The 72,089-nt window shown below is 46.4% G+C and overlaps 1 protein-coding gene across 1 annotated transcript; it reads left to right on the forward strand.

Moving 5' to 3' along the window:
- Positions 1 to 18,669: 18,669 nt before the first annotated feature.
- LOC107216758 (homeotic protein proboscipedia) lies at positions 18,670 to 49,285 on the forward strand. The gene is made up of 3 exons (XM_015654045.2): positions 18,670 to 20,094; positions 45,668 to 45,810; positions 45,913 to 49,285. Exons 1-3 carry the CDS (start codon positions 19,551 to 19,553, stop codon positions 47,812 to 47,814), a joined length of 2,589 nt encoding a protein of 862 aa, XP_015509531.1. The 5' UTR covers positions 18,670 to 19,550; the 3' UTR covers positions 47,815 to 49,285.
- Positions 49,286 to 72,089: the final 22,804 nt, after the last annotated feature.

Raw genomic sequence — 72,089 nt, forward strand, 5'->3', positions numbered from 1 at the left:
AGGATCGAGCTAACCGTTTCGTTTGCCATTCCTGCGCCACCTTATTATAACGAAAAACCCATCGGACCCAATCAGGCCCGCTTTTCTGACCGACAGTCAACGACACAGTTTATCACTTTTAGCCGCATGTATATAAAAAAAAAAAAAAAACAAACGTACTTTTACGATAAGTACAGTATGTGATCTGTCGATGATCGGCGGGTGAGCTTCGAACCTGTTCAAAAAGACGCAATAAGCTCACAGCCGACGTGTTTTTCCTCTTCTTTCTCGTGAACAAAACGACGAAACCGAAAAAATTGTTTTTTTTTTTTTTTATTTTATTTTCGACAGGCAAGAACAGGCTTCAGTCTGACTTATACCACGTTACGCCTGGCGGTGAGGTTGGTTCATTTTTCACGCGGTGTCTGTCATCTTGGAAGGGATCGGGCATGATTATTGATAATTACGTAATGGGGCAGGGATTATGCGAGAAAATTCAGGTGATCCCGTGCGGATGGAGGGGGCCTGACGGAGCATTTGCGAACGAATGATAATTCGAGAGCGAGAGACTCGTACCTGCGGGATGTTGCGTATTTATACAAAGTGTGCTTCGTCCTCCCGAAAACCGGGACTGCGGTAAGAACGGCGAGACGACCGCAGGCTTGGCTTTGTGCCTTTGACGTTTGACAAATAAGAAACAGGACTCAGCCGTATCATTACAGACAGGCCTATCCTATCCTTATCCTCGCGGTGCGGACCGCCAGCCAACCGGCCGACCGGCCGACGGTCGATCCTTGAAAACTCTTCGGCGACCTAATCAGGACGAAGACGCGCCGCCTCATTAGTCAAGTCTCGGGGATCCTGCGGCTCCTCGGTCCTCTCGCCTCGGGCTCTCGCCTATTACACCATCCTGCGCGAGCGCCAGCGATCCCTCCGGCACGGTCTCAAAAATGAAAATAATATCTAATGGGCGAAACGATTGTTCTTGTCAAGCCTCTCGGTCTCCTTCGGGGAAAGCTCGTTCCGGAACCTAGCGGTCCCCTGCCTGCTTCGAAAGCTCCCGCGACGCAGGAACCGCGACAAATCCACGTGTGAACCGGGCCTAAAGCTCCCTCGGCGATGCGACGTGTCACCACGGATGTTAACTATCCAATAAGAGGCAATCAACGCGTGTCAGTTCGCCCGGCTGTCGGGCTGTCGAGCCGGTGCCCCGAGACCACTTCGTTCCCGGCCCAGCCGTAGGTGATGGATGGGCCTCGGCGGCATGGTAACGCGCCTCATTCCGCTTCCCCAATTAAACAATTGCATTCAAGTTCGTTCATCCGAGGCTCTGCACCTTGTAGCCGCTGCACGGGCGAAACGATCGCTTCTTTCCGTCCGCACGCCTCGGTTTTATGTACTTTTTCACATTTTTACACTGATTTCGCGGACCCGTATCGACGCCGCTTTTTCTTCCCCGTCGGTCAGGGTGAACAGGATGCGCCCTTTGTAGGTGACGCACGTCCGCCGTGGGACCGAGGATCGCAATCGTATGCCGCCCGCATAAACTAACAGGCGCATCGGATTTCGCATAAAATTCTAGGCGACGCGACGCGCGATTTCAGGAACGACATGCAGACGTGACGCGTCGCGACGGATCGGACGAAACGAAACTGGAAACTGGACGGCTCTGGTTGTTATTGCAATTTCATAACGGCACGTTCGGGTGGAGGATGCGCGTCGTTCTTACCGTTTCATTTTCGCCGACTGCACGCCCGTATCCTCCTTTTTTCGCGTTTCCGGAATCAACGATCGGGTTATTGAATTTGTTTCGCATTTGCGCGATCGGGGGTGATAAATCATCGCGGATACGTACGTTCGCTGACCGGAGACGTGGAATCGCCTCACCCACTTACAGGTACCTACAACCCGAGCTTTATTATTCAACGATATTTCATCGGCCTCGGCTAATATGCCGAAACGTCTTCGGGCTCCCCGGGGATTATACTATCTTGATAAAACAGCAGCACTGCATATTTTGCAACGTACCTACTATAACGGACAGACGATACGCCGACGGCGTAGACGTAGACTCGACTACGTAAGACGATAAGAACGTCGAGCAGACCGAGTCTGGGCCAAGAAGAGGGTTGAAAAATGATGCCCCGTCACTGGCTCGGCTAAAAGCACAAATAATTTTTTGGCACTGGTAAACACGCCTCCTTCGCCAGCCTGCAAAAACTTATACTTGCGGAACGTAGGTAACGCCGCGTGTGCCGCGTACGTGTTACACTTTCTCCTGTATTTTCAGCGCCGTGTTTCAACCCTCCATCAAATACCGATCCGATTGAATAATTGATTCCACCCCCCCCCCCCCCCCCCCCCGCCCCCCTCCCCTCCAATTACCTTCCTTTTGCCTTTAAAGTCTCGGGAACAACGCGAACCGCGTTTTCGGCAACCTGCGGAACGCCGATGACTCATCCCTGACCAAAACTCGCCCCCTGTTTCTCACCGCCGCCGCCGCCGCCACCGCCACCCTCAGGGAAGACAAATGAGCCGGAGGTGAAAACTTGCCCGATAAATACCAAAGGCGACACAGTGTTTGACCGGGGAACGGAGAACGCGGGGCAAGAAATTTCTGCGGCCGGGCGGACCTCTCGCCCTTTCGAACCCCTGCCCTCTGGCCCTCGGCCCTCGGCCCTTTCGCCCTTCTTGCATCCAGCGGCACCCACCTCGCCTCTTAGACTGGACAACCGAGTAACGCGTGAGCCTCATTTACCCCGGCGAGTCTAGCGAGGCCCTTTTCTTGGCCTGAATTAAACTACTCGGCAGGTTAATTCGCCCGATTTTAATGGCCGCTGTTATCCAAACGGAGTTTTTTAGCCGGTGAATGGCCAGTTCGAATATGAAACTCGGGCGTTTTCTCTGCACACTTTTACCTCAAAGCCTCGAGTGCGGGATTCCCGCGTGATACAAGCGCGTTGACTACACTGTAATGACGTTTTCGGTCTTTTTTTTCCCCTCTCTTTTCAAGTCCCACGTCGCGCGTAGGCGAGGCTGGGAATTAATTTTTTTTAAATTCATTAATATACAAAAAAAATGTTAAGTGTAAGGGGGAGAAAATTGAAAAAAATTAAATACCACGGATAGGAGAAGAAAAACATCGCGAGTCGCCAACCCTCGCGGATTTCATAAGGTGCGTGAACGTGTAATAACATGGCGTTTCTCACACGCGTTCCGCGTTGCTTCGTGGCTGCAGCTCGGTGTTATTAATGAGACGCGTCTGCCGCATAATATTCATTACCACAAATAGTTGATTATGTACGTTGCCTCGTATATTACTACTGGCCCGACAAAGGACGAGAAACACGGTGAGGCCATGACGAATTAATCTACTGATTAAGGCAATCCCCTGACATCGTGCTGCTACCACATATTTAATACGTCACAGGAAATCAAATGGCTTCTCGCTTGTGATCGTGGGTTTTATTTTACTTCATTTTTGCATTTTTGTTTTCTTTCCTAGCCTCTCTTTTTTTCTCTCGTCGCGTTATTCGCCTCGCTCTCTGCAGGTGCGCCGCTCGCGATGCTCAAGATACATCGAAAAGACCAACTTACGTGCACAACTTGTGCCATTATATCACTGTCGCACAAATTCTACTTATCTCCGTGTCGTGAACCTCGTCGCAATCGAGCGGGTTACGATATCAGTTGAAATTATTCTCAGTTCTACCACCAGATAAGTACGTTCGTTAAACCGTTTACAATATATTCAAACAATATTTCCCCGTAATTCGTACAATGACCAAACAGCGACACAGATGCACTTACAAGTTACGACACAGTCATCTCTTTGATAATAGATGAAATAATAGATGGAGTAAAATCTTTCTCGGGGGATGATTGAACTATTCGAACTTCCATCTTTCAGAGGTTGGCTATTCGACGGTACTTTGTGATAATCGAGTACATCCTCTGCGGATTTGAAAACGTCAGACACGGAATCGAATTAATTGTCCATGGATAAAGAATGAACGTACGGCAACCAGCAGCGGCAGGTGTGGCTCTGTGGATATAAAATGGATCGGCGGAAGACTAGTTGGGATGCAAACTGACAATCCGAGTCCCCTGGGCTTCATCTTTCTATTTCTGTCACAGTCTGTCGCTCATATCGATTCTTCGAAGACAGGAGACGTTCCAGGAGCCGGTTGAATCTCGGTCGGATCCCTAAGCGACTCGAGTTCCACCCCGTCCTGTAACGCGCGGCCCCTTTCGCCCCCTTCGACCCCCATTCCGCTCCAGTCGGTGCCGCTGGTTCAACCCCGTTATATACTTTATATATCGACGGCTCAGCCTTTGTTTTCAGTGACACGCCGCTGCAGCTACGGCAGCCCAAGAGCTCCTGGGATCGCGAAAAATCATTTTCTCATTCGACTCGGTCAATATTGGCGCGAGCCGAGTTTCTTCGTCTCCGCTTCGACGATCGGCCGGAAGGACTGCCAGACCTTATGAAAACGGATGGCAATCGTTTCGATGAATGAAATTTGCAATTCAATTGAAATACGGCAATTTATATACTCCCTGCGGTCCTCCAGGTGTCGATACACGAAACCAGACCTCGGAACTGGACTCCATGCCTGTTTCTATAGGCAACATATGTACGACTGTTTCGTATCTATTGCTCTAAACTTTACTTATACCGAGTTCGAGGGTATATTTGCGCGAAATGAGGCTATATTTTCGCGCATCTACTCTTTGAACCCCGTTATTTTACCCGCGTCCAAAGGAATGCTACGTCTTCCGTAACCGATCGTTGCAATATCAGATGTGAATTCATCCAAGTGTTCGGTAGAATGATACACGGGAGATAAAAATCCGCGATGTGGCAACCCCGCCGTTTTATCAATGGTTTTTGTGACAACTCGATACAATTTCAGTGACAGATTACACAGCTATATTCAAGGATTCCACGCTCAATCCATCACCATTTTTCGATATTTCGGTACATTCATCCATCAAAGACGTTCAAAAATCTGAGCCCATTCTTATACGATGCACGGGTGGATTTCCAGCTTATACTGCACGCGTACAGGGCACACACGCGTGTTAGAGAATCGCTGCACGCGTGTCGAGTTGTTGTTATTATTATTATTATTATTATTATTATTGTTCGCATTTGCGTGCGAGTAAAGTAAACGGCACTTGGGACTGGAAAAAAACAACCACTCGAAAGGAAAATTAATAACTATAAAGTAATTTTTCCGCAACACGTGCATCTCCGAGTGCCGCATTCGCGTCCTGACCTTTCGACGTCGAAACCCGTTGCATAACGCCAGACGGAACGCGGTGAGATATTAATCATTTTCCATCTAGGAAGCGAAAGGCGGCCGCATAATGCAGTTGCGCAGCCGCAACCACCTCGCTCAACGAACGATAAAACCGCTGTAAATCCGAGTTCTTCCATCGCGTATCGAGTATCTGGTACGATTCTTACCACTTCCCAGTGCAGTCATTTTCACTGGGAGTGAAAACCGGCGCCAAAATTTGTATACCGTTTGACAGCTGAAACGCGCGGCCGCTGCGTGCGGAGATCGTATAACGCGGAGGTACGAATTTTCGGCAGGTAGGTGAAACCCCGCACGCTGTGTGAAAAATAATCGTGACAACGTGAGGGAAAAGCGACTATCATGGCGCCCGTTACACGCGAGGACGTATTTAGCATCACGAATTGATATAAGGCCGGGTATCACGTGACCCGTCGAGACATCAAAGGCCCTGGAGGGCACGATACCAGGGCGGGCCCTCAGGTGCCGGTTGGCTACCACTTGCTACCTACGATCGGCGGACTGTGTCACGAGGCACGCCTACGAGTCACGCGAGACATCTTCCACCCCCAAAGTATATCGGGCGTTGTAAAATTCGGGGAAAATTTGCAACGCCAAAGTTTAGCTTTTTGGTCGATCCATTTTCGGCGAGCGTTTGTGCCATGGTGTTCGAAAGAGGTGAAACGAAATCACCGCCATCTCTAAACGGCGACTGACTTTCATCGGGGCAAATTTACGGGGGTACGGATCAGGGTGGATTTTGTAAACCGCTGTAGCGGTCGTGACGAGTGACCGATACGCGTTTGCCGAAGGTTGCGAGAGTCGGACTATCGGGCTTTACATCTCCGTGGCACCGAGCCGCTATCTTGTTGTAATCTCCAGCCTTCTCCGGGGGTAAATTACTCAAATAATATGCCGGAATTATTTCCGCAGGCTGCGCGATGTCCCGCAGATATGTATACACTGCAGGGGCCGGTTTGCTCGCATTATTGTGCCCCGGAGTCCACTGTAATGATATCCGTCATTATATCCGTCCGACTGTGAACGGTTTTTTACCTTTCGGTCTTTTTCCTCGTCGAGATCGCACGAGATACAGGAGCTGGCCAGCGTTCACGGACGAATTACACGGGTCCCTTCGCCGATCTTTCGGAGCTGGTTCGAGAATTTGGGCATATTTTTATCGGAAGCACAGCGGTACGGTACCTTCGTAATTCGTTTCAACGCGCATCAGGCCGACTAACGCATTTCATAAAAGCGGAGCTTATCAGCCGCTCGTCTTCAGCTTGCTAATAGACCACCGCGCGTCGTGTGTGGGTGTTCGGGTGATTTTTTTTTCTTCTACTTCTTCTTCTTCTTCTGCTTCTTTGCAGCTCTTCTCGAGGGTGGGCGAAGCTTTTTCGGCCGAGAGTAGAATACGGCGGCTGCGGTACAACCAGCACACTCTCATCCGAGTCTCCGGCTCCCGTAGCGGCATTCGAATTGCAAATACCAGAATGTTTGCATGTTGTTGTCACCGCATCGGTGCCCGGTGGTGGGACGGGGCTCGGGGCTCGGGGGCGAGGCGGTTACGGGAGGAGAACTCCTCGGGAGGAAATGGAGAGGAACCGACTCAAGTCTCAGATAAAGACGAATAAAAATAGGCGAGCGGACGAAGAGATAGGGGGTGCGCAAGGGAGACGGCGTTTCCTGCCCGGGGAACATTAGCGCCCTCGATACCCCCGCCCCACGATCTTCTTATTCTTCCTCCCTTATTCCGCCACTTCTTATTCTGCCTCTTCTTATTCTTCTTCTTCTTCTTCTTCGTCTTCTTTGCCCTCGTTCAAACCGCGCCGAGTTCGCGTCGCGACGCCGCGCTGGCATGGCATCCAAAATCAGCCATCTCTCGTGTCCGATCCATCCCTTGGCTCGAAGCGTCGCGTCGTACATCCGTTCGCCCAGCTTCTTTGTGTACCGCGAAACGCGTCACGTTCAGGTGTATGATAACTCAAGCCGTGCGATTTGAATGGATGTTCAGTCAAGGGTTCCCGAAAATCGCGCATTCTTACCGAGATTACGTTTCCCGAGATAGGCGGCCCGCGCCTTGGAGCCGAAAACCGTTGCAGCGGCGGAAAAGGAGGAGAATTATTTTCGAAAAAACGCGTCCTTATCTTCTCTGTAACCGCGCGTGCATGCCGCGGTCTTCCGCACCTGCGGGACCACGGGTTCTTATTATATATACCTAAAGGAAGAACTTTTGCGGGCCCGATTACGATAATACTGGCTAATAATAGTGCGCTGGGGAGTCGGGCACGGATTGGCTGCCTTGGGCCTGCGGCCCCGTAATTGCGCCTGAGTGATGGTTATTGGCGGTGGATGGCCGATCACGATCGAGGAGTCGTCCCAGCGACCCCGAGGAGAATAAGAACAAGAAGAAGAAGAAGAATAAGAAGGTTCCAGCCCTGAACGCACCAATTACGCTCAAAATGCGACTTTGATGATTGGGTGCGGGCCAAGACGGCCATAGGGCCCATCGGACCGATGAGAGGGGGGCCCGCCGCGTTACCATCCTTCTCGACATCTCGGTGTGCCGGTTGAACGCGTCGAGCAAAGCCAGCTGCGGCCGCGGCGCGAGACGCGATAATTATATGCGAATGCAGCCCGTCTGCGAGCGGAAGAAACAGAATTTTCCCTCCTCGTTTTTCATGCTTTTCGCAAAACTATCGCGTAACGAGGGCTCGGAGCTATCGGTGGGTAATCGGAGACGAGCTTTTGCCTGAAATTCGAACAAGGCTGTCCGACCCTGCAGGACAAGAGAACAAGCGTTGACGCGGGAGGGTTCGTCTCGGGATCCGCCCGTCAGGCATCGGGGCTCATCAATACGCCTCCGTCGGCGTCTCGATGGGGTGACTGAGGACCCGGGAGGGAGAAGAAAGGATGCTGATGAGTGAGCCGCACACGCACCAATCCGTCTCCCTCCGTGTGGTGAGAATCGTCACGTGTTGAGCAGCCCTCGAACGAAACGTACGCCGTTCGCTTATCGCTCGATGTTTCCGCATGCTTCAACGTCAAGTGGGTAAGGTACCTACTTCACCAGGTGAAATCCACAAGTGCAAAGAGTCCTTCCTTCTTATTTCTCGCGGGACAGGTGCCGAGGGATAATTCCGCGTATCCGTCCGAAAATTACATACAACCTGGAAACGATTATTCGAAACAAACGCTTCGCGGCGTTTCGGGGAGCGAAAAATGCGCCTAAGAACGTTTCGCCGTACCGAATGGAAGACCACTTACATATGCCATGACCGTATGCTCCTATTTCACCTCGAACTTTCCGCCTAGCACGTATGCTTTCCACTGCGGCAGCGGCGGACCCGGCGCGTAATTAATTTCAATTATAAAAATATCATTGTCCTTTATGGGCGCCGGCAGGTGTTCCAGGGTCAGGGAGCGACGGCGTGCTCAGTTTTCGATCCTCGTCTGCGGTAATTCTATCCGTAACGAAAAGAAGAAAGAAAAAAAAAACAAAAAAAAAACAACAACAACAAAAAAATTAACGCAATTAGCTTATTCGCGACGTTCGAATTAAGTATATTCTATCGTCGAGAAAATATCACTCAAAATTAGCGGCGCGGTGAAGAGAAGGGGGATGAGGGGAAGGCCGGAAGCTGTTCCCTTTCGCTCCGGTCGGGATCATCTTCCCCCGGTGACCCGGAGGCCGCCTTGACTCGGATCCGCGAAAGCGGTGTGAAACGGTTCGCGCTCTCTTCGCCCGACAAAAGAGCGGTTAATTATGATTCTTTTATGAATTGATTTAGCCGATCTCCGCGGACCGGTAGCTCGCTGCGAGCGTGAGCCTCTGTATAAATACGGGGCACATTGTGTGGGAATTAGCCGACTATTAGGCGTCGGACAATGGGAATTCTCTTCTTTCTTTCAGGCGAACCGGGATCACGCCTCTCGCTTCCCTTCATCGCTGTCAGGGGGTTGCGGCGAACGAACAGGCGGTTGAAAGCGCCTTGCCTCCCGCTCCACGGTCCGGAATCGGCCCCGATATGTATCGGATTTGCTTTATTTTTCATCATCGAAATAAGTCAGCAGTACCGTTATCTCGCAACCCTTTTATAATTAAACGCGCTTCCCCTAAACGATCGCTTCTCCGGGAGGGGGGGGATAGCCACGCGGGGCTTCGCTCGAATCCGTTGGAACGGGACGGGAGGAGCGGTACACAAGCGGTTTTACTTTTAAATTTAGTACACGAACGGTTTTCTTCCCCCCCCCCCCCCCCCCCCGCCTTTCCTCGCGGTTATTTACCTTTCCGATTGCTAAGTAAAATAGAGATTTAGTTCTTTCGGGGTTTATTTTAAAGGCGTTCCTGCGCGGTAGGTTTCGATAAATCAGCCTTCGGTTTCTGTTCCTGATTCCTATTCCCCGCGCAGCCTTATCCTATAGCGCAAGGTACATCGAAGAAATATATCCGGCAAAGCAGTGCACGTCTTTTACGTTTTTTTCCAAAAGTCAAAATCCCCCCTAAAAATCCCTCTGCAACGAATGTCTCACGTATCTATTTGTCCTGACGTTCAATATAAGCAGAGAGTGAAACAGGGAAAAACTAAAACCGAGGGCGACACTCCACAGGACCCTCCTAGATTGCTCTGACACAAATTACCTCTTTAACGGGGGTTAGTTGGTCCAGTCGCCTTCTCAAGATCCAGTCCAGGGTGGAAAGATGTAGTGGTCCCTGGAGGACCGGTCCGGAAAGAAAGAGTCTTCGGGCGTCCAACCGCCCGGCAGAGGCCAGCGTCAAGACGTCCAGTCGCGGCGTCCCGGTGACAAATAGACGCGGACTTCCCGCTCCCAGAATCCTCGGAACGAAATAGCGCTTCCGGAGCAAATCTCAAGGATTCGGTAACGGGGGATTCCGCGCGTCGACTCGATCGTTTTCAATTTTCCGATCGTCGTTCAGTGGGTCGATTTTCAGTTTGAACCGATCGATCGCGAGGCGACGACCTGGCGTGAAACTCTAATTAGCATGAGTGTTTTTAATTTTCGGAATAAGGGGGGCCTGCCGTCTTCGACCTCGGCCTCGAAGCCTCCGCGGCAACCCCGCGATAAGTTTGAGACTCCGCCTGCACCCTCTTCGTCTCCGGCTTCCGGCACTCCTCATATCTTTCCCCGCGCCTCCCAAACCCACTCTCATTATCCCGAGGAAATTAAATATGTCATCTGATTCTTAAAGTTAATTGGAAGTTCGGCCCACTTTAAAAGCTCGCCCAATTTCTAATTCATTAGAATAATGTATTGATGAGCTCGTGCAGGGGACGTCCCCAAAATTTAATCCAGCAGAACCGACGCTGACTGGTTTAACCTTGCATTCGGTCAATTCTCAGTTATAACTTATACGGCGAGAATCGACGCGTTCGCGGTAATCGGAACGCTGTGCGATGATTATTTCCAGAAAAAAGACCGCTCCCAGCAAACTTAGGGTTAATTCGCCTGGATATGGTCAAGGGACGAGTGTATAATTAATAATTTCATTTCATCGCGTGACCCTTGATCCGAGACATCTTCCGGGTATGCACACAGACGGACATCTCGTACAGGTACACCAAAACGATTCTCGTGTTAATATTTTCTCACAGAACCGTTCAAGCCGTTCGAGGAAAGCTTTGATTAAACCATGGGGTTCGTGATTCATGCCGCAACCGCGCTTTGTCTGTACCACTGATGATGACTATAATTATTATAAGCTTATCAATGCTGCGGTGTCTAGACTTGCCGGTATAATCGGATGCAGTGATGGAAGTTGTTCGCATAACTGACTCGACGAGCCCGAAGATGACCTTTGACACGATCCTGCGACCTGGCGCCCCTCGCATCTCCGCAATTGCGTAAGAATTCTGGCTCACACGATCGCTCAAGCCAACTCGGTTCTATTATTAGGTTAATTTTTTTTATACACACCGTAAGCTCGTTCATCATGATCACCGATCACTCGTCACTTCGCTTTGTTCGGCAGCGGGGGGACGGACCGAGCATGTGCTTCACCGAGGTTGTTGTTTTTTTTTTTTTTTCCCGGGACAATCCGTGGAACCAAATTCGACTCTCTTAGTCAGAATGCCCCAAAAATTTTCCGAATGACGCGTGGTAGACCTGCAGGACATCCACTCCTCTCCGCCCTAGCTCTGAGCTGCGCGATTAGTTCGTCCGGAGACAGCGTCATCCTCGTAACTATTTAGCAGTGTCAGGGTGATCTCGTTTCAGGGACAGATAAATGGAAGCGCAGGAACGGGGAATGAGGGGAGGACATGTGGAGAGACGCTCTTCTCTCGTCGAACACGCGGAATATCCGTCCGGATTGGCGGTGCGGAGGTTCGTGGCGGCCGACTGGCTAGTCACCGTTGCAAGTCATTCGCTTCCCGGAGTAGAGCCGAGCCGAGCTGCGATGAGATGACTATACCCCGAAAACTACAGGCTCGTGCGGATAAGTTGATACAAACGTGATACGCAGGATGACTCGCGCTTCCAGGGATCAATAGCCGATCTATTGCTTTCGCTGCGGGTGTAAGCGGTAGGCGCGGCTTAAGACAGGTAATACCTGCGGGCACCGGAGCGCGTTCATGACCGTTGAAAAGTTTTACACCTTCGAGTGCTCGCGGCGTTACAACCGGTGTCCGAAAACAAATGATCACTTTCATCGCCGCTGCTGGTTCGCTTTCGAGATCGAACGAAGGTTCTTTCTCTCGACAATTCTGAAGCTGGAAATGGATGGAAATGCGAATTTTTCGACAACAAGATCAATCGCACGGTGTGTACGAAAGGAGACCGGATAATGGTTATCCCCGGGCGTAGCGGCGTGCATGTAATCCTTGAATGTTTCATCTCCTTCGTTTGCAGGACGCAGAGAAGACGAGCGTCTTGTGGGTGGAATGAGATCCGTTGCGCAACCCTCGGATATCTCGCGTTTATTAGAAGCCGGGGGTAAGAGGATCACGCGGTAATAAACATCCAGTAACTCATGCTGCCGGAGAAATACCAACCCGAGGAACATTCGATTAGCTAATATCAAAACCGCAGGTCGGGAATACGCGCGTTTGTATACGTGTGTATACTTATATCGTTGCACCGACTTGACAACCTACGAGGGCAATTATCCGATTACGGTTTCGTACCGCAGCTGCAGCGAGCTAATGTCACTCCCCGTGAACCACACTTTGTGCATATCTGCAGTAGTAAAATATCACGTTTGACTGCAGCATGTGAAACAACCAAGAATCTTGGCCGCAGACTGTCAGACGATATGCAAACTGGGCAATGCAAAGAAGCGTATGTGTCTCGACATCCGCATTGCTTTGTTATAATCAATCACGTGCCGTTTTTCCTCTATTATTCATTCAATTTACAGCCTGCAATTAGAGAAGGTCGAAGGTGGTTTCTCAGCGGGATGTATAATGAGCGCGCGCCTTTGTCGATTCACCTGCAAAAGTCCGCGCGTCGTTGCGTGAAAAAAAAAGGTACAAGCCGTACACGTGCGAGCGAAAGTTTTCGGTAGGAATTTCGAGAAGCTTTACTCAGGGATTTGGAAAAAGTCGAGCACTTCGGACACGCGTTGAGATCCAGTTATTTTTCATTAAACGGGTGCAGCGTGCCCACTTAATCGCTGGTAATCTATTTAATCAAACAAAGAAGGGAAAGTCCTTCGGATCTCGCATTCCAGAGTTGGCATGGTATTTGCATTACCAACCATCGTCGGCGAGGACTGCCCTTAACTCTGTTTGCCGTAGGTGGCCTATGTACCCAAGCCATGTACACACGCATACACGTCGTCGTACCCACGGCTCATCCCACACACAGCCACTGGTTACGGTTACCGCGGGATGTTCGTTGTGCGGGTGAGCAAGGGATGCTTTGCCGCCTCTGGGAGGGGTTTAGGGGGTGAGTCGGAGGAACGGGAGGAAGAACGAGAAACGCGGCCGCAACACACGCGGCGGCTGGGCCGAGGCAAACCAAACCAAAGATTAATGCACTACACTTACGAAGGTAATTTGCGCCAAGTGTCGGCTGGCCAGTGTCGCTCCTCGGGCCGTGGGCGTTGTTGCACGGTGTCCAAACGATCCTGCAGGAGGTGCCGTTGGATTCGGTGAATAGTTTCGGAGACGTCGGGATGCACCCTCCGAACACCTTGCAATTATTCTTCCTCGACTGTTGTTTTTCGTTCGCAGATCGCGGTGCAAGCCTCAGCCAGAAGAACCCGGTGGAAACGAATTCCACACGTGGAACACGCTGGAAAGGGATCTTAGCCTCTCTGACACCTCGGAGCGCGCAGTGGAATGAGATGCAGGCAAATTAAACCTGCATAATTAAACCGAGATCGGCGCCCAGACTCTCTCGTCTCTCCAGCTGGCCCAGGACTCGAGCAAAAGGAAATTGGCCGCAAGTCAAGCCGCGACGTGTAGTCCGCACGTATATATCGCTAGCTAAACCAACAAGGATCAGGGTTTATTCCTGGCGGAGGCAGAGAGACGCTGTGCGGTAGCGCAGCAACATCTGGTCGCTATGAAGTATAAAGAGGCCCGCGATATCATCCACAGCGAATGCTTAATTAAAACCTCAGCCTCTATCCCCCTCCCTCCCTACCTTCTCATCCCCCTTCTCGACAACATCCACGCCGTTCGAACGGCCCTTCGCAAGAAGCGACCGCCGCGCTTTACTTGTATACGTTTCGTTGAGCTGTTCTTAGGGGTCTACGGGGATCCGGAGATGCAAGGGATGGGGATGGGGATGGGGAAAAGAGGAGGAAAGGCGCGCATCTTCAATACCATTCATTGTTGCTGGCTGACAAAGCAGGAAACCCCGACCAGCGGGGGATTACCGCGTAAAAATCGTTCGCTTGTGCAAAGTTTTATTCATTCATTCGTTCGTTCGTTCGTTCGTTCATTCATTCATTCATTTATTTATTTGTTTACTACCGGGTTGACTTCATAGCTCTTCGCATGCTGAATCTACTAACGTTTGGATGACCTGCTTTGGTTTTCTTCGATTCTCAGTTAGGCAGTGATAATTCGTTCACTGTATACATAAATAGAAATTGTCGTAGAAAGTCTTGTCCCGCGACTAGCACATTTTCTCAGCCTTTCGAACGATGTCTAATTACTCTGGGTCAATTAGAGCTCAGACCTTGAAATTTTCAGATTCAGTAATAACGGTTGTACAGTTGCAGCCGTTCGTCCCGTAGCCTCGATACGCTGTCACGCGAATTACGAACGGATAATTGCATACAACGAATACCAGAAAATGGGAAAAATTGCAGGTTGTACCGTTTTGAAAGTGGAGACGGATCATTCTGCAATGTCGATGAAACGAGAGTTTTTAACGGAATTCCGCGACTTTCGTACCTATTGCATATTTATTCAGTGTATAAAAAAAAAAAGAAGAAAAAGTTGGGTGTTCACTCAAGTATTACGCAATGGAAAGAAAACGGAATTTTTGGTCCTGGGTTTGTAATGAGTTTTTCCCGGATGTCCCCGCACAGATGCGGCGGCCGGCGAAAAAAGGGAAAGTTTCGAAGTCGGGAGTTGGAAGTAGGCTGACTCCCCGAACCTCTCTCCCCCCGTTTTCCGTCCCTCGGTTTCTCTGCCGCACAGCAGCACCGCACTTATATTTCCCCTTCGGAAACTAGACTCGGAGCCCGTACCCAGTGATCCGATGATTGACAGTTGAGCCCCGCTCGACAACCGCCGCCTGCCACGCTAAAATGGCTCCGAAAGATGGTTTAATTTTAATGGCGGAAGCATAACACCGACGCACCGTTCGGGTACCTGCCCCGAACATACTTTTTCCATTAATGTTTGCCGACGATATTGATAACGCTAATCACGCTACGTCTCATTGTAACCTTCAAAGACCTCCACTGCCTTACCACTCAGTCCTACGTCCAGCAATTCCTGTGTCAAAGTTCGAAAATTCGAGATACGGTATGCACAAAAAATTGTTGTACCAAAATACGATACTCATTGTTTAGTTTGCGCTACGGAGGTTGACCTAATGGAATTCGATTTCAACTACATCCTCTTGACGTAGTGGGAGACGAGAATAATTAGTTACTGAAAATTCTAAAAACATTTCATTGTCTTATTACATAATTATGCATTGAAATTAATTTTGTGTTTGTACAAGTAGAATTAAAAAAAATAGAATTGATAAAACCGTTATTACTTATGGTAAGTAATGAACTGAGTGTTTATTGGAACAAACTTGGTTCCAATGAGCCGGATAAAGGTCGAAGTGAAGGGTTGGTAGTGAGTGAAAGTCGTGGGTTGTATTAGGTAAAAAGCGTGATCTATTTGTACCAGGCGCGTATAGTTTTCACGATACATTATACATCCTTCTAAGAGAGCCGGCGATGTCAATATATATGCAAACGCCGACATAACGATCTATCGGCACATAAAATATATACAGGGTGAAAGGGGAGGAGGCAGAGGAGGAGGATGGAGGGCGACGATGGTGGCCTGGGGAAACGATGGCAGCCAGGGGCTCCGTACTGCTGCGGGTTGGCGGGGGAGGCGGCTGAGAGAAAACTCCAAGCTTAATATAAAACTTCATTTCGCAATCGGTGGCAGGCACGAGTAGAAGAGAGGACTGCCTGCAGATAGAAATGCCAGTGACGTACGACGTCGGGGCGAGAGAGACACAGAGAGAGAGAGAGAGAGGTAGTAAGGGGGGACCATCGATTAATTCGCGTCCACAGCTTCTAGCGCAAATTATTATCATCGCCGTCATCTTCGGGTCTAATTTCACTCTCTCGGTAAAAAAAACGTCGCAAAACTTCGCTCGTGATTTAAAAACGAGACTGGTGTATAAAAATGTTACGAGAAATGAAAGATGCCAGCATCCAAGCGCAGTTCGCTACTTGACGTTTGTTGCTATGCGCATGTGGATGTTGCAGGCTTTTCGGGATTCCTGCGATTTTTTTATCATTCAGACCAGTTGAAATCGGTCGAGGAAAGTCTCGAGGGTGCAGGTTGCGAAAGTGCCGAAGCTTTTGGAGCTGGTGAAGCGCCAGAACCACCCTGGCACCACCCCCGCACAGAACGGTGCGCGCCCGCCACATCTGCCGCCAGATTTAACTATACATTACAGACACACGATATGTCAAAGTCCTATACTTCATATCGACTCTGCCATTTATTAAAAGTTTCATCGCGCAACGCTACTGGCTGTGCCTCCGAAATCCATCCTTCTCCATTCCCTGATACTTCGACGAAGAATGCCGTATGGGGAAAGTATATTTTTTGGAACTGAAAAATTTTCCTGCAAGCTTGATGAATTGATTTAAAAGCAGAAATAGAGGCAAATTTTTCATCAGTACCGCGTTGTTTGTTCACCGGATCGTCACACTTGCGACTAAAAATGCAGACACGCCGGAGCGAATTGTAAAAATTGCAGACGAAGAAATACGTCGGAAGAATGACACGGTGGCATGACACTCGGAGACAATTAAGGTTTCAGTCTTGTCGGAAGTTCTCGAGTCTGTTTCAATGAAGAATCACTCGTCTGGCTCATATTCAAGAAATTCAAAACACCGGTGAGCGATTAGTCGAAAATCGTGTGACAAGGCGCTGTCGATCAGCGTCAGCTTCGCGAACTTCAATGTCCACCCACAGGCCACGGTACACCTACTCACAATGTTTACCGTATTTCAGAGAGGTGACGTCTCGCTCTGACGGTACGCTGTGCTTGTGCTAAAGTGATCATTAAAGTTAATCATTAATAAGTGACCATGAAAAACATGCGTGAGGTTTGTGAACAGTGTGGCCATGTAAGTGGAACGAGACGCGTCATGATTGAATCGGAGAAATTGAATGCTCATCCGTGCAAGCTGGTCGGCTATTCCTGCCACCTTCATCTGACCCCGTCTGCCAGGTTAGTAGCCGTCTCTTATTACACGCCAATGCAGCATCACGTTTATTTTGAATCTGGATGACCGAATAACAGCTATGACCAAACTGATGGCGAGGTATGTAACGATTCCATTTCGGTTTGGCACAAACAACGAATGACTCGATGTATTGAAAGAGCGTAAAAAGTGTGTTGACGAATCTCACGGACTGCTTTTGTGTACTTGGACTTTTTTCAACGCTCAAAATTCATCCCCTCTCCATCAACCGATCGGGTCACGCATCGTGTGAAAAAAATGCGTCCCGTTCTAACGGCACAAGTCACTTTCAGAGTCCAAGGGGTGTACCTACCTACGTAACGCTTTTTGTCGAATACAGTTTTTTAACGCCGTTCAAGTTCTCAATCAAACCGCCTGTCCAAATGAGAGCTTCTCCACAATGCGGATCAGGGTAATCTGTCATCGAGACTGACCCAATCTGTCTCGATGATGCCAGCCGGCGCCCTGCACGGTGCAGTATGGGCAACTAGTCGAACCGTTGGAACTACCGTAGGTTAACCTTAACCCAATGCGTAACTATGTGTACAACCATACATGCCTCAGTCCCTGTGAACTCTACGTCAAATGAAATCGCTATGCCAATGGACAATCTCTTCGTGATTCAAAACGTTGAATGACGTGTAATCATTACGAGTATTAAAGAGTATCACTTTCTGCATTGCCCTAAATCCTGAAATCTGATCCAGGATGAATTGTCGGGTTGAAAATTGCGCATCCAATGGTATCTTAAACAGAGTTGAGTCAAGGGTATAGGGTATAAGGCAGATCGAAGTGGTGGGGCTAATGGGACCACGGTGCTAAAGCGGGCTCAGCTGATCTCCTCAGTTCAGCTTGGGAAGTTGCACTGGCTGCGTTTCTAAAAATTGTTGCACCCTCCACTCAACGGATTGTTCAGTGCGCGTCTTTCCATCGTAATAAAAGTCACGAATTAGGTTGTTCGTAATAAAAAAATATAAGAAAAAAACCATTCCGAGTGTGTTCGATGACTGTTTAGGCTGTGATCATCAGCGAACATCGAATGTTCACCAAAGAGGAAAGCGACGTTAGTGGGTTATAAAAAATCGAACGCGTGAAAGGATTGTGGAAGCTGGAGAATAATAGTTTAAAACTGACCGATGATTGTCCGACGACGAAGAATGTATTTGCTTTCACAACACTACCTGAGGAACGGGGATGTCGTCCGACCATTTTGGATTGAAATGCGGTTAAACGAGTCACTATTCGATGACCATACGGTGTTCCTCGAGGTGAAGGTGTAGCTGGAGGACCAGCGGACCGCGTGGTCGAGCACGTGACGACACCCCCACCAAATTCCCGGCGTCCCGACGCCGCGCCAGCGCGTCCCGCCCACGCCGTGCGCCCGACGTCGCCGCCGCCCCAGCCGCCCTCGTGTACGACGACGACCTCTCCGGCGCACAGAGTCACTCGCTCGCACTCACGCCGACCGCACCGAAGACTCAAGCCGGTCCTCCGAGGACCTCCGAAGCCTCGCGCGAAGGCCTCTCACTACGCAGCCCACCAGCCCGCCTACGAAGAGAGGGTTGAGCTCTCCGGGCACCGCGGCCGCCCCGCCATTGGTCCGCCGGTTAGCTCACGTGACGTCCTCACGGACGATTGCGGAGTGCGGAGAGCGGCGAACGGAGTGCGGAGAGCGGAGAGCGGCGAGCGGAGAGCGGAGAGCGGAGAACGGCTTCGTAGGTTACCGAAGAAAAGAGACAGCAGTAACAACACCGACTCGTTACCAACAACATTCGTTGAGTGAAAAGGTACCAACCGCGGACTGGCTCACATCGCCGACCTCCATTCCGTGCGCGTTCCTAAGAGCGAGCCAGTCGGATTAGCAGGCTTGTGTCGCGGCTGTGTTTCCGTGTTACGAAATCCTACCGATTTCCTACTCGACCCAGTGACAGTGTTTATTTTATTCTCTTGTAGTTTTGAAAAACCATACACTTCTGTTTTTTTTTTTATTTTCCTTCAACATCTTCCGAAATTGGTTCTAATTCGTTTGGGTCAATACCTAGACGGCATCTCCGTCGGCGTTACAATCACACGTAAGAGGGCTAGTGAATAGGGATACACAGTGAGCGCGTGTCGCCGATCAGTTTGGTTGTCAAGTGATCTCAACATCTCAAATGTGATACCCGCTGATAGTACTTTCTCGACAATTTTCTCCCATTTCGTTAAAAAGATGCGCTACTCGGCGGTGAACGCCGTCGTTCGCGATCGGCAAGTTCTGATTAGGTATGTGATATGATTTGGGGCGAAAGCTGAGGCCCGAGCGTTTAGTGAAACAGTGAGTAAGACCAGTGTGTTTGCGGTGGTTCCGCGCTCCCTGCATGCGCGATAAGCAGGGACCCACCGTGCATCCTCAGGAGGCACACCGTCAGTCGCTGCACCATCAGCAGCAGGGCCTGCTTCAGGCCCACCTTCAGGGACTGACGGTCGACGACAAGGAGCTGGTAGCCGTGAAAACGCGGCCGTCAACCCCAGTCCTGGCGAACGACGGCTGCGGTGGTACCGCCGCCGGTGGAGGTGGTGGTTTCTGGTTGGCGTCGGTTGCGGCCGGGGCCGGGGCTGGCACCGGGCTGTCACCGCACGGGGCCCACCCGGCCATGGACCCAACCTGCGGCCCCGCCGAAACTGGCTTCATAAACAGCCAGCCGTCGATGGCGGAGTTCATGACCGCCCTGCCCCAACTCGCCGGCGATGGACCGCTGCAGCACTCGCCCGGAGCCGGGGGGCCTCTCAGTCCGGGGGCCCACCACCCTGGCTATCACGCGATGATGGACCCCCACGGTGTTCCCGATCCGTCCGGCGTCAACGTGCCCGAGTACCCGTGGATGAAGGAGAAGAAAACAACGAGGAAAAACAACCAGCAAGGTAAGACGGTCGCAGGATTATCCTCGCCGAGAGGCTTGCTGGCCCTGAAAGTGAGGGTACCTGTTTTCGATGATGAGTGGAAACAGTGGGAACCAGAGGACAAACGTGGCTGGATATTATATCGCGAATCACGGTGATCTGATGATAGGGTGCCACTAAGGAGAAACGAATACTCGGAGAGAAATCCTAATGATATAAAAATCGGTTTCATCGTGAAACAATTTTCGAGTTTTTACCGAGGGTCGGTCGACCGATTTCGGTCCTGTGCTGACGTGTTTGTATCTGCAGAAACACGTAAATAATTACCCCGTGTAAGCAGTCGGGTACCGGCAGGTCCTGGTAACCTGTAATCAACTTACGCGGAAGTCTCGATTTGGCGCCCTTGAAGAATTTGCCGTAACGATTGGATCTGCGACTGTCTGGAGGACGATTTAACCCCGGTATTAAATTCCAATTCTCTACCACGCACGCGGTACATTGCAATTTGCGTGTTGCTCAAGGGCAGCTGACGTAACTTTTCGACCAGTTGTTGTTCTTCGCTCGAAACGCAGGAAAATAAATCCAGCTGCACCTAGCCCAGCAATTATGTTCCAATTTCCCAATCTTTCTTAGCCCGGACCAGTAAACTTGAGTAAACTTTATTCTCGAACCATATGCGAGAATCTGCGACGGACTTCGAGACTCATGATCACCGTCTCATTTCTCTGAATCACCAACGCGCCGGAGTGGTTAACCACTAATCCTTCGTCCATCTTGACTTCTATTATTGGTACACGCTCTTTGACGGTATAACTTGGAATTTTGCTCGTTCCTCGGCTCAACATAACGGGGTGCCGAAGTACCGTCGGTTAATGACACTCGGAGATACTTATTTCCGACCATAGATCCTTACCACATCTGGATAGCATAACGCAGCAAAAGCCGCACGGTTTTCAACCATTCGCAAACATTTCCCACTAAATCACGGTGTATCATTACTTCTGCCATTCCGTATTCCTCTACTCAGGTATACCACCAGACGCACGGTTACTCCGAATTATCCACGCTGTGGTGGTCACCATATGACCGACCATGCGGAACCCTTTGACTTTGGTACATTTGTCACGGTGGTGACTGAAATGTGTATTTCGAAATGTAAAGGCTTCGGCATGTATTTTTCTCTGCAAGAATCTAATGTTCGTAGAACTCTGCAACGTGCTCGCAACGTGTAGTTCCCCACAAATTAAACCTCACAGGAAAAGAAGGTATTCTTGTATTAATTTTCTTGTACCAAGATAGTTGAGGATGACGATCAAATCTAGAAGCAGTGAATGTTGGGCACGGTTCTTTTCGTGTAGCAACATTACCGGCGATTAAAGTGAACACTGCGTCGAGGGGAATAACAATTTGCGAAAATAGTCGATTAATTATTCAACGAGGATACTTTGGGTGAATTTGAAAAACGCGTGGTAAATTCTAAATCGCAAGAGTCAAAGATCCGGGAGTACGGAGACAGGGAGTTTGATCGGGTCCCCGAGCACCCCTAAGGGACGTGGGTATCAGGGAGTCGTTTTCCGCTAACTTGTTGACTATTGTTGGCCCATCGAGAACCAATAAATCTGCGAAGCGGTCGAGGCCCGCGTCGGATGGAGGAGAGAGAGCGGAAAGGGCGAGACGCGCGGTGTTTCGCGTACAGGGCAGGCACATAAGCGTGCGGGCGTATAGCGTCGGGGCGCGAGCCGTCGCCGTCGCAGTTTTGGAAGGGGTTTTATGGCCCCGTCGAGGACGGGAAAGGGTCGCCGTTTAACGACGAGCGGTTTCGCGTTGCGGTGACAATTTAACGACAGACGATGCTTCCCGCGGGTTGCAGGGAAGATTAAGTATTTGGCAGGAAGGTTAACCGGGCGCCGGCCGGCGGTAACACGCGGAATCATCTGTAAATTGAGCGTCGCGTCGGGACGGCCATAACTCACCCGTGGGAGACCCACAGAAACGGGGAAAACTAGGAGGGACCGCCGCTCGGTGTGTCCTTATCACCGTCATTCGCTGACCGGCAGGACCCGCCGGCTTCGCGCAAGGGTCGCCGGACGGCGTCGCGACGCCTGGCCTTGCCCCCCCGCGTGATTTGCGGTCTATCCTAATATTTTCCCGGCTTATCGTCCAGCAATTGATCTATTAAACCGAGCAGACGCCTCTTAACGCGTGCCATTTGACCACCGAGTTGTCGTTTTTTAAGGGCCGTTATACTCCAAGGATGATCTCGTTTCTCCAACTCTGCGTGATATTATACGGGTTGTTTAGTTACAGTGTTTTCTTCATTGCACATTATGTGTACGAACAGCGGACAGTGATGGATTTCAAACGCCGTTATATTGCCGCGATAATGTATACCGTATACGCTGCGTCTCAAGTAGCTCGTAATGTTAGTGAAAAAAAAAAAATTCATTTTCATAGTTTTAATAACTCGTGTGGAATAGCGCGCGGTTTTTTTTTCAATTCTGTTTTATTTCCACTAAAGTTTCGCTACGGCATGGCACTGATAAACTGCTCTCGTAATAATTCAGTCTTGGATTTGAAATTACCGTTATGTACGTTTTTAATGCATTAGATTAAATTAACAGCGTCCTGTCGTTGATAAATACTCGTCGATTCCACGCTCTTGCACCCGGTTTGTGTGTCGGTATCAGGTGTGGTGATTTTTTGGCCTGCTGCCGGAAGGTGGTATTTCGAAATCTAGAAATCCGGCCATAATTGATAGTCTCACACTTGCGGTAGAAAAGGCTCATCGACTGTACGATCGGTGAATATCTTAGAGCCAGCAATTAGATAGCTGTAAATATGAGAAACGCAGGGAGTAATGGAAGTTTTATTCTTCTTTACTTCTAATTAACCGAACACATTGAGAAACGCCGCCAAGCCGCCTTGCCTCCATAGAATGATGCATTTTAAAAGTTTCTGTCTACTATCCCATTTGTCAAAACTTTATAATCTTTATAGATAACGGTAAAGCTTGCAGAAATTACACACCGCGGATTGTTCGCGAAATTGCAAGAAGAAAATTCAAGCGCGTTCGGTGCGGGGATAAGAATTATCCTCGTGGCGCATATTGTGAAATGTAAATTACTGTATAATATCCGCAATTTTAAATCCTGCATTTGCCCATTTTTCCAAATTGCAAATTGAATATGTAATTTGTGCCCACCTTGCGCGACAAAATTCAACGTGTCGTTTATGTCTTGTAAAAATTATACACACACGTTTCGGTAAGACCTCAAAACGATGTTCGAAAAATTAGCTCCGGGACTTAACGCGTAAAATTGTGACGCCATGAAACTTCTCGGCTAATTACGCACGTCCTTGACGTTGTCTGGTTGTTATTGCGGAGGTATCATACCGCGGCGATAATCTGTTACATCGCATCGTGTCCTCGTTCTCGATTGGGACCGACAATTTTTCAATACCCTCCCACGAGAAGACTTCCCAAAGTCGGCGGCTAATGGAGTATTTTGCATCGGGTAGTTTCGCAGGGTATCCAGTCTTTTTCTTAGGCCAAAATTCTTGAGTCTAAGTATGGAAGCGGACAGCAGCCGGAACAATGGCCGAAGACATAATATTCAAAGTCCGCGGGATGAAATACACGCGATGTTTTACCGGGTGAAAACTTCTCGATTAATTAATTATGTCCTCGGTGTTGTCTGCCTGCGAGGTATCAAATTCCAATCTGTTATATCGGGCCTTGTCCTCCTTGTCCTCGCGGCAGTCAGAAGACAGAGGTTTAGCGGATCTGAGCGACCGCATAGAACGGGCTAGGGGAGGGAACCCTGATTAGCCGAGTTATTTGCCAAGAGGCTTCGCAACTGATGTCTATACTTGACGGTAATTCTTGGCGTTAGTGACAAAAAGCTGATTCCTTGGGTGTTTTTGCGACGCCTTGTTCCGGGCGTCTCATCAGTCACCGCGTCAGCCGAGGCGTCGGCGTCGGCGTCGATCCAGCCGAGCCCTGGACTCCCTAAGACACCGATGTGTCAATTAATCCCCGCATCCCCAGGGATCAAGCCGGGCGAAGGCGGCCGCTGTCCTTCCTCGGCACCTCCTCCTCCCCGTCCGAATCGCAATTCGGTCCAGCGAGCACGAGGAGGATCTGTATCGAGGCCGCGTCGACGTATCCGATCTCGATTTCGGACGCCAATTTTTACGCTGTTTCAAAAATTTTCCCGAAGCGAACCGCGCGGTCGCCTGATTTCGACCGAGCTGATCGTCCTCGATAAGGGTGATCGAGAATTGCCGAGCACCTGTCTGCAGGAGATAGAGAATAAAAAAGGAACTGCGATCAGCTCGACTCGAATCCCGCAAGAGAGAGCGTCTAATTTGAAGATTCATCGCCGAGTAAATCCTTGGCAAATTAGAGATCGCTCTGCCGAGATCAAATTCTTTCTGCGGCTGCGGGAAAATATCCTGCGAATCTGCCGTCGACGTACCCGCAACCGTCTACTTCTCCCCGGCATTCGACCGCGAACCGAGTTTGCCACAGAGGAGAGAAGTGGAGAGGAGAGGACGGAGGACCGAGGGTCGGAGAAACCGGGCGACTATCTTGTTCCCCCGTTTCGCAAACGTCCGATAATTTAGGCAAGCCAAGCGACAGCGCGGCGGATCTCGGCCCAACCAACCAGGAACTTGATAGCTTGATTCTCTAACGTCGACCTACATAAACCTCCCTATCACCTCATCTCGAAATCCCCGCTAGGATGAACCTCGAAAGTTCTTCCACTCAAATTTGAATCCTCGAGTCGCTGAGTGACAAGGATCTCATTCGATTTTGACACAATTTTCCACCCCGGTTTGGCCGCAGTTTCACCTTGACGTATTTTTCTAGATGAAAATGCATCCGTCGTTTCGAGGCATTTTTCTGCTTTTCACGTCGATGCGGATCGAAAGAAAGCAACGACGTTACACGACCCGATCTTGAGCGAAGAAGCCTGCGGGCAAACCCTGAACGGCATCATGCAAATAGAGCGCGCGTTCCCTGCCGCGAAATAATAAACATGGAATAACAAATTGATAATCCGGTACCCCATAACCATACGCATATTTTCAACTAAATCTCTGGCTCGATGCTAAAAGAAGTTTCCTCGCCCGTTGTCGCGCCAAATGGGACGCTATAAAAGTGTAGGCTGCCCCTTTGCCGCCCGGTATTCACCCCCGTTCATTCCTATCTCTCTCTCAATCTCTCTCTATATTCTCTCAGAATCTGAATCAGAAAGGGAGCGAAAGCTTCTCATGAAGTTCTTTGAATGCAACGCGATACTTTGTTCTAGCCAATCGCGCGGCGATGATTGGTCGAAAAAATGTGGAACTTTCATTTTAACCCCACAGAGCATTTATGCAAGTTCGAAAAAATTCGAAAATATAAAGCCAAGGAACGGAAAGGGAGGAAAAGTCCTGGCAAGACGGGGCGCCGAACCACCCGCTGGTTTTCTCCTTGATGATAATAATTTTATGTAAATGTTTTCGGTGAACGGCCTAGCGTAAGCGGAAGATCAGCGAGTAGGAAGGAGTGCAGCTCAACGCCTCGCGCGACTCCGGATTTTTCACCCGCGTTTGGCACCGGATGATGCCTGTGCGTATAGCGACGAGGGGGAGCGTTCCTGTTTTTGGATGGGTTCCTATATCTGTTACTTTAGTCACTCGTAAAAGGGAAGTAGGTGTAAAAATTTGCAGGGAGTCTGCTGAGTAATAGCATATGCAGGGGGATTTCGCGGCTGCGATATAACTATATACAGGGTGGATCGTAACGGTTTGTTACTCGAGTAAACCGAACCTAAAATTCGGTGAACCAGAAGGAGAGTCAGGAGGCTAGAAAATCTCCGCCAGTTGTACGAACGCTGCGATATATCAATAAGTGTTTTTTCATCCCTCCGTTTCTGCCTAACCGTATATACGGTGTGATTTTCCGAGACGTAAAGTATTCGGTTTCTCAAGATTCGGGGTAAAAAGTTTATTCGGAGAATATAATCCTCCTCGCTGCAAATTTCATTGGATTTAATGCTCGCTCTTTTTACACGTGTTTCACCTCAAGCTCGGAGAACTCTCGGGTCTGAGTGATGATGATAGAATATTTAAAATCTCTAGTGTCACGTTCTCTCAATTACTGTAGTTAGATGTAACGTGATTTTCTACTTTCTCAGGGTTTCACCGGCTCGCTTACGACTCTCAGATCCTATCTGGGCGTCAGTAAAATATGTATTCTTCACCCAACGAACAAGGACAATTCTGTAGATTCAAGAAGAGGTATCATGCGGTCTCACGTTTCATTCGTTTATTCCACGTCGCGCATACACGACGGTATTTTATTGTCTCGGCATAAATTACTCATAATTTGCCCCCCCCTCCCCCTTCATTATACAACAATATACACGCTCTTGCGAAACTGTACAATTTCTCGTTCACGCGGGGAACGAGGCTGGTCGCCATTGTATAAGTAGCCAGACTACATCTATTTTTGAGGAGACAGCTAAGCTAATGGCCAACTTCCATTCAATTATTCTTTCCGAACTCAATACGGTTCCTGTCTTTTGAATGCCTGTATATCTGCTCGTCAAACATCACGTGGAAACCATCAATTGTACAATGTCGGGAGTCGCGTTAAGTGTACACGAAACATTTCACCGGCCTAATTGTGTGTCCAGTAAAAATACACGACGCGTTTTGATACTGGAGTGAAAATTTTTAAACGACTAGACATCGGAAAAAAATTACCCCAGTAACCTGTAATTCGAATGAAAATATTCATTCAACCACGATCCATATACGCCCTAAAACGAAGACAATTTTTCATCCCCGTAAAATTGCTAAAAAATTTCATATGATATTAATTTCCACTTTCATACGTGTTACGCTTGTTACTCACTTCGCAGATAATGATTCGCTGATAAATTTCCTCGCCATCACCCTCAACCGAACCTTGGTATCAATGTCTACATGTGTTGAGCATCTGAAAAAGGTACATCAAAACCAGACTTAACAGGAGGTAAAAATTATCCTGATTGTCACGTCTGCCATACTTTGGTTATTCCTTTCGTTTTCCGACTTTTCCGTTATCTGCGAGTAGTCTCGGTTGGTCTAAGTGTAATACAGACCAGAAGAAAAATCGAGAACAATATTTACCGTGATTCAGCAATGGGTGAATGTAAGTCGATGGTATAATGGGAGCGACTGCGCGTGTTTTTTGCGTTTGTTATTGTCAATTCGGTATCAGCGCATCTCCTGGAAAAAGAGAAACGAAAATAAATCGTTGCAATTGGTAATCGGCGATCTTCCGGCGTTCCTCGTACTTCGTTTCTAGGCCAGATTTTCAACTCGTTGAAGTTAATTCGCGGGATCGGAAGAAACTCCGAATGACCCAGCTAATGAATTGCCGGACTGGGACTGTTTATAAACCGTTTAACCGTTGGCAGGATCGTGTTTCGAGGTGGTCGCTTGCGCGGCTCGAACTTGCGGAGGTGGACGGCAATGTTTATGGCCTAGCGAAGAAAGGAGACCAAGGAGAAACGGAGAGGAGAAGAGTGGGCAGGAGAGGGTTGGCCGAGGGAGGCAGTGATGGATGGAGTTGGACAGGTCGCGGAACTCTGCACCCTCGCGGACCAGACCTACAATTATATATTATTTATGAATATTATTAACATAAATCAGGCGATCGGAAAAGTCGATCCACGCTTCTCATTCGGCGAGATTTCGTCGCACGATCGTACCATCGTAATCTCATCGCTGGGGAGAACAATCAAACCCGGAATACTAAAGTAATAAAGAAATTCTTTACGGCAACGCTTCTCTAAAAGGGCGATTCTATCTCCCGCACGCTGCAATGTTGGAGGTAACACGCGTGTAAACCTGTTTACAATAACGAGCTCAACGCCTAGCTTGTGTTACAGGATTACCGAGCCGCTGGTGACTCTGCAAGATCATTTCACAGTCGCTGTCGGGGGGGAATCGGTTGTTGGTAAAGCGGCGAGAGCGCGAGATTGGAGGGACTACCAGAGTGTTGATTGCGGTCTTTGATAGTGGCTCAGATTCTCCTCTTCTTGCAACCTGTTCCGCGTACCGATCATCGCCGATTTTTATTTTCATTTTAAATCCAGAGGATAGCCGAAGTTCGCACAACGAGCCCGCATCACGGCGATGATGAATTCACCCGGAATACCGGGTGACTGGGCATTTCGCCGTAAAAAAAAACGATTCGCCAAAACGCAGAACGTACGTACGTACGTACAGCGCAAGCTGATAAATTCTCCACAGAACGTATAATCACTGCAAGTAATATGTGTGTATAATACGACGCGTTTGTTTTTTCGCGGAGCTAAAGCCACGGTTTTTCTCGCGTGTATTCGTAAATCTCTTGACTTCAGCGACCGGCTAGTCGTATCGCCGTATTCTTTTTGCCCGAGTCCTGCAGCACCGGCCCCGCCAACTCTCCCCTTTTATATTAAAAATGAACTGTCGCTTCCACTGACGACGTCGACGGGTATTTGACTGTACTACCGCTTTTATTTGATAAATCGCAGAACGACCTCCTCTTTTGGTCATCTGAATTTCTAATGCATTATTTTCCCCAGGTCGTACCATCCGCCCGGCAACGTCGAACGTCGAGGGTGAGGGTGAGGGTGCAGGCTTCCCGGAACGGGGGTGGGGCTTTCTGCCTCTCTTTCTCCTCCCCCTCCCCCTCCCCCGCCCCCGTTTCTCTTATCTCCCTCTCTCTCTCTATCTCTCTCTCTCTTTCTCTCTCTGTCTCTCTCGCTCTTATTTTCTACCGTCCTCTTCACCGCCGAGTTGCGGCTCCTTCAACCTCAGGCTCATCTCCATAATTTGTCATTATGATATTATTACGCCGAGACGATGTTTGCTTCCTTGATGTCGTTGTCGTATGAGCCACTCAAGTTGTTAATATTAATAGCGAACGCGTCTACAGGAGTGAGTATTTATTATGTCTATCAGAAAACACTGCATGCAGCAGGGCAGCGGCCACTGCCTGATTCTGCTCCCCCCTTCCTTATCTACGTACTCGTCAACGCAATTAATGGAATAATTAACCAATTAACCGTCCAGCATTCTCGACTCAATTTTCATTCCCTCCTGCCGCCGCGGCCATGCTTTGAATACAACAAAACCTGTTGTCTACCGTATACAACCTGACCATGGAGATTATAGTCTGCAACTAAAGGGCATTATTCGTCCGAGATGCAGCAACCGCAGCAGCCGAGGCACAGACCGATATTTCATCAACGCCAACTGTTTAAGCTTTGTAACACCCGAAGACGCCAGTCATTCCGTATCAAAGTGTGCCGCGCGTCACGTTCTTTCCGATCCAATATAAGGCGTTTTCCGCGCTGCATTGCATATTCACTCGCATCTTTTGTGAATCGATTTTTTCTTCAGTCATATTTCCGTTTGCTTCGCACTCGTCGCTGAGGGTTTACTTGCGCAATTAACAGAGGGAATTATCAGCGCTGCGAAAAATCACCGCATTGTCGGAATCCTTTAAAGTCGCGGTACGTATCTACCTTAGAAAACCGGAGGGTTGCGGACTTCATAGCAAAACATGAATGCCTCGTAATTGGTTCAAAAAAGGAATGACTTAGTCACTTTGAGCAATGTATCAAAACCAGTTATTTCAAAAGCGAAAGAAAATAGTTTTCTACTCTCTGGTCTTGAATTTTTGTTCTATTTTCAGTCGTTTACTGAAGTAGAATCTGAAATAGCGCCGTAGGTCTCCGTTTTTTGAACCTCGCAAGTGAGAATTGTGGACTGAAAAATAGAAAGGGTGAATATCGACTGATTAAAGTCAACCGTCACCCTCGCAACGACTTAAAGAATTTACCGAGTCCAGTAGCCCGGCATCCACATCCGGTCTTCACCAAGCATTTCACTTTTAAGGGACATTAGGTAGGGGTAATCCCCGCTAGCCTACTGCGGCATTCGCACCCTCCTTCCTCTTTCCTCCTTCCTCCGGTGATTCCCGGATCTTCTTTCTCCTTGGGGTCCCTCGTTCCCTCATCCTCGAATAAGGACTCGGTGGGGTTGTCCTGGGGGTAATTAGCCGGGAGCCAAGACCGTCTCGCGTTGAAAGATTTCCTGCCGGCAAACCGTGCATACGGTGAGCTCGAGCTCGAGGAGTTGTAGAGGCAGAGACTCGTTGAGGCTCTGTTTAGAAAATGTCAGGCCGCCAATAAAAAGTCATGCAACATCAAACAGCAGCTGAGGAGAGACGGAACGAGAGGGACGAACGCCGAGGATGGGGTCGTGGCTGCAACGAGTGCGAGAAGGAAGTGACGTCGAGAGGGGGGTGGATTTCACAGCTTCATTATCAAGCCGTGCAATTACCTTTCTGTCGGGACGAAAGACGCCACCTCATGCCGGAGCCGAGTCCGATGACTCCGCTGCCCCATGTGACACTTTCAAAAAAGGTTACCTTCTTCCCGAAGGACGCATTAAGCCGGCCTATAATCGTACTTTCAGACAGTCTATGAAGTATGTGTCTGCAGTCTGACAACGCGACGTGAGGCGTACATGTATCGGTGGAAGTACTCTGTCAAAAACTGGAACACTTGGTGTGCGTTGCAATTTGCAGATGATCCTTTGAGGAAACCAAGCAACGCTTGCAAATACCGAAGACTGAAACCGTGCGCTGGAAGGTGGAACTACCAGATACTAGAAGCCGTCTCGATCTCAGGGTGCGGAGCAAAATCCGCGGCATGGTAGTGGAAGGGGGATCGGCGTGACTCGGAGATCTGTACCGTCGGATACACGGACACCCGGGTCACTGTGCACGCTGGCCGACCCACGGCTGGACGGCTGACTGCCTTTCTGATTGATGACCGCTACCGGACTCCATGCCGCCATGCCATGCCATGCCATGCAAAGCGCCCATTCCCCCGAGTCCCGAGTCCTGAGTCCAGCTCCGGGCCGCCTGGGTTCGTTCGACCGTTCGTTGAACACAGCCGATTCATTCCAGACTTCGCACCTACACCCCAATCCCTTCAGCACGATTCAAATAACACCTTGTTTTCATGCGGGCCCATAAAAATTAATTATTGCTCCCGGATGATCAACGTTCCAAACTGTGGCTGCAGGAGGCGGCGTGATTGTAAGACTACAAACGATTTTTCAGTCTCTCCGTATCCTTCTACGAGTCTATTCCACGGGACAGGATCTTGTGCCTGTGAAACTGATGAGGATAGTGCGAAAGGAGTCGTAATGCTTATCGATTCGTGGTGCACGGGCTGAGTTATCGGATGGGCTCGATAACTGGGAGATAACCGGAAGACGGGATTGGAACAAGCCGCTGGTGTTAGGCGATGATGAAGGGCGATGCCGAGTGATGAAAAGTGACTTGGCAAAAGCGACCCCTGCCCAGGACCCCCGCTAGGACGAACCTGGCTCCCGGGATCTTCGCTCCCCGTTTCCCTACCACAGCACAGAAGCGATATTCTCCCCGCAGTTGTAACACCGGCGGTCCCTTGAAGTTCTTTCGCTCTTCGATCATGCATGTTCCCGGACGAACCTTCGATTTTCGGAGCTTAAAAAAAAACCGGTCCTAGATAGTTTTATACCCTACCATTTCACCAACTTATTTGTCTTTCAGCGTATAAGCTTGGCACTCCAGACACTCAAGGTGAAGCCAGTCGTCGTCATACTCACAATCGGACCAGCGACGTTGTTTATCGAAGAAGTTTGAATTTTAAAGAGGATATTTTACGACCAGCCATTGGTCGGAGCAAGGCGAAGTACAGCCAGCTCGATATCCGATCCGACAAGTCCGACCCATTCGTAGAATTCGGGCGGTAAGTTTCTTTCTTGAAGAATATCGTATTGGGAGAAATTTGACGACGAAATGAATGAAAGGAAGCGGCGTCTTTTCAAACGGCCGGATTAATCCACATCCGAATAAGACAGAAGGACCTGGTTTTACCGCGGCTACTTAACCCTCGCTTAGGGGCAGATTTCCACGTGGACGACCCGGAGGACGCAGGGCGGCGTAAGCGAAGAAGCGGTTACAAGGGCGCCGCGAGGTTCCCGGCCGTTCCGGTGCTGCTCCCTTTCATTGGGGGCAATATTTCTTTCCGCGAGTCCCCCAAGTCTTTATCTAACAAGGAGCAAATCATTTCCCTATTATTTGCTCGCTATAAACCTCTCTCGTTCTCGCTCTCGCTCTCCACCTCCGTTTCCTTTCCTTCTCCGATCTCTGCCGCATATTCAAACTCTAACTCACTACAATATTTTTCTGGAGATAGTCCAAACCGCTCTCCAGTTCCTCTTACCCCCTCGAGTTATGAAGCGACCGCTTTTCAACCATTCGGGAAACGATCTTTTAGTATTTACATCTATCTGGAACTCGTATTTCACCACTGAGGTTCGTATTAAAATATGATCAACTGCGCCTACCGAGTTCACCGCCGTTTATATGTATACGTTATACATGCACACCTTAACGATCGCTCTTAACATTGGTCAAGATTCACGCGGTGACATCATTCTCGATTTAATTTTTCTGTAGCATCAGCATTCGCAGAATAAAATGAACGGTACATAAAGCATTAAGTATTGCTCCTCGTTAATCAAGAGGTCAAGTGAAGAATTTCGAGACGAAAAAACGACGAGATACCTGCAGTCAAGACGAAGTCACGTCGGGGGCGATTCCATCGCAATTAGGCATTCGCGAGTCGAGTCCGGGTGCATGGAGTAGGTACATTACGCTTGTACGCGAACAAACGGACTCGGCAGGGACTCGAGAGAGGCAGACAGGGGTAGGTGGTCAGTTTAAACAATTATCACGAGGGTTGGGAAGCATGCATTGAGTCGACAGGGGTGATAAGTAATGGCGGCCACGTTCCCCGGCGGGAAGCGTGAAGCGAGAGTGAGACCGAGAGAGAAAGAAAGAGAGAGAGAGACAGAGAGAGAGTTCCTGGTGGTCAAGAACCGCTTGGATTTACTCTCTCCGGGTTTCGAAACAGCGCCTGGGGATCTGCCCGGCGCTTATTGTAGGGTCTGATTTTTACACCCTGGGTAATTAAACTCGACCGAGGACGATTAACGCCCGAAATCCAGAAAGCAATATGCAGCGCAACAACGCCACTCGAATTTCTGGTCAAGCTGAGGACGCTGTTCGATAAAGAAGTCGGGAAGTAATTTTTGCCGGATTGATCCGGGCGCCGTGTCCGGCTTCGGGATCGAGGGTACGCTACGGGGGGCAGATGGCTCTCGTAAATCCGGTGCAGTACGACGCGATGAGAGTCGGAAGAGGGTCAGCGTGTGTTCTTTATAGCATTGTTAACAACTAATGTATGCGGCTTCGGTAGGCCTTCGCGATCCCTCCCACATTTAACATTCTTTAACATTATTGTACACATGGCGCCCCCCCCCCCCCCCCCGACCTAACCACCCAGTTTTCCTCACCTAGAATCTTTTGGCTCCCGCACGTGGACTCACAGCTACACGTAGCATACATTACGAGGGGCATCTCTTCCCTCGGTGGTTGGAAAAAGATTCCTTGTCTCGTTCTCTCTCTCTCTCTCTCTCTCTCTCTCTCTCTCGCTCACTCTTTTTTTATCTGTTTTACCTTCCTCTTCCTCCGTTCCTTCTACCCGTTTTATTCCCGGGACCCGCACGGAACCCCTTTTCTTTTTCGCATTACGCTCCCAAGCGCTGCTTAAAACCGTTTGTATTTTAATACCGGCCGGGTATTAAATTAGCCCCAAGGATTTTTTTAAGCCCTTCGTTTGGGCGCAAATTTTTACCCGAGTTTGGTAAATTTTACTCTAGTCTGATTTTCAACAGCTTTTCGCGGTTTTTTTGTTCTTTTTTTTTGTCATCGCTCCGTTCAATTTTCCTTATTCTAGCAATAAGTGTCGGGTGAGTATGTGTTTTTACACGTACGTATTGTATCAGCGACACGCGGACTGCAGCCACCTTTACGCAATCCCATTTTACTCGTGCGTTTAGCATCCGTTTATTCTTCGCCAGCTGTCAAGTCTAACACCACAAAGAATCATTAGTCATTTCTGCTAATAGATCTCCTATCAAGATAGTGCCTACGTATTAATTAACGTCCAGCTTCTCAAGTTAAATATAATTACTACATACCTACCCATTCGGAACCGAGTTGAAGAGAAAAGAAGGGAGATAGAAGGAGAAAGAGAAGAAAACAGTGAGCGGCTATTCCGTGCTCTGTATAGTTACACGGAAGAATTGTGTGATGTTGAACTCTCGGGAGGTTGAGAAACTGGATGAACAAAGATGAAGCGAACCATGTTTTATCATCGTGTCGGTAACCCAGGACGTAAAGTTGATAATACGTGTAATTTTATTCACCATCTTCATCCGTTGCGAGCGATTATTGGCGGCGAGCATCAAGGCCTTCTCAACGCGGCGTATAACGTGGATTGCAAATATATTCCGTGCAACACTTAATTTCTCTACAGCAATAACTCAACGTTCCGGGGATTTATGGAACATGCAAGTGCATTACTTAGTACGCGTACGTGGTACGTGCACCGATTAATTAACCGCGAGCCGGCATCGAAGCTAATTACTTGTGGAATGATTACAAATCTCTGCGCACGACCGCGAAAGCAAACACGTGACCGGTGAAAAATGATCGAAAAGACACGAACCATTTTATTCATTCATTTTCTGTACATTTCTATTCTCTCATTTCGCTCAATTTTAAATTCTCTCATTTTTTTATTAACTACCATCACGGGTGGAACGAACTCAACCGCGCGCACGAATATATATATTCATCCATCCTCGTAGTACAGTTCCTCAATGATTTACGGCCCTTCACATTTTATTACCTCCCCATCACGTATGTATATCGCATACGCGTACCTGTGTTTGCACAAATGCAAGTTACGTGTATCTGCCTACGTACGTACGGCTAAATGCATGCGATCCGTAGGTAGAACACTGCGGTAGGATACAGCACAGCTACGGTATTACCGACGGTAATGACGTCTGCTTTTTCTGGTTGGTTGAGGTGTTTTCGCAAGATTAACCCTGATGCCAGTAAATTATACGTTTGTACCGTACACGTGTGTACCGTGTATAGGAAATAGCAGTGCCAACCTGGTATAAGGTACACTGTGATACAAGCGGTCGACTAATATCCGTTTTTCGTACCATCTTCATTTTCTAAGCCTCGCAGGGCCGCGAAACAGGCGGATACGATACGAACTCAAATAATTGTTATTTATCGGGGGGATGCGAAAATAGTGGAGAAAACGGGATGAGAAAAAATAATAATATACGTGGAGAACAAATAAATAAGAAATGAAAAATAAAAAAGTCCAAGGCAAACTTTTAGCAAGTGTACGAAGAGATACGAGATTTAGGCCGTCGCTGAGGGCTTACTTTATGCCGCTCGGTTTTCTAGTTACTTGCGGAAAGCTGTGCAGAGGATTTAAAATTTGTAAAGATTAAAATAAACTTTTTATCCCGTGGCTTGCGGGCTCGGTGTCTTCTCCGGGGCATGGGACACGGGGAGCGAGGCGGATGGTAGGGGGAGAGGGGGGGTGGAAAAAAGTGCCAGGGGGGGGAAGAAAAAGCGGCGATGCGGTGTGGTGGGAGGGGTGGAACGGTCGCGATACCCTGTAGCAATGGAACGCAAAGTCCAACTCGCGAGAACTCCGGCGTGGCGCAAGCTCGGCGAGGAGAAGAGGAAGCGAGAACGTTGATCCCGCCGCGAATCAGAAAGAGAAAGAGAGACGGAGAGAGATAAAGGAGCGGAGAGAGGGTCCCGAACGCAAATTATCAAGAAATTAGTTTGGAGTTCTTCTTTCTCGGTGTAGGCGCGGATGTGTCCTCCGTCTCGGGAGAGAGAAGCCGGCTTCGTCCTTCTTTCGAGAAGAGGAGATTCGAGCCGTTCCCTGCAAACGCGGATAAAGTTGGGCTTCTGCCTGGCTAAGGGATGACGGAAGGGGTGGGGAGAGGATACGGGGTGCGACAAAGACGGCTCCCTGAGGACGCCAGGCATCTCGCCGTTATACGGCAGATTGATTTCGCGCGAGCTCCTCTGATAATAGGACAGAGTTCCAGGACCCCCGGCTCCCAGGCTCTCCGGCCGCCCTTCGCGCTAATGTGATTAAAATAATCCAAAGAGAAAAGTTGCGCCGGTGCCGCGCGACATCGTAGCCTACCCCTAAAAATACACCCGTTAGGTCTTTCAACCCTGCACTTTATTCAGATAACAATGCCCCCTGCGATTTTAGCTACATTTTCCAACCGATAACGCGCGGCGTAGAATCCGCGGTTCCCGACATTTATTTTTCTCATGCTGTGAAAACTCTCCAGAGTCACAAGGTGACCCTTTGGCTTGCCAATTCATACCCCCGCAAGATTTCATCTCCAACTCCCCTCACGTGTGGCCGGTTAATCCGACGCATAAGCAATCTCGAGTAGTAAAGAGGAGCGGGTTTTTGGAGGTCGGCCATGCTTTTCTTGGCTCGGAAATTAGACAGTCACCTTCAGCTCAGCGAGCCCAGACCTGTAATCCCGAGTGGCACGGTCTGTACGCTCCTCCGTGGCGTGCCTCGATTTAATCGCTCCCTCGTGAATATCTTGGTCCGTGTTGTGTGCACAGTGCACGCGAGCCGGATCGACGAAGCATGCCGCGGTGATCTGTGTGTGAATCGGCCGTGGTGTGCACGGAGCATCGCACGAAACCTGCAGGGACTAGAGGCAGATATACCCGTAGGTACCAAAGTACGTATAATACCGGAATCGGCACGCACACCGTTGGACTCGGAAAGTGCAGCCCGTTCCCCGAGGAACCTGAGGAACGCAAGGCGAAACGCTGCACAAGTCGGATGGGAACGCAGGGCTTGGAGCTCACTCGCCCCACCCCGATGATTGCCGGTTGCATCGGCACGCCTCTGCAGACTCGTCCATGTGCTCGGCGCTCTTCGCTCGCCATATCCAGACGCGTACCCTGTGCACCTATATCCAATTTTCTAGACCCCGCATGTCCGCCGCTCTGGCTGGCCACCATAATCACAGGTTAGCGGGCCCTGCGCCGTTACTGCAACGGTGGTCGGACCGCAGTCCAAGCATGGCTGCCACCATCCACGAGTCAGGCAGGCAAGACCGCGGTCAGCACGTACAACCTGTGCCAGAGTGAGTAGTGGTACCTACTCGGTTGGACGCGGAGGTTTTTATTTTTTCGTCTCTCCTTGGGGCTTTTTTTTCCACCGACAATACCGCCATCCGGTCGAGCGAGCCTTCCTCGAGCTTGCACTGTTATTATCCGCCGCGGCGAAATAGCTATGTAAAACGTTATGCTAATGTACATCAGCTCTCATCGGTACTTGACAAGATATGCGAGTTGTGAAAAATAAAGGCGAGTTTCCGAGGGGTTCGCCACCCCCTTATTCCTACGTTCGACTTACTTCAAGTGGGAGTATAATGATACGGTACGTCGTACGTCCCCGAGGTAGAGAAGCGGAGAGAAGAGAGAGCCAGCTTTTTGCATAAAATCGATGCAGGATTATGGTTTGACTGCTGCAGGGGGGCAGGGATGATACGCAGGAAGCCAAAACCTCGCCGAGGGGTCGCGTCGAGATCGGGTCTAGTCTCTTGCCGAAGAAGAAGTCGACGGGTTTGCCGGCTTTTCAACTCTCCCTAAGGCGTAACTCGTATCCCACTATGCGGTATGGAGATTGGTTCTACCCGATACCGCACATTCTGAACACCCAATATTCACGGGTCTACTTGCAGTTTAGATGCGGTTCGGTCCATAGATTGACTTTCCACAATGCCGAGGACGCTCTGCAGACATCGAGTCATTCTGCAACCTAGTTTCACCCCGCAAAACATCTTGGTCCGATCAATTTACTCGTTCTCGAAAAAAGCAGGAAGCTTTTTTGGCGCCTTTTTTTTCAATCTACCTCCGGAAAGGTATATGGGTAACTATCGATGCGAGGGTATATAGCAAAAAATGTTTTCGGTTGGGAAGAGGGACGGCAGAGAGAGAGAGAGAAAGTAACGCCAATATGGCGAGACCAGGGGCATCGAGGTGTGGAATATTTTGGAGCAGTGGCCACTACTGGTCAGCCGGCGAGTTCTTGTTTTGCTCTGTTAATTGATTATAGGTCGACCCCACGCCGAACCTCGAACCCCGAACTTCGCATCGTCCTAGCAGGATATACACCCATCGTGGCTAAAACCTCCCATGCACACAATTTTGTTTTCGGTCTACTCCCTTCCATTTCGTGATCACGTTTCGCATAAATCTATAATAAACTCCGTTCTCCACCGATTCCGGTACATGATACCCGCAACTACCTACCCCCGAAATTACTTACCTACCCACTGGGTGTTATCTACTCCGATACCCCAGGCCTGCACACGTTTCACACCCTTGCTCATAAATCGGTTTCTGGCACCCACAATGCGAATCGCGATTACTCGGCCATTCTTTCCTCACATGTGTTCTCTGAAATATTTTTCAAAACGATTATTTCCACTGATACGATCCCTCCTCTTCTTCGACATTCTTTCAATCAGGGTTCACACTGCGGAGGAAATAAATCCAACCATTCAGTGACACCGAAGAGGTTGGATAATTATATCCACTGCAGCTACGATCGTGCCAAATATTTCAAGCCAGGAAGATGGTACTATGGGCCTCGAGAATAATGGCTGTAAGTATGGGGCGTACCTGGTTATCCCTGCAATGGAAAAAGCGGATAAACAGTTAGCTCACGGCCGAGTATCGTGCACGTCGCGTTAGGAACGGATGTTGAAACGCGATTAAGTATTATTTGGCTAATGATGGAACGTCGGTGAGTTTCCTATTATAGGTGATCTTGTCCCTCCTTTTTTCTTTTGCCGTTTTTTCACCAACGTTTGGTCCGTCCGCCGCGTCAAGAGAGCCGGTCGGCGATGAGGAGGAGGAGGAAGAGGAGGAGGAGGATGGCAGCGTCTGTCCCGTCATTTATTTGAAACTCCCGTCACTCATTTTTCATACGTTTACCCCAGACATCCACCGCGTAGCCAAACCGAGGCCCGCTCTCTCGGACGGAGTATATCTCCTTCGTTTGTCCGTCAGTGTTGGTACCGGGTCTTTCCGCCCTTTGTTCTTTCACAAGTTTTCTTCTTTCCTACGCAGGCACACAAACAAGCCCGCGCCCAGGGGGAAAACAAAAGACAAATTACAGAGACGGCCATCATGTGACCCTTCCCACCTGTCTATAGACGCCCTGCCGGAGAAACCTTCGGGCGCTCGGCGAGAGAAGGAAAGAGAGAGAGAGAGAGAGAAAGGGAGAGAGACGCCGAAGGCGAACGAAACGGCGGAGAGAAGGAGAGACCCAAAGCCGCGGCGCCTCTTCCGAGGGCCACTCGATTCGGTCGCGTGTGCTCTCATTCTCCACGGAGTACCGCGTGCAGTACGCCGTTTTCCCCCCTTCACCTTCCTGCCGAAATCCTTCCTTCCCGGAGGCTGGGCAATGACACGAAATAGGCACCCCCTGGTCCTTTGTTGTTCGCCACGCTTTCCTCAACTTCATGCAGCTACCATCACGCACTCTGCAATGCATGCACTAAGACCAAAGAAATTTAATCGGGGGGATAAAATTCATTTGTTGGGGAAACTTTACTTGTGAGATAAAATTCGTAATACTGCTCGACTCGTTGTTGAATTGATTCATTTACTAGATGCGACAATATCTTATAGTAGTCAGCACCAAAAGCTTGTGTCAACTGCGAACGACCAATATTGCTCCTGCTTGCGATACGTGAACTTATATTTAGAAAACCTGGTCTCATTTGTATTCCAAATCGATAAAGAACAAATGTCATGTGGGTGTTCTGTGAAATCAAGTGTACCTTCAAAAGTATTTCGATGTAAACTCGTATATACATATTTGTCGGTTTCGTTAGTTGCACTAAAAAATTTAAATACCTGATAATGCTGCACCATATCTGTACTAGTGCATGGATCAAACAAAAAAAAACTAGACTCAAAACAACGATGAAGCTTATCCAACGAGAGAAATCATACAGGAGAAAGAAATATGTTTAGTCCTGTACTGTAAATGATTTCAAGTGCTGCATTTCGTAGAACCGGATTCAAGTTATTGCGTATAACTAACAAAAATGAATCCTTGATAAAAAACAAAAATAAGAACGTTTTTTTCATGTTACATAATGCTCTGTTTCCACTACACGTCATTACTATGCATAGCAAATTAGTTTTTTACACGGATTTTGTTATGTGTACTAAATGAATGAGTTATATACACCAGGTAAAAAAATTATTTGTTACATATGAAGAGACAATCAATTGTGTAACTAGTAAAAAAGATTTTTCATAGGTAAAACATATTTGTAGTAGTGATAATAGAATTTTTATTTATTTTTTTTTTGTTATTGTAGCGCACACTCAGGAAAAACTTGTTGCTATTTTAGATTAATCAATTTGCAGGCGCATTTTGCAGAAAAAAATTTTGTGGGAACACAATAATTTGCTGTAAGTACCAAAATTAATGTAACAAATCATGAGAGCTACTAATTAATTACCCTTATCAAATAATACGTCACATCGTAGATCTAAAAAAATTTTTGTTCAAATGGCAAAATACTCTCTGTAACAAGACAAAAATCCATTCTCGCAAGAAAAGTAAGATGAGCAGTTATTATTAGGGGATGCAGACATCTGTCTAATATAATCAGTAGAATTAAATCATTCGTGGTGTAATACCATTAAATCAGGCTGTCAATTCGCAATGGCATATTTCTTTGGCATTATTTCAAGCGACTCTTAATTTATATGTCATAAATTACAATTTATCGATAATTTTTTCAGTTAAAACAATTAAACAATCATTTTTCAACTTTTACAAAATAATTTCAATGCCTACATCTGATTTCTCAATCGTAAGAGAATCTACGGGATATTGACACACCTTTTCTTAGACACTCGTAAAAAAACTATTTTCTGTGCACTATAAAATCAACTAAACTCTGTGGTTGTGTGAAAGTAATGTTTGCTTGCATGTATATTAACCGTGAAATTTGATTTTGAGGACGAAATTTTCGTTATTGCAACCAAATTTTTTTCTTACTACAATGAAACCACTAAATTTGGACCCCAAATTGTCGCTTCAACTCCACCGAACAGTTAAACTCGGCGAACCCTCGTAGGTGGTACGTGAAGCTTTTAGTCAGTCCAGAAATGCTCCCATTGAAAGCAGCTTGAACTTTGGTTAGGTACTTGCGTCTTGGACATGCAAATAGTTGATTTGGTGATGTTCTCAATGAGGAAATAGCTGCCGATTTTGCATATTTGAGATTGGTCTGTACTCGTTGGGTTACCTACGTAAATTTTTGCTTGTGTGAGGTAGAATCTTATGGGGCACGAGAAAATTTGCGAAATAGTGCACGAGTCACCAAGCATTTTAAATGATGATGCTGATGAAAATCAATGTTTTCTAGGCTGGATAAAAATGTTGACTTCTACATTATTGTGAATAATGGCCGAAGCTAGTGTTGACGCTTAAAAATAATGCGCCATATCCGTTAATTGTACTTGTGTGAGTATGACACGTACATTATTAATGCCGATACGTAAGGTACAATGAACAACGATCTTCACGTTGATATAATTATCTCGAAATTAGATCTATGTAGACCGTCTTGCTGTTGACCTGCCGACTCGCGCTGGAGCGCGCAAAATACCGTGCTTCAAATTGAACCCCTTCGTGGAATAACAGAGTGAACGCGAGGTGCCCCTGCCAAGATAACGGACTGCAGGGTTTGAAACATAAAATCTGAAATATTTGGTTCTTCGAAAGCTCAGTAGTTATTTCGAGAGCAGAATAGCAATTATTAGAGCGGTGTATAATAATAAATTATAGAACAATGTCTATCTGTAAATAATCAATATCAGCAAATCGAATCATTCTGTCATTTAAAATTGACTAGAAGAGCCACAACGACTCATCTTTTCAAAGACGCATACTTGTAACTTAATTATGAACGCAGGAAAAGATCAGAAGAATATTTATCATCGCAATTACGCTGTTAACCCACCCAAGAGGCTCAATAGTGAACTGTCACAGTATAATCAATTCGTTGCAATAACTATTAGCTACCTGCCAATCAGGCAAAGGTGTCTTAGTATCGATAGAAAGGAAAATGAAAGGAAGAGTGAGTGTACATGAATATCAGAGGTTTGTTCACAGATCGTTTATTAACTTTTCATTGTACATTTTGTCAGGCACATAAAATACATGAAAGAATTCGCAGCCTCATCTCACAATCGCCATTTCTGCAATTAAACTGATTCGTTTCAAAGATTCGATACTTCCTTACACGTAAGTTTAGTTGCAGGGATTTCAATTTTTCCGCACATATTTTAAGTCTAATATTGCAAGTTTCTGACCGCGATAGATTATTGGAAAGCACCTTAGAACCGAAGCTTATACTAGGCCGAGGATTATTCTTCACCTCGTATCGTAACAAATAGATGTGAATGTTGGCACTGCTTAAATAAGACCGTTAAGAAAACAATGGGACGCATCACTCAGCCGGTCGTCCGGTTGCGAGAGGCGGGAGGAATCGGCGTCCGGAGGCGAGCCAGGCGCTCAACGTCGACGTCTTGGCCAGGCGTACGTCGGCGACAAGTGCGAAGCGACGGCCGTCGGACGCGGCAACATCATTCGCTCGAGTTTTCTACGCCCGACGAGTGACACCCGTCCAGAAATAATTCAGCATCCGGTCACAACTATTTACTCATATGTACATACATCTACCTACGAGCAGCTGACAATGAGCCGCTTTGCACTCGCCCTATTGTGTCTCGACGTTTCCCGTTATTTCCGCACTCGCGACAGCTTTATCCGTTTCCAGTTCTTATTTCCGCCGTACGATTATACCCTAGGAGTCACCGACGAAAGACGGTTTCGTCTCGTTTACCTTGGAAACCGATTCCCTTGATGGTCACCGAGAAATCAGTAAAATTTTCGTGAAGATCGATCACGATATCGAACGATCACAAGCACGAGCAAAAATTTGCAATATTTGCAATTTCCAAGTAACTAAGAGTGAAGACATGACCTGCTCGCAAAATAGAAGGTGCAAATGCGCATGGTCAGAAACGAAGACTGCAATTCCTGCACAGCTATTGATCCGATCGACTTGAAAGTTTAGTGTTACAAGTTGATGCTGGTTCAAATTTTGTAGAACCGGTTTTCTCATTGCTCAACAATTTGTTAGTCTTATAAATTTACTGATCAGTGACATGAATGAAAAATTTCATCCAAGTTCCTTAAAATACGTCTAGCTGTTTGCCAAAAACGAATGTTCGCGAGTAAAGTCGGTCTGCGAACAGTTGACGAACAATGATGCGCGTTTTACGTGAAAATCTCAAGTTCGTCAGATGCTCAGTCACAGAGGAAATGTGTTCAGCGTTTTCACCGTTGCTCGGTGACACCGTTTTTGATTGCATATAAAATTTCTTCTCGAGCTGAAGGCTCTCGATAAAGGATGAGAAAGCCTTTGAAAGTGCGAATATAACAATTCTCGACAATTCTGACGAAGCCTTCTCGCAGCCTGACCCACTTTTCGTGACGAGAACGTTGCGAATTTAGGTAGGTACAGCCGTAAGCACGAACTTGTCAAAAAATCGCAAGACCTTTCAGTTCTGGTTTTATAAATGCGGACGTTATATTTCAAATTTAGCGTGGCCAATCTTAGCGCAGCTCGCTTCGCCGCCCCGCGTCTCGCTCGCTACGAAGCCGACTGTCACTCTTCGGTAGGATGCCGTGAGACTTTGTCTGGCAGTCCATCAACCGGTCTCCTCTCACGACAGTCAAAGATGAAGATACACTGCGTTGATATTTTTATTCCCTTGGTACCTCGAGTACAGAAATCTTAAGGAATATTTATTTGCAACAAAAAGCATCCGAAGAACGTCATCGTCCATTTTTAGACCTCTTTAATCAGACAAGATCCTGTTTGACTTCTGACTGGTAAGATTTCATTAATTACCTACACGCCATGGTACGATGGCTGTGTTTGAGGCACAACTACGACACCTCTATACCTGTTCCGTCTTCGCGAAATATATGCAAATTATCTTTCTTATCCATCCACCGGCCGTTGATACGGTATATTGTTGAATTTCAAGTTCTGGAAGAGCTTGGGTTTTATCTCCCCGCGATTTCAATCACCCGCTGAATAACGAAGAGCTTAAAAATCGGTTGCCATAGAGCTCGGACTCGTGTCACGCAGAGAGAATTCGTGCAGCGGGTCGGTTGGACGGTACTTGCAATAGGCGTGGATACTTTTGATTGACAGGTTCGTCTAGCCAATCACGAGGCCGGAATGCTGATGAGGCCCACGTCAATCACGCGATACTTTCATCTCACCCCCGCGCTCCGCAGCCGTCTCCACCCCGTCGGCCCTTGGCCCACGTCAACCCCTTCCACCTCGAAACACCCCAGCGATATCCCCGCAACACCCAGACGCCCCTGCCACCCTTACATCCGCTTGCACGCCATGGGGTAGTTTGGCCATTCGCCCTCGTTTTTCCGCGGCTACACAACACTACATCGCATCCTTCTAACCGACGAGCAAAAATACAACGAAAGCGGATGAAACGGGGTCGACGGCAGCGTGTAGTTATAATAATTACTCGGTCAATCTGTGTGCCAAGTGCTTTATTCTCATTTGACTGGAGCTGAGGGTGGTTGAAACTGTTACAACGGGATGATACGATTTTGCCCAATTAAAATAGGCTAGAATACACTGTGGCAGGTGATACTGTAACGAAAGAGGATAGTTGAGCTCATATGGATTTAGATACTCTGGAAGAAAAATTAAAAACAACCAACAATGAGACCTACGATCGAACATCTTTTTGTTAAAATCGATGTAGTACGAAGTAACGGCGAATACAGTGTTCTTGAAATTTCATCCATTCGAATGAATGTTACACAGCTAGGTCACCCATTATCGTTATAAGAATTGGTATCGCACGTGTTGACTGGACTCCAAACTTTGTGCTCCGATATCTTGACAAAAGATCGAGGAAGATGGAAACGAACAACAAGATTGTCTATAGTTGGGTAAACATGCTCACGAATAATGACATCTAGGTATAGGTATATATGAATACTCTTGACGCGAGGCACGAAGGAATTTTCTAATAATCCCCCGGCATCAGTTTCTTGTCTCGTAACAATTAGCTGACGTTTGAATTGATATACGAAATACTTGCAGTGGGAAACTTGATGGAAACTTTGTAAGTAGTTAGCTTAAGGTCGTTACTGCTCGGTTCCATACACTCTGATAATACCTCGTCTACGTATACTTGCCGGCGAAAGCATCTCTGACGTTGTCGAAATATTCGCTGAAACTTGCCTCGATCAAACAGCGAAACTTTCCCGACAACGCAGCTACTGTCATGGAACAACAATTCAAGCACCCATTCACTTGTAACCATCAAGTAGAGAAGAGAGAGAGGTGGATGGAGAGTCGTTGCTGGAAGCGAAGATACGTGATTTGACTACATTCGTAACGAATCTCGCAATCTTGTGTGTTTCAGAAAACGGTCTTCCCAGGAGATTGCGAACCGCGTACACGAACACTCAGCTACTGGAACTGGAGAAGGAGTTTCACTTCAACAAATACCTGTGCAGACCACGAAGAATCGAAATTGCAGCCTCGCTGGATCTTTCCGAGAGACAAGTGAGTTTCTAGAGCTATCCGTTATAAATCGAAACGTTAATCGTATCAGTGGACGGAAACAGTACTAAAAGAAATGACTAACTCGTTCATTGATGTTCGCAGGTAAAAGTGTGGTTTCAGAACCGACGAATGAAGCACAAGCGTCAAACTTTGAGTAAAGAGGACGGAGACGATAAGGACGGGACGTCGCAGGATGGTATCGAGAAGTCTAAGAGCGATAAGATGATGCTGATGGACGAGGATGAGAAGAAGAGCTGTCACAACTGCGACATTTCCGGTGTCGGAGACGTGGGTAGTTCGTTGGGTGAGGTGCCTGAACTGCGAGCGTCGGACCGAGGCGCGGGCAGCAATAACAACAACACGCCAAGTGCTACGAACAACAACACGGGCTTCAGCACGAACAGCAACGGAGCGAGCAGCGTCGGTAGCACGAACAGCGTCTCAAGCTCCTTCGAGAAGATGATAGCCGACGACGATTCCCGGTCTCAAGATGGCAGCGAGGTAACCTCGCCCAGCGTCGCAGCGAAGAAGGTTTCCGGCGAGGTGCGGGTGAAGGTCGAGGGCGGGCACAAGAGTCCAAACCCAGCGAAACAGGTATCCGTCAGCAAAAAATCACCGCCTGCAAGCTCCAAGGACATGCAATGCTCGATGAACAGCAACGGCGTCCTCCTCGCGATGCCAGACTCCACGGTGAGTACGCCCGCATTGGCCGGAGGCCAGGGATCGACGCGGAGTTTAACGCCGTCCTCGACGCCGGGGACGCCGGCGTCAGTTCAGTTGCAGCAGGGAAGTCCCCTGGGAATCCAGGCGGTGCACGTCGCCTACATGCAGAGGCCGAGGAGCTCGCCGTCGTCGGCAAGCTCGGTGCCCACCAGTGTTCTCCACGGGCCGTCAAACCCCAGCGGAATCTCGCCCCACACCGGGAGGCCGATTCCCAACCCCCAGGGCCACTTTCAGCAGGGTTCTTACCAGCCCGCAGGCGTCGATTACAGGAATGGAATTGCCTCGAGCCGGCAATCCGCTCCGGCGGTGACGCAGCACACGCAACAGCCGCAGAACACCTACTGTCCCCGAGAACCTTACCAGCAGCGGATCGCCTACCCAGGCGAAATTCACCCCATTTACGCACGGCAGAATCAGGGCATGACGCGGGGCCACCACGGTCGAAACGCAGCCGCAACGCGACCGGTTTACAACTCGGGGATGCAGTTTCACCAGCAGCACACCCAGCAGTACGCTGCCGCAGGTGATTACAACGGCTACGCGATTTCCGCCCAGGGCGGAAACGCTGCTGGATACCACGCCGGATACCACAGGAACGTCCAGGGCTCCGCGTACGCCACGAGTCAAGGCTACGCAGCCGCTCAGGCCGATCAGGGCGCCGAGTCTTACGGGGCCGCTGGTGCCTACGGCTACCCGGGGACCGGGACCACCGGGTACCACGCCAATACCGACACCCTCGGCGCCCTGGGTGCCCATGGACACGCCGGCGTCGTGACGCAAGCTTCGCAAGCTTCGCAGCACGCGTATTACGGCGAAATGCAACAGCCGCAACAGCAGCAGCAGCAGCAGCACGGTGCCGAAGGGTACGTAGCTCACCAGGGTGCCGTTCACTCAAACACCGGCGATTACAGGAGCGGCAACAAGTGCCACCAGAACGCCTACTACGAGCAAGCCAGCCAGCCCCACGTTCACCAGGGCGGTGAGGCCTCCAGTATACCCAGCAGCTACGTTTCTTCACCGGATCCGTTTCCGGCACCTGGTATGACCACGACGGCGACAGCTATCGCCGCCGCCACAGCCGCGGTCATGACGCCCCCGGGAAGTGCCGGGCAGTCGGACGCGAACAGCGAAAGCTACGGTAATTTTGGAAACTTTTACGGGGAACCCGTCCACGCCGCTGCGCCACCACCCTCAGCCGACAACAGCAACAGCTCCTCAGATTTCAACTTCTTGAGCAATCTGGCCAACGATTTTGCACCCGAGTATTATCAGCTCAGCTGAGCCCCGGAAAATGATCAATTGTTATGGCAAACCGATTGGGCTGATGGACAATATTTACAAAACTAATTGTGAAGAGTTGGTTTTTCAATGAGAGAGTCAAGCGTGCTGGCGTTTTATAGCGTGCAATGCTGATGAGTCGATTGTATATATTGTAGAGGACAGTGTGGAATTATTTAATCGGGTGATTCTAAGGATTTCTTCTCTTTCTCTCTGGTCCTATCTGCCCCTTGCATCAATTTTGCGGCGGAAACAAGTGCAATCAAGACGAATAAATTTATTTCTTTAATCCGTGAATCGCGTCGGATCACTCTCGAGCGATGAAACCTGAAAAATGTGTTATCTTGTCCGACAGTAAAGCAATTGTTGATCACTCTTGTTGAATGAAATGAAGCAAAGTCAGTGATAAAACAGACTTCTTCATAGGATCAGTTCCTTAGGCTCGCGTGGTCTGTTATTAAAAACGGAGATTGATGTAAGTCTATTCTACAGAGAAAAAAAAAAGTTGTGAATGAAAAAATACGACAGTGTACGATAAACAGTTGACAAATGAATATGTGTATCGTACAATACGAGATGAGAATCTAGTTGATGCAGTACCTCATCGAACAACTGAATATAGGTGTTAAGTACGAAAATCGCATCTATACACAATCACGCCTAGAATAAACGTATGATAATTATTTATAAATAAACAATAATGAGTAATAATAAATTTAAAACACGAATAGTAGCCGTAATATAAGCTTTAAATAAATGGAACAAATACTTGGGCAGCCTATAATGTAGTCTCGAACATTCGGAGGTCTTGTTTTTCTTCAACTCTGTTAAAGAAATCGAAAATCAACAGTAACCCATCGGGGAATAAAATTTTCTGCTATCACATAACGTGTTGAGGTAAAGTCCAGGTGATAGCCTCATTAAAAACATTTTTAAAAAATACCGCAGTTAACGAGTTTCTACTCTCTGCACTAATTTACCCGTAAAATCAGTTCCTTCGCTGAACATCCCAACCGCGATCATTAAGATCTTCAGTATTCGACGAAGTGAAATGTTCGAGAATAGACACAAGAGTAAAATAATGATCGCATCCTAGAGCAGCTCAACGCACGTCCAAGTTCGTGTAGAAACGAAATTGTAATTACATAATGTTAATTCGATATTGAAACAGATGTAGGTATCTAAGATGCTGTCTTTTTGTATAAAATATTGCATATAAATATATGTATATGTATATTTAGGTAATATATATACATATAAATATATCTATGTAAACCATTGTTGTTTGTATAAATATTTCCTGTAAATATTGCAACGATACGGTAATCTCATGTATTATGTTTATTCATTCAGAGTGAAGTGGATAGTGTGAGCGTATATAGAGTACGCTGTATACGAGCTACGCCGCCATGATGAATCTACCGCACTTGTACATTCGTTCCACTTAATACACTTGTCAAATACAGGTTATAGCAAAACATGAAATTTTTTACTGCTCATTACGTCATATGATCCCCAGAAGAACCAATACCTGCGGTGCACGTAGAGATGCGTGGGTGTCGTAAGACTACACATTATTAAAAGTGGTAGTAGGTGCATGGCGATACGTCGAGGCTGGATGTATCAGCGTGTAGTCGAGTTGTCATTTTTATTCCAGGTACGCGCAAATCGGCGAAAATGTTCTAAAATTTGATCGCACGATTGGAGTGACACCCCGGGAATAGATATCAGAAGTTGACAAGCCGGGAACAACCGTACACACGTGCGTTCCGGCGACGTAGGTATATAACGCGCGGTACGACGTACACTGGACACGCACCGGACTGGCGGCGCTAAGAGGGTGACAATGATGGATGAGGGTTAGTGATCCGACGACGGTGAGTCCGTGAGTCAGGGGCCTGCCATGCCGGCTGCTGCCTCTGCGGTCTGCACCCCAACGCATCCCCATGCCCGGTAAAGCCCTGCACTCGCGAGTGTTCAATTTCGGTAACGAACCCACCGCGAAATACAGCGAACCTTGCAGGCTGGGACGTTAGGCCCTGAGGGTCCAGAGGCTTTGAATCTTGAATTAAAGCGTCGCGTAATCGCGTTTCGGAAGGAGGCATTGATGGAGGAGAGAAGGACTTGTGAAAGTTGGAAGTAACCAACTTCGAAGTGCGTTGTCGACGAGATGAAAGTGTATTATTGCTTTTGTTGGACATTGTGACGCTTCCAGCGGGGACGGTGGGGTGTTGAGGTCAACACTGGGGTCCTTAGCGTCCGCGAGGAGTCAAGGGTTAGTCGACCCGGCCGGCGTGTCGCTCCATAAATCTCACAGCTCCCAAGGGCCCGAACCATTCACGACTTCCACCGTCTTCCGTTATATACCGAAAGCTGTGAGATTCACGGCCCTCTGCAAGATACGGATACGAATCGTGCACTCAGAGAGTGTTTAGCAATCAATTTGCGAATGATTTAACCTTTCAATTCTTGACCCCTGATCCAGCATGCGGATGCAAATGATGGGCGCGGATCGGCGGACGTGACAAATGATGTACAGCTCTCATCCGGTTTCAGGTATTTGCATAGAACAGGTGTAGCTAATTGTCCTCGAGGCAGAAACTGCGGTCCGAGTAATTATAAAAGAGGCTGGAAGACCTCCCGAGTCAAGGCCGCTCGTTCAACGGTCCGTCAGTCGAGCTCTGCGTGTCTGCAGACCGCGAGAGAAATCTTGTGAACGCTTAAATGGTAACAAATGTCGGCGGAGAATATAGAGGGTCCTCTCGAGGTTCAGGCCTCAAGAGAAAGACAGGTAATATCGTACTCATTGGTTATGGTGGTGGTGGTGGTGATGTTGATGGTGTTCGTAGAGCCTGGTAGCCGAGCTGCCTGAACGAGTCGGAAGACTGAAGCGTACCTTTGCAATAGTGAGCAGTGTGAAGGCGGCTGCTTTTGAGGCCGGTTTGTCATGGTTCGTATGATAAATGAAGGAAACGGTGGAAGGACCGAAGGATTCTCTGATGCCGGCTTGCCCCCTCCAATCCAACACGCGATACCATTTCCACACAGCAAATAGGATGCGAAGCGAACGTCCTGCCTCCCGTCGTTTATACATCGCGAAATTACAACTTCGCGAAAAAGTACCGTCACAACCACCCTTTTTCTGCTCGACAGTAGAATCTTCAGGCTGGCGATCGTCGCACGTCTTCTCCGCATAATCATCCGCGATGGTCTTAGGCTCCGTGCAGTTCTTGGTCTATCCGACTATCCGACCACTTGGGATATATTTTGCAGCCTGACTAAGAAGTCAAGGATTATCCCTCGATTGGGTACGCGTCATAAATCTCACGGGGGCCATGAGGGTGCAGGGCAGGGTGCCGCGGGTGATAGGGGATTAAGGAGTGGAAGGCGGAATAGCGGAGCTTGGGACCTCTTCAAGGATCCGAGTCAGGCCGAATGTAGGCGCCCGAAACCGACGAGCGGATGGACAGGCAGTCAGCCAGTCACGGACACGAACTCTCCTTGTGGTACAATCATTCCTATGATTAGTGGCTCCATGTCACGACAGTCTTCGAGTATCAGTCGGAGCCGAGCAGCTCTAGCCCGTTTTCCTCCCGAGGCACTCCCTGTAATTTATTAATTTTTCTTTTCACTCCTACATTTGTTTTCGCTGAATACGGGCAACAGTTTATAACGGTACGCATTTTCACAGGTATGTACATCCAGAACCTCATCCCAGAGTCCTGACGTATCACGTGGCCAGCGTAGGTGTAAGGCAAATTGATTGGCTATTGATTTGTTACCGCCGAAAGTGTGGAATCCTAGATCGGCGCAGGGGGATCACCAGTCATGCTGAGGTTTTAACTCCCAGCTCAGTGAACCTCGGCGATCTGCACCTCGGCCAGTCAACGCAGCTCACCGTCCCAGCCGGAGCGTGGATGATAAACGATTCGGTATCCAGCAGGGGTTGTTTTCGGATGTACGGGGTCTCATTGACACGATATATCTCTCTCCTGATCTCCCGCGCTCCTAATCTGCCTGCAAGATTATCAAGATGACTCAATACTTTGATTCAATCTCTTATTCGCTTCTTCACGCCACGCGGTGCAATCGTTGCAAGGGTTTAATTGAAATAGAACACATAGTTCTGTCAGTGCAGTACTTGATATACACCAACTTTATACCAACGCGACTGAATATTTTGGGAGGAAAATGGTTTAGGATCCATTTAATGACACGCGCCTATCATGAGAAAAATAGAAAGGGGAGAATCGGGACAATTTGTCGAATGGGCTTCTATATCTTGACAACTAACCCGGATAGTACCTGGAAACTTGGAGGCTGACGTATAATGGTAAAGGGGCTGAAGAGGTAGGTTAGTCATATTTTCGTGAGCCGCCGGCTGGTGCCAGGAGGTAGGGAGAGACGTCCTCCCCGACGGCCCTGGCTCTGCCTGCAAAGGCTCCCCAAACATTAATCATTATCCGTAAAACAATATAGATAATTAATACGTGGTTTAACATAATTGGATACATGGATTCGCTGTAATGGGATGGAAATCTAAAACTGAGGTACGTCAATCGATCAACTCACGAAATAATACCAACCCTATAAATAGATATTCTTGACTCGACCGCGGTTTTGTATATTCTTTGCAAGCTAAACGGATTTCAATCTGCAGATGACCAGATATTGTTTCGTATTACAAAGCACAGTGGAGATACTAAACTGCTTATGAGTAATCATTTATCTGCTAATTACAAAATCTCGAATATTTCCAACTATATCCAAATATGAACTTCTACATTAATCAACAGTAGAAGTGATGCGAAAAACCCATTCATCCTTGGTGTCAACGCCGCAACCTTCTGTACTTATTATGATGGACCTAGGACAATATGTGACCAAGGTAAGTAAAATCTTTAGCGATTATAGTCGGTTTGATCGCACATACATTTCAATTCTTGATCATTAACTGACAAATATGGTTAGAATTCGCCATCATCAAGTAAATCAACAACGATTATGCGAAAGGTTTACAATCTAAATGGTATTTGAAATTCTACACCCTGAAACTTATTTTCTGTATCTAAAAGTAAATCCATTATACGTGTAGATTTTAATGGAGTGATATGTATTTCAATATTCAAGAACAATTGTTGACGTGATATCAACTGAAGGAGGAAGATCCATAACAACATTTTGTCTACAACGATGCAGGATATCCGACAGTCGGATCCACCCTGGAAGAATTTCAATGAGGATAACACAGGAGATTCCAACTGCTGGGTTGCTCTACCCAACAGGTCGATCAGGGCGGCATCCAGCTGTTGAGCATGAAACGGAGCGGTAAGCCTTGGCTCAATTGGAAAGCGGATTTCTACACAACCTGCAAGGCAAGTCCCATCCTTGCCGACTCCAGATATTATACAGCGGTCACAAATCTCGACGGCAACCATCAGACGAGAAATTTAAACGTGGATTAGCTGCGGAAGAAAAGCTTTTTACAGACAGCATGAAAGGTACCAACGGACCATAAATGATATACCAAATTTTTCTGAATACTACTAGGAAAAGAATTTAATTCTAAACTGTCCACTTAAAGGCTTTTCATTTCGCCATTTGGTTGTCGAACGGGATCTGCAAAAAACTGTTGAACTTTAGAACGAAATTAAGACAACGACAGAAAACGGAATATACTAGACATAATAGTGAACATGAGCGACATGGAAATTGCACGGTTCAGGTAGAACGCCATAAAATACGTACAAAAAGTACGGAAAATGCGATATCCGTCCTTTTTGCAAAAGTACGCCACGATACCGTCGGATAAAGATATTGTTATAGCATTTTCAAAATTTAAGAAAATACAGAGAAGTTATCGTGAATACACTTCCCACTAGCTGGACTGACAGAAGTCCGGCAACGTGACAAAAACTTCGAAGAATTAAAGAATGCGGAAACTTGATAATTTTATTCGGTTTTTTAAGTGTAACTCAATTTTCAATTCTCGTAGCGACTTTAGGCTATGCGTGGACGGTTTTTGTTCCAGACTGATGCCGGAATAGCGTCGAAATTGCTTGATTCCTGTGCTGTCAAGAATTAGAATAACTTTGACGAAAACATACGAAGGTAGTATAGAGCATCGGTATAACTAGAATTTTGAGGCCGAAGTGATTTTGTGTCGAAATGGATTTGCAGGATCCGTTATTCATAAAGTGGACCTTCAACCACTGAAAGAACCTGCAAAAATGTGAAGAAGACTTACAGAATGGCGTAAGACCAGAAGCTGTCCAAACAATTTGCGAGGTCGAGGATTCCTTGCTCGTAATGCGGGGTCGGAGTATAAGACTTTGTGTCACATAAAAAATTTCGATAATTATTTCTATACTAATTGTGTCTCTACAAATTGGAAGAAGGCATTTGAAACATCGTGAGACCGAACCGACAGATAGCTAGAAATGAGGTAGAATGATTATTATTTTTTAGTTGTAACTCTTGATCCGTTTCTCGCAGAGTATTCGGACTGCGCCCAATCCATTCCACTCACAAAATTATGTCGATATAATGCATGAAACAATTGATTTCAGCGTTTCTCGAAAACTTCAAAGTTTTCACGAAAACTCTGAAGGGCCTTAGCCTTACTTTTTAATTGAGCAAATAATCTTTTGACTCAGATTTGATTTCTGTGATTATTTCTAGACTGATTGGGCCCGCAGAAGTTCTGGAACACCAAAGGACCAATAGTTGAGAATATACAAGATAATTAGGGTATAAACTGATTCTTTGCCTATTTTGGTACGAGTTACACAACATGAAGATCATACAATGTCGTTCATCGTATATTTTACACTGTGGAGCGTTTTGTACCTGTATGCGGGCCAAAACTTATGCTAGATTTCGATGACATATTAAAAACTATCCGACGTGGTATTTTTCATATTGTACTTGAGACGATTTGTATAATACACCAATTTCTACGAATGATATTAAGATTTCTCATATGATATTTATTCAAAATTTTTTAGTCCTCATGACCTTCGACTTTGATTCTATTTGTGTGTTTGGAAACTGACTACACACTCACACATAAACACTTGTAACAGTATTACGATTTGAATAAACTAGGATTGGAATATAATTTTGTGATTTTACTTACCCACTGTAAGGACGGGTCATAAGATTTTATATTTCGAACGTATTTGGAGAAGAAAATTGAAAGCTGAGATATGGGAATTGGGGACGGGAAACATCTCAGGACCGACAGCTGTGAAGAAGCTGGGCGATTTTATCGTGATTCGGCTGTAACTTCTGATCCGTTGCTCACGGCGTATTTGGACTGCGCCCACTCGATTTCTCTCGCAAAATTACGTCAAAATAGTGCCATGCAGAAATATTTCCAGCACTTTCTAAAATCGTGGAAATTTTCGCCAAATATACAAAGGGGTTAACCTTAACTTTTTGCGAACATTTCGACGAAAAACTTCAGATCTCGAATTCAATTTAAATGACCCTGATCTGACTAATTGGACCCTCAGGAACTCAGAAAACACAGCGAAAAGAGCGTGGAATCAACAGGGAAGAAATTACGAAGGAAACGGCACCAGCTGAAAAACGAGATAAACTCAGGTTCTGGTTTTTCGGCTCTAACTTTTGATGCGTTGATCGCAGCGTATTGGGACTGCGCCCAATCGATTTTTCTCGCAAATTTACGTCGGAATAGTGCTCCAAAGCTTTGATTCCAGCACTTTTCAAAATCGCGAAAATTTTCGCCAAAAACACAAAGGGGTTAGCCTTACTTTTTTTTTGGGCAAAAAACTTTTGGTCTCAGATTCGATTTAAATGACCCTTATCTGACCAATTGGACCCTCAGGAACTCAGGAATCGCAGCGAAAAGAGCGTAGGACAAACAGGAGAGAAATGGCGAGCAAAAAAGCACCTGCTGAAAAATGTCGAAAATTTAGGTTCTGGTTTTTCAACTGTAACTTTTGATGCGTTGATCGCAGCGTATTGGGACTGCGCCCAATCGATTTTTCTCGCAAATTTACGTCGGAATAGTGCTCCAAAGCTTTGATTCCAGCACTTTTCAAAATCGCGAAAATTTTCGCCAAAAACACAAAGGGGTTAGCCTTACTTTTTTTTTGGGCAAAAAACTTTTGGTCTCAGATTCGATTTAAATGACCCTTATCTGACCAATTGGACCCTCAGGAACTCAGGAATCGCAGCGAAAAGAGCGTAGGACAAACAGGAGAGAAATGGCGAGCAAAAAAGCACCTGCTGAAAAATGTCGAAAATTTAGGTTCTGGTTTTTCAACTGTAACTTTTGATGCGTTGATCGCAGCGTATTGGGACTGCGCCCAATCGATTTTCCTCGCAAATTTACGTCGGAATAGTGCCCCAAAGCTTTGATTCCAGCACTTTTCAAAATCGCGAAAATTTTCGCCAAAAACACAAAGGGGTTAGCCTTACTTTTTTTTTGGGCAAAAAACTTTTGGTCTCAGATTCGATTTAAATGACCCTTATCTGACCAATTGGACCCTCAGGAACTCAGGAATCGCAGCGAAAAGAGCGTAGGACAAACAGGAGAGAAATGGCGAGCAAAAAAGCACCTGCTGAAAAATGTCGAAAATTTAGGTTCTGGTTTTTCAACTGTAACTTTTGATGCGATGATCGCAGCGTATTGGGACTGCGCCCAATCGATTTTTCTCGCAAATTTACGTCGGAATAGTGCTCCAAAGCTTTGATTCCAGCACTTTTCAAAATCGCGAAAATTTTCGCCAAAAACACAAAGGGGTTAGCCTTACTTTTTTTTTGGGCAAAAAACTTTTGGTCTCAGATTCGATTTAAATGACCCTTATCTGACCAATTGGACCCTCAGGAACTCAGGAATCGCAGCGAAAAGAGCGTAGGACAAACAGGAGAGAAATGGCGAGCAAAAAAGCACCTGCTGAAAAATGTCGAAAATTTAGGTTCTGGTTTTTCAACTGTAACTTTTGATGCGTTGATCGCAGCGTATTGGGACTGCGCCCAATCGATTTTTCTCGCAAATTTACGTCGGAATAGTGCTCCAAAGCTTTGATTCCAGCACTTTTCAAAATCGCGAAAATTTTCGCCAAAAACACAAAGGGGTTAGCCTTACTTTTTTTTTGGGCAAAAAACTTTTGGTCTCAGATTCGATTTAAATGACCCTTATCTGACCAATTGGACCCTCAGGAACTCAGGAATCGCAGCGAAAAGAGCGTAGGACAAACAGGAGAGAAATGGCGAGCAAAAAAGCACCTGCTGAAAAATGTCGAAAATTTAGGTTCTGGTTTTTCAACTGTAACTTTTGATGCGTTGATCGCAGCGTATTGGGACTGCGCCCAATCGATTTTTCTCGCAAATTTACGTCGGAATAGTGCTCCAAAGCTTTGATTCCAGCACTTTTCAAAATCGCGAAAATTTTCGCCAAAAACACAAAGGGGTTAGCCTTACTTTTTTTTTGGGCAAAAAACTTTTGGTCTCAGATTCGATTTAAATGACCCTTATCTGACCAATTGGACCCTCAGGAACTCAGGAATCGCAGCGAAAAGAGCGTAGGACAAACAGGAGAGAAATGGCGAGCAAAAAAGCACCTGCTGAAAAATGTCGAAAATTTAGGTTCTGGTTTTTCAACTGTAACTTTTGATGCGTTGATCGCAGCGTATTGGGACTGCGCCCAATCGATTTTTCTCGCAAATTTACGTCGGAATAGTGCTCCAAAGCTTTGATTCCAGCACTTTTCAAAATCGCGAAAATTTTCGCCAAAAACACAAAGGGGTTAGCCTTACTTTTTTTTTGGGCAAAAAACTTTTGGTCTCAGATTCGATTTAAATGACCCTTATCTGACCAATTGGACCCTCAGGAACTCAGGAATCGCAGCGAAAAGAGCGTAGGACAAACAGGAGAGAAATGGCGAGCAAAAAAGCACCTGCTGAAAAATGTCGAAAATTTAGGTTCTGGTTTTTCAACTGTAACTTTTGATGCGTTGATCGCAGCGTATTGGGACTGCGCCCAATCGATTTTTCTCGCAAATTTACGTCGGAATAGTGCTCCAAAGCTTTGATTCCAGCACTTTTCAAAATCGCGAAAATTTTCGCCAAAAACACAAAGGGGTTAGCCTTACTTTTTTTTTGGGCAAAAAACTTTTGGTCTCAGATTCGATTTAAATGACCCTTATCTGACCAATTGGACCCTCAGGAACTCAGGAATCGCAGCGAAAAGAGCGTAGGACAAACAGGAGAGAAATGGCGAGCAAAAAAGCACCTGCTGAAAAATGTCGAAAATTTAGGTTCTGGTTTTTCAACTGTAACTTTTGATGCGTTGATCGCAGCGTATTGGGACTGCGCCCAATCGATTTTCCTCGCAAATTTACGTCGGAATAGTGCCCCAAAGCTTTGATTCCAGCACTTTTCAAAATCGCGAAAATTTTCGCCAAAAACACAAAGGGGTTAGCCTTACTTTTTTTTTGGGCAAAAAACTTTTGGTCTCAGATTCGATTTAAATGACCCTTATCTGACCAATTGGACCCTCAGGAACTCAGGAATCGCAGCGAAAAGAGCGTAGGACAAACAGGAGAGAAATGGCGAGCAAAAAAGCACCTGCTGAAAAATGTCGAAAATTTAGGTTCTGGTTTTTCAACTGTAACTTTTGATGCGTTGATCGCAGCGTATTGGGACTGCGCCCAATCGATTTTTCTCGCAAATTTACGTCGGAATAGTGCTCCAAAGCTTTGATTCCAGCACTTTTCAAAATCGCGAAAATTTTCGCCAAAAACACAAAGGGGTTAGCCTTACTTTTTTTTTGGGCAAAAAACTTTTGGTCTCAGATTCGATTTAAATGACCCTTATCTGACCAATTGGACCCTCAGGAACTCAGGAATCGCAGCGAAAAGAGCGTAGGACAAACAGGAGAGAAATGGCGAGCAAAAAAGCACCTGCTGAAAAATGTCGAAAATTTAGGTTCTGGTTTTTCAACTGTAACTTTTGATGCGTTGATCGCAGCGTATTGGGACTGCGCCCAATCGATTTTTCTCGCAAATTTACGTCGGAATAGTGCTCCAAAGCTTTGATTCCAGCACTTTTCAAAATCGCGAAAATTTTCGCCAAAAACACAAAGGGGTTAGCCTTACTTTTTTTTTGGGCAAAAAACTTTTGGTCTCAGATTCGATTTAAATGACCCTTATCTGACCAATTGGACCCTCAGGAACTCAGGAATCGCAGCGAAAAGAGCGTAGGACAAACAGGAGAGAAATGGCGAGCAAAAAAGCACCTGCTGAAAAATGTCGAAAATTTAGGTTCTGGTTTTTCAACTGTAACTTTTGATGCGTTGATCGCAGCGTATTGGGACTGCGCCCAATCGATTTTTCTCGCAAATTTACGTCGGAATAGTGCTCCAAAGCTTTGATTCCAGCACTTTTCAAAATCGCGAAAATTTTCGCCAAAAACACAAAGGGGTTAGCCTTACTTTTTTTTTGGGCAAAAAACTTTTGGTCTCAGATTCGATTTAAATGACCCTTATCTGACCAATTGGACCCTCAGGAACTCAGGAATCGCAGCGAAAAGAGCGTAGGACAAACAGGAGAGAAATGGCGAGCAAAAAAGCACCTGCTGAAAAATGTCGAAAATTTAGGTTCTGGTTTTTCAACTGTAACTTTTGATGCGTTGATCGCAGCGTATTGGGACTGCGCCCAATCGATTTTTCTCGCAAATTTACGTCGGAATAGTGCTCCAAAGCTTTGATTCCAGCACTTTTCAAAATCGCGAAAATTTTCGCCAAAAACACAAAGGGGTTAGCCTTACTTTTTTTTTGGGCAAAAAACTTTTGGTCTCAGATTCGATTTAAATGACCCTTATCTGACCAATTGGACCCTCAGGAACTCAGGAATCGCAGCGAAAAGAGCGTAGGACAAACAGGAGAGAAATGGCGAGCAAAAAAGCACCTGCTGAAAAATGTCGAAAATTTAGGTTCTGGTTTTTCAACTGTAACTTTTGATGCGTTGATCGCAGCGTATTGGGACTGCGCCCAATCGATTTTTCTCGCAAATTTACGTCGGAATAGTGCTCCAAAGCTTTGATTCCAGCACTTTTCAAAATCGCGAAAATTTTCGCCAAAAACACAAAGGGGTTAGCCTTACTTTTTTTTTGGGCAAAAAACTTTTGGTCTCAGATTCGATTTAAATGACCCTTATCTGACCAATTGGACCCTCAGGAACTCAGGAATCGCAGCGAAAAGAGCGTAGGACAAACAGGAGAGAAATGGCGAGCAAAAAAGCACCTGCTGAAAAATGTCGAAAATTTAGGTTCTGGTTTTTCAACTGTAACTTTTGATGCGTTGATCGCAGCGTATTGGGACTGCGCCCAATCGATTTTTCTCGCAAATTTACGTCGGAATAGTGCTCCAAAGCTTTGATTCCAGCACTTTTCAAAATCGCGAAAATTTTCGCCAAAAACACAAAGGGGTTAGCCTTACTTTTTTTTTGGGCAAAAAACTTTTGGTCTCAGATTCGATTTAAATGACCCTTATCTGACCAATTGGACCCTCAGGAACTCAGGAATCGCAGCGAAAAGAGCGTAGGACAAACAGGAGAGAAATGGCGAGCAAAAAAGCACCTGCTGAAAAATGTCGAAAATTTAGGTTCTGGTTTTTCAACTGTAACTTTTGATGCGTTGATCGCAGCGTATTGGGACTGCGCCCAATCGATTTTTCTCGCAAATTTACGTCGGAATAGTGCTCCAAAGCTTTGATTCCAGCACTTTTCAAAATCGCGAAAATTTTCGCCAAAAACACAAAGGGGTTGGCTTTACTTTTTTTTTGGGCAAAAAACTTTTGGTCTCAGATTCGATTTAAATGACCCTTATCTGACCAATTGGACCCTCAGGAACTCAGGAATCGCAGCGAAAAGAGCGTAGGACAAACAGGAGAGAAATGGCGAGCAAAAAAGCACCTGCTGAGAAATGTCGAAAATTTAGGTTCTGGTTTTTCAACTGTAACTTTTGATGCGTTGATCGCAGCGTATTGGGACTGCGCCCAATCGATTTTTCTCGCAAATTTACGTCGGAATAGTGCCCCAAAGCTTTGATTCCAGCACTTTTCAAAATCGCGAAAATTTCCGCCAAAAACACAAAGGGGTTAGCCTTACTTTTTTTTTGGGCAAAAAACTTTTGGTCTCAGATTCGATTTAAATGACCCTTATCTGACCAATTGGACCCTCAGGAACTCAGGAATCGCAGCGAAAAGAGCGTAGGACAAACAGGGGAGAAATGGCGAGCAAAAAAGCACCTGCTGAAAAATGTCGAAAATTTAGGTTCTGGTTTTTCAACTGTAACTTTTGATGCGTTGATCGCAGCGTATTGGGACTGCGCCCAATCGATTTTTCTCGCAAATTTACGTCGGAATAGTGCTCCAAAGCTTTGATTCCAGCACTTTTCAAAATCGCGAAAATTTTCGCCAAAAACACAAAGGGGTTAGCCTTACTTTTTTTTTGGGCAAAAAACTTTTGGTCTCAGATTCGATTCAAATGACCCTTATCTGACCAATTGGACCCTCAGGAACTCAGGAATCGCAGCGAAAAGAGCGTAGGACAAACAGGAGAGAAATGGCGAGCAAAAAAGCACCTGCTGAAAAATGTCGAAAATTTAGGTTCTGGTTTTTCAACTGTAACTTTTGATGCGTTGATCGCAGCGTATTGGGACTGCGCCCAATCGATTTTTCTCGCAAATTTACGTCGGAATAGTGCTCCAAAGCTTTGATTCCAGCACTTTTCAAAATCGCGAAAATTTTCGCCAAAAACACAAAGGGGTTAGCCTTACTTTTTTTTTGGGCAAAAAACTTTTGGTCTCAGATTCGATTTAAATGACCCTTATCTGACCAATTGGACCCTCAGGAACTCAGGAATCGCAGCGAAAAGAGCGTAGGACAAACAGGAGAGAAATGGCGAGCAAAAAAGCACCTGCTGAAAAATGTCGAAAATTTAGGTTCTGGTTTTTCAACTGTAACTTTTGATGCGTTGATCGCAGCGTATTGGGACTGCGCCCAATCGATTTTTCTCGCAAATTTACGTCGGAATAGTGCTCCAAAGCTTTGATTCCAGCACTTTTCAAAATCGCGAAAATTTTCGCCAAAAACACAAAGGGGTTAGCCTTACTTTTTTTTTGGGCAAAAAACTTTTGGTCTCAGATTCGATTTAAATGACCCTTATCTGACCAATTGGACCCTCAGGAACTCAGGAATCGCAGCGAAAAGAGCGTAGGACAAACAGGAGAGAAATGGCGAGCAAAAAAGCACCTGCTGAAAAATGTCGAAAATTTAGGTTCTGGTTTTTCAACTGTAACTTTTGATGCGTTGATCGCAGCGTATTGGGACTGCGCCCAATCGATTTTTCTCGCAAATTTACGTCGGAATAGTGCTCCAAAGCTTTGATTCCAGCACTTTTCAAAATCGCGAAAATTTTCGCCAAAAACACAAAGGGGTTAGCCTTACTTTTTTTTTGGGCAAAAAACTTTTGGTCTCAGATTCGATTTAAATGACCCTTATCTGACCAATTGGACCCTCAGGAACTCAGGAATCGCAGCGAAAAGAGCGTAGGACAAACAGGAGAGAAATGGCGAGCAAAAAAGCACCTGCTGAAAAATGTCGAAAATTTAGGTTCTGGTTTTTCAACTGTAACTTTTGATGCGTTGATCGCAGCGTATTGGGACTGCGCCCAATCGATTTTTCTCGCAAATTTACGTCGGAATAGTGCTCCAAAGCTTTGATTCCAGCACTTTTCAAAATCGCGAAAATTTTCGCCAAAAACACAAAGGGGTTAGCCTTACTTTTTTTTTGGGCAAAAAACTTTTGGTCTCAGATTCGATTTAAATGACCCTTATTTGACCAATTGGACCCTCAGGAACTCAGGAATCGCAGCGAAAAGAGCGTAGGACAAACAGGAGAGAAATGGCGAGCAAAAAAGCACCTGCTGAAAAATGTCGAAAATTTAGGTTCTGGTTTTTCAACTGTAACTTTTGATGCGTTGATCGCAGCGTATTGGGACTGCGCCCAATCGATTTTTCTCGCAAATTTACGTCGGAATAGTGCTCCAAAGCTTTGATTCCAGCACTTTTCAAAATCGCGAAAATTTTCGCCAAAAACACAAAGGGGTTAGCCTTACTTTTTTTTTGGGCAAAAAACTTTTGGTCTCAGATTCGATTCAAATGACCCTTATCTGACCAATTGGACCCTCAGGAACTCAGGAATCGCAGCGAAAAGAGCGTAGGACAAACAGGAGAGAAATGGCGAGCAAAAAAGCACCTGCTGAAAAATGTCGAAAATTTAGGTTCTGGTTTTTCAACTGTAACTTTTGATGCGTTGATCGCAGCGTATTGGGACTGCGCCCAATCGATTTTTCTCGCAAATTTACGTCGGAATAGTGCTCCAAAGCTTTGATTCCAGCACTTTTCAAAATCGCGAAAATTTTCGCCAAAAACACAAAGGGGTTAGCCTTACTTTTTTTTTGGGCAAAAAACTTTTGGTCTCAGATTCGATTTAAATGACCCTTATCTGACCAATTGGACCCTCAGGAACTCAGGAATCGCAGCGAAAAGAGCGTAGGACAAACAGGAGAGAAATGGCGAGCAAAAAAGCACCTGCTGAAAAATGTCGAAAATTTAGGTTCTGGTTTTTCAACTGTAACTTTTGATGCGTTGATCGCAGCGTATTGGGACTGCGCCCAATCGATTTTTCTCGCAAATTTACGTCGGAATAGTGCTCCAAAGCTTTGATTCCAGCACTTTTCAAAATCGCGAAAATTTTCGCCAAAAACACAAAGGGGTTAGCCTTACTTTTTTTTTGGGCAAAAAACTTTTGGTCTCAGATTCGATTTAAATGACCCTTATCTGACCAATTGGACCCTCAGGAACTCAGGAATCGCAGCGAAAAGAGCGTAGGACAAACAGGAGAGAAATGGCGAGCAAAAAAGCACCTGCTGAAAAATGTCGAAAATTTAGGTTCTGGTTTTTCAACTGTAACTTTTGATGCGTTGATCGCAGCGTATTGGGACTGCGCCCAATCGATTTTTCTCGCAAATTTACGTCGGAATAGTGCTCCAAAGCTTTGATTCCAGCACTTTTCAAAATCGCGAAAATTTTCGCCAAAAACACAAAGGGGTTGGCTTTCCTTTTTTTTTTGGGCAAAAAACTTTTGGTCTCAGATTCGATTTAAATGACCCTTATCTGACCAATTGGACCCTCAGGAACTCAGGAATCGCAGCGAAAAGAGCGTAGGACAAACAGGAGAGAAATGGCGAGCAAAAAAGCACCTGCTGAGAAATGTCGAAAATTTAGGTTCTGGTTTTTCAACTGTAACTTTTGATGCGTTGATCGCAGCGTATTGGGACTGCGCCCAATCGATTTTTCTCGCAAATTTACGTCGGAATAGTGCCCCAAAGCTTTGATTCCAGCACTTTTCAAAATCGCGAAAATTTCCGCCAAAAACACAAAGGGGTTAGCCTTACTTTTTTTTTGGGCAAAAAACTTTTGGTCTCAGATTCGATTTAAATGACCCTTATCTGACCAATTGGACCCTCAGGAACTCAGGAATCGCAGCGAAAAGAGCGTAGGACAAACAGGAGAGAAATGGCGAGCAAAAAAGCACCTGCTGAAAAATGTCGAAAATTTAGGTTCTGGTTTTTCAACTGTAACTTTTGATGCGTTGATCGCAGCGTATTGGGACTGCGCCCAATCGATTTTTCTCGCAAATTTACGTCGGAATAGTGCTCCAAAGCTTTGATTCCAGCACTTTTCAAAATCGCGAAAATTTTCGCCAAAAACACAAAGGGGTTAGCCTTACTTTTTTTTTGGGCAAAAAACTTTTGGTCTCAGATTCGATTCAAATGACCCTTATCTGACCAATTGGACCCTCAGGAACTCAGGAATCGCAGCGAAAAGAGCGTAGGACAAACAGGAGAGAAATGGCGAGCAAAAAAGCACCTGCTGAAAAATGTCGAAAATTTAGGTTCTGGTTTTTCAACTGTAACTTTTGATGCGTTGATCGCAGCGTATTGGGACTGCGCCCAATCGATTTTTCTCGCAAATTTACGTCGGAATAGTGCTCCAAAGCTTTGATTCCAGCACTTTTCAAAATCGCGAAAATTTTCGCCAAAAACACAAAGGGGTTAGCCTTACTTTTTTTTTGGGCAAAAAACTTTTGGTCTCAGATTCGATTTAAATGACCCTTATCTGACCAATTGGACCCTCAGGAACTCAGGAATCGCAGCGAAAAGAGCGTAGGACAAACAGGAGAGAAATGGCGAGCAAAAAAGCACCTGCTGAAAAATGTCGAAAATTTAGGTTCTGGTTTTTCAACTGTAACTTTTGATGCGTTGATCGCAGCGTATTGGGACTGCGCCCAATCGATTTTTCTCGCAAATTTACGTCGGAATAGTGCTCCAAAGCTTTGATTCCAGCACTTTTCAAAATCGCGAAAATTTTCGCCAAAAACACAAAGGGGTTAGCCTTACTTTTTTTTTGGGCAAAAAACTTTTGGTCTCAGATTCGATTTAAATGACCCTTATCTGACCAATTGGACCCTCAGGAACTCAGGAATCGCAGCGAAAAGAGCGTAGGACAAACAGGAGAGAAATGGCGAGCAAAAAAGCACCTGCTGAAAAATGTCGAAAATTTAGGTTCTGGTTTTTCAACTGTAACTTTTGATGCGTTGATCGCAGCGTATTGGGACTGCGCCCAATCGATTTTTCTCGCAAATTTACGTCGGAATAGTGCTCCAAAGCTTTGATTCCAGCACTTTTCAAAATCGCGAAAATTTTCGCCAAAAACACAAAGGGGTTAGCCTTACTTTTTTTTTGGGCAAAAAACTTTTGGTCTCAGATTCGATTTAAATGACCCTTATCTGACCAATTGGACCCTCAGGAACTCAGGAATCGCAGCGAAAAGAGCGTAGGACAAACAGGAGAGAAATGGCGAGCAAAAAAGCACCTGCTGAAAAATGTCGAAAATTTAGGTTCTGGTTTTTCAACTGTAACTTTTGATGCGTTGATCGCAGCGTATTGGGACTGCGCCCAATCGATTTTTCTCGCAAATTTACGTCGGAATAGTGCTCCAAAGCTTTGATTCCAGCACTTTTCAAAATCGCGAAAATTTTCGCCAAAAACACAAAGGGGTTGGCTTTACTTTTTTTTTGGGCAAAAAACTTTTGGTCTCAGATTCGATTTAAATGACCCTTATCTGACCAATTGGACCCTCAGGAACTCAGGAATCGCAGCGAAAAGAGCGTAGGACAAACAGGAGAGAAATGGCGAGCAAAAAAGCACCTGCTGAGAAATGTCGAAAATTTAGGTTCTGGTTTTTCAACTGTAACTTTTGATGCGTTGATCGCAGCGTATTGGGACTGCGCCCAATCGATTTTTCTCGCAAATTTACGTCGGAATAGTGCCCCAAAGCTTTGATTCCAGCACTTTTCAAAATCGCGAAAATTTCCGCCAAAAACACAAAGGGGTTAGCCTTACTTTTTTTTTGGGCAAAAAACTTTTGGTCTCAGATTCGATTTAAATGACCCTTATCTGACCAATTGGACCCTCAGGAACTCAGGAATCGCAGCGAAAAGAGCGTAGGACAAACAGGGGAGAAATGGCGAGCAAAAAAGCACCTGCTGAAAAATGTCGAAAATTTAGGTTCTGGTTTTTCAACTGTAACTTTTGATGCGTTGATCGCAGCGTATTGGGACTGCGCCCAATCGATTTTTCTCGCAAATTTACGTCGGAATAGTGCTCCAAAGCTTTGATTCCAGCACTTTTCAAAATCGCGAAAATTTTCGCCAAAAACACAAAGGGGTTAGCCTTACTTTTTTTTTGGGCAAAAAACTTTTGGTCTCAGATTCGATTCAAATGACCCTTATCTGACCAATTGGACCCTCAGGAACTCAGGAATCGCAGCGAAAAGAGCGTAGGACAAACAGGAGAGAAATGGCGAGCAAAAAAGCACCTGCTGAAAAATGTCGAAAATTTAGGTTCTGGTTTTTCAACTGTAACTTTTGATGCGTTGATCGCAGCGTATTGGGACTGCGCCCAATCGATTTTTCTCGCAAATTTACGTCGGAATAGTGCTCCAAAGCTTTGATTCCAGCACTTTTCAAAATCGCGAAAATTTTCGCCAAAAACACAAAGGGGTTAGCCTTACTTTTTTTTTGGGCAAAAAACTTTTGGTCTCAGATTCGATTTAAATGACCCTTATCTGACCAATTGGACCCTCAGGAACTCAGGAATCGCAGCGAAAAGAGCGTAGGACAAACAGGAGAGAAATGGCGAGCAAAAAAGCACCTGCTGAAAAATGTCGAAAATTTAGGTTCTGGTTTTTCAACTGTAACTTTTGATGCGTTGATCGCAGCGTATTGGGACTGCGCCCAATCGATTTTTCTCGCAAATTTACGTCGGAATAGTGCTCCAAAGCTTTGATTCCAGCACTTTTCAAAATCGCGAAAATTTTCGCCAAAAACACAAAGGGGTTAGCCTTACTTTTTTTTTGGGCAAAAAACTTTTGGTCTCAGATTCGATTTAAATGACCCTTATCTGACCAATTGGACCCTCAGGAACTCAGGAATCGCAGCGAAAAGAGCGTAGGACAAACAGGAGAGAAATGGCGAGCAAAAAAGCACCTGCTGAAAAATGTCGAAAATTTAGGTTCTGGTTTTTCAACTGTAACTTTTGATGCGTTGATCGCAGCGTATTGGGACTGCGCCCAATCGATTTTTCTCGCAAATTTACGTCGGAATAGTGCTCCAAAGCTTTGATTCCAGCACTTTTCAAAATCGCGAAAATTTTCGCCAAAAACACAAAGGGGTTAGCCTTACTTTTTTTTTGGGCAAAAAACTTTTGGTCTCAGATTCGATTTAAATGACCCTTATCTGACCAATTGGACCCTCAGGAACTCAGGAATCGCAGCGAAAAGAGCGTAGGACAAACAGGAGAGAAATGGCGAGCAAAAAAGCACCTGCTGAAAAATGTCGAAAATTTAGGTTCTGGTTTTTCAACTGTAACTTTTGATGCGTTGATCGCAGCGTATTGGGACTGCGCCCAATCGATTTTTCTCGCAAATTTACGTCGGAATAGTGCTCCAAAGCTTTGATTCCAGCACTTTTCAAAATCGCGAAAATTTTCGCCAAAAACACAAAGGGGTTAGCCTTACTTTTTTTTTGGGCAAAAAACTTTTGGTCTCAGATTCGATTTAAATGACCCTTATTTGACCAATTGGACCCTCAGGAACTCAGGAATCGCAGCGAAAAGAGCGTAGGACAAACAGGAGAGAAATGGCGAGCAAAAAAGCACCTGCTGAAAAATGTCGAAAATTTAGGTTCTGGTTTTTCAACTGTAACTTTTGATGCGTTGATCGCAGCGTATTGGGACTGCGCCCAATCGATTTTTCTCGCAAATTTACGTCGGAATAGTGCTCCAAAGCTTTGATTCCAGCACTTTTCGAAATCGCGAAAATTTTCGCCAAAAACACAAAGGGGTTAGCCTTACTTTTTTTTTGGGCAAAAAACTTTTGGTCTCAGATTCGATTCAAATGACCCTTATCTGACCAATTGGACCCTCAGGAACTCAGGAATCGCAGCGAAAAGAGCGTAGGACAAACAGGAGAGAAATGGCGAGCAAAAAAGCACCTGCTGAAAAATGTCGAAAATTTAGGTTCTGGTTTTTCAACTGTAACTTTTGATGCGTTGATCGCAGCGTATTGGGACTGCGCCCAATCGATTTTTCTCGCAAATTTACGTCGGAATAGTGCTCCAAAGCTTTGATTCCAGCACTTTTCAAAATCGCGAAAATTTTCGCCAAAAACACAAAGGGGTTAGCCTTACTTTTTTTTTGGGCAAAAAACTTTTGGTCTCAGATTCGATTTAAATGACCCTTATCTGACCAATTGGACCCTCAGGAACTCAGGAATCGCAGCGAAAAGAGCGTAGGACAAACAGGAGAGAAATGGCGAGCAAAAAAGCACCTGCTGAAAAATGTCGAAAATTTAGGTTCTGGTTTTTCAACTGTAACTTTTGATGCGTTGATCGCAGCGTATTGGGACTGCGCCCAATCGATTTTTCTCGCAAATTTACGTCGGAATAGTGCTCCAAAGCTTTGATTCCAGCACTTTTCAAAATCGCGAAAATTTTCGCCAAAAACACAAAGGGGTTAGCCTTACTTTTTTTTTGGGCAAAAAACTTTTGGTCTCAGATTCGATTTAAATGACCCTTATCTGACCAATTGGACCCTCAGGAACTCAGGAATCGCAGCGAAAAGAGCGTAGGACAAACAGGAGAGAAATGGCGAGCAAAAAAGCACCTGCTGAAAAATGTCGAAAATTTAGGTTCTGGTTTTTCAACTGTAACTTTTGATGCGTTGATCGCAGCGTATTGGGACTGCGCCCAATCGATTTTTCTCGCAAATTTACGTCGGAATAGTGCTCCAAAGCTTTGATTCCAGCACTTTTCAAAATCGCGAAAATTTTCGCCAAAAACACAAAGGGGTTGGCTTTCCTTTTTTTTTTGGGCAAAAAACTTTTGGTCTCAGATTCGATTTAAATGACCCTTATCTGACCAATTGGACCCTCAGGAACTCAGGAATCGCAGCGAAAAGAGCGTAGGACAAACAGGAGAGAAATGGCGAGCAAAAAAGCACCTGCTGAGAAATGTCGAAAATTTAGGTTCTGGTTTTTCAACTGTAACTTTTGATGCGTTGATCGCAGCGTATTGGGACTGCGCCCAATCGATTTTTCTCGCAAATTTACGTCGGAATAGTGCCCCAAAGCTTTGATTCCAGCACTTTTCAAAATCGCGAAAATTTCCGCCAAAAACACAAAGGGGTTAGCCTTACTTTTTTTTTGGGCAAAAAACTTTTGGTCTCAGATTCGATTTAAATGACCCTTATCTGACCAATTGGACCCTCAGGAACTCAGGAATCGCAGCGAAAAGAGCGTAGGACAAACAGGAGAGAAATGGCGAGCAAAAAAGCACCTGCTGAAAAATGTCGAAAATTTAGGTTCTGGTTTTTCAACTGTAACTTTTGATGCGTTGATCGCAGCGTATTGGGACTGCGCCCAATCGATTTTTCTCGCAAATTTACGTCGGAATAGTGCTCCAAAGCTTTGATTCCAGCACTTTTCAAAATCGCGAAAATTTTCGCCAAAAACACAAAGGGGTTAGCCTTACTTTTTTTTTGGGCAAAAAACTTTTGGTCTCAGATTCGATTCAAATGACCCTTATCTGACCAATTGGACCCTCAGGAACTCAGGAATCGCAGCGAAAAGAGCGTAGGACAAACAGGAGAGAAATGGCGAGCAAAAAAGCACCTGCTGAAAAATGTCGAAAATTTAGGTTCTGGTTTTTCAACTGTAACTTTTGATGCGTTGATCGCAGCGTATTGGGACTGCGCCCAATCGATTTTTCTCGCAAATTTACGTCGGAATAGTGCTCCAAAGCTTTGATTCCAGCACTTTTCAAAATCGCGAAAATTTTCGCCAAAAACACAAAGGGGTTAGCCTTACTTTTTTTTTGGGCAAAAAACTTTTGGTCTTAGATTCGATTTAAATGACCCTTATCTGACCAATTGGACCCTCAGGAACTCAGGAATCGCAGCGAAAAGAGCGTAGGACAAACAGGAGAGAAATGGCGAGCAAAAAAGCACCTGCTGAAAAATGTCGAAAATTTAGGTTCTGGTTTTTCAACTGTAACTTTTGATGCGTTGATCGCAGCGTATTGGGACTGCGCCCAATCGATTTTTCTCGCAAATTTACGTCGGAATAGTGCTCCAAAGCTTTGATTCCAGCACTTTTCAAAATCGCGAAAATTTTCGCCAAAAACACAAAGGGGTTAGCCTTACTTTTTTTTTGGGCAAAAAACTTTTGGTCTCAGATTCGATTTAAATGACCCTTATCTGACCAATTGGACCCTCAGGAACTCAGGAATCGCAGCGAAAAGAGCGTAGGACAAACAGGAGAGAAATGGCGAGCAAAAAAGCACCTGCTGAAAAATGTCGAAAATTTAGGTTCTGGTTTTTCAACTGTAACTTTTGATGCGTTGATCGCAGCGTATTGGGACTGCGCCCAATCGATTTTTCTCGCAAATTTACGTCGGAATAGTGCTCCAAAGCTTTGATTCCAGCACTTTTCAAAATCGCGAAAATTTTCGCCAAAAACACAAAGGGGTTAGCCTTACTTTTTTTTTGGGCAACAAACTTTTGGTCTCAGATTCGATTCAAATGACCCTTATCTGACCAATTGGACCCTCAGGAACTCAGGAATCGCAGCGAAAAGAGCGTAGGACAAACAGGAGAGAAATGGCGAGCAAAAAAGCACCTGCTGAAAAATGTCGAAAATTTAGGTTCTGGTTTTTCAACTGTAACTTTTGATGCGTTGATCGCAGCGTATTGGGACTGCGCCCAATCGATTTTTCTCGCAAATTTACGTCGGAATAGTGCTCCAAAGCTTTGATTCCAGCACTTTTCAAAATCGCGAAAATTTTCGCCAAAAACACAAAGGGGTTAGCCTTACTTTTTTTTTGGGCAAAAAACTTTTGGTCTCAGATTCGATTTAAATGACCCCTATCTGACCAATTGGACCCTCAGGAACTCAGGAATCGCAGCGAAAAGAGCGTAGGACAAACAGGAGAGAAATGGCGAGCAAAAAAGCACCTGCTGAAAAATGTCGAAAATTTAGGTTCTGGTTTTTCAACTGTAACTTTTGATGCGTTGATCGCAGCGTATTGGGACTGCGCCCAATCGATTTTTCTCGCAAATTTACGTCGAAATAGTGCTCCAAAGCTTTGATTCCAGCACTTTTCAAAATCGCGAAAATTTTCGCCAAAAACACAAAGGGGTTAGCCTTACTTTTTTTTTGGGCAAAAAACTTTTGGTCTCAGATTCGATTTAAATGACCCTTATCTGACCAATTGGACCCTCAGGAACTCAGGAATCGCAGCGAAAAGAGCGTAGGACAAACAGGAGAGAAATGGCGAGCAAAAAAGCACCTGCTGAAAAATGTCGAAAATTTAGGTTCTGGTTTTTCAACTGTAACTTTTGATGCGTTGATCGCAGCGTATTGGGACTGCGCCCAATCGATTTTTCTCGCAAATTTACGTCGGAATAGTGCTCCAAAGCTTTGATTCCAGCACTTTTCAAAATCGCGAAAATTTTCGCCAAAAACACAAAGGGGTTAGCCTTACTTTTTTTTTGGGCAAAAAACTTTTGGTCTCAGATTCGATTTAAATGACCCTTATCTGACCAATTGGACCCTCAGGAACTCAGG

The sequence above is a fragment of the Neodiprion lecontei genome, chromosome 1 (assembly GCF_021901455.1).
Source record: "Neodiprion lecontei isolate iyNeoLeco1 chromosome 1, iyNeoLeco1.1, whole genome shotgun sequence".
In the NCBI taxonomy this organism is placed as follows: Eukaryota; Metazoa; Arthropoda; class Insecta; order Hymenoptera; family Diprionidae; genus Neodiprion; species Neodiprion lecontei.

What these genes read in the sequence shown, in the direction of transcription:
- LOC107216758 (XM_015654045.2), top strand. Translation starts at nt 19,551, where the DNA reads ATGCGCGATAAGCAGGGACCCACCGTGCATCCTCAGGAGGCACACCGT. An exon ending in GAGGAAAAACAACCAGCAAG is followed by an intron (nt 20,095 to 45,667) that starts GTAAGACGGTCG and finishes TGTGTGTTTCAG; the next exon opens with AAAACGGTCTTCCCAGGAGA. An exon ending in TGGATCTTTCCGAGAGACAA is followed by an intron (nt 45,811 to 45,912) that starts GTGAGTTTCTAG and finishes TGATGTTCGCAG; the next exon opens with GTAAAAGTGTGGTTTCAGAA.